Below are 72,089 nucleotides of genomic sequence, written 5' to 3'. Positions count from 1 at the left end.
AAAACTACAAATATTCAAGTCAATACGAATTGGATCATCCCGTATGATCCTGGATCGTCCTGGACGATTCTACTTAAATGCGTTGGAAATGAACGTAATGTATATGGGTACGAAATGAATTTGTACACACACATCATCCCGTACGAACTAGGTTCGTCCGGTATGAACGGTTATTCCACAGGTCGGTTCCCAAAAACTGTAGAACGTCACTTAATTTTTCAGAGTCGGTTCACTTTGTCCTGGGACGAATATTGGTTCATCAGGACAAAATTTTTCCATAGAGCAAATCTTCCCGAGACGAATACACTTCGTCCTGGACGAAATTACTCCAGAGAGCAACTCGTCTTGGAACGAATACACTTCGTTCTTGAACGAAAATTTTCCAGAGAACATTTCGTCCTGGGACGAATACACTTCGTCCTGGATGATCAGGACTTAGAAAAATTTTCTTCAATTCCTATTCATTCCATTGCTCTTACAAGGAGATAACTGACTTGATCGTCCCGTACGATCAGTAAAAAATTTTCATTGTCTCCTAAAGTGTGTGTGTGTGTATTCACTCAATTACAATCACATATTTTCAAACTTAATTAAACAAATACAAGTTTTAAATACACAAAGTATCTCATGCTGAATTTGATTTGAAGTCTTTGTAGTCTGGAGTTTGATTTTCTTGATTTGTTAGTACACATAAGAGCAAAAATAACTCCTCCAAAAAGTGTTAGGAGATAATTATACCTAAAATAATAATATTTGAAATCATCAAAACTACATAAGTAGCAATAATGTAAAACATGCAAATAGCAACTCTCTTAACAATCTCCCCCTTTTTGACGATGGAAAAACAATTATTGTTTATATAATTTTCAAATTTGAAAAATCTCATAAACTCCCATTGAATTAATGAACACATGTAAATAAGGAGGCATTTTTAGAAATATACAGATACTAAAATAAAATAAATACACACAACGTATACAATAAAAATAAACCACACAAAAAAGATCAAACAAAACAAAAAAACATGATACAAATAATTTCTCCCCCTTTTTGACAACAGCAAAAAGTAAAAAAGAAAATGACTTGAAATGTAAGCATACATATGAAAATCATTTGATAATTTAATCTTGAAAGTGATTAAAATATGTTATGCAAATAATATTAAAACATTAGGCAAATCATATTAATTCATATAATTTAAGAAGAGATATATCATTGATAATAGAAAGAATATATCAAAAGCATGAGTCAATTTAGACACTAATATAAAGAAAATCATTGCAAAAAGGATGAATAGAAAATTTGTATATTTTAAATTTTAATACAAAATATAAATATATAGTAGAACAATTTGAATTAAGAGATTAAAAAATAATAGAAAGAAATAATTACCACATGTGGCGCTTTGCGCATCGTTTTCAAATTATTGGCACATTTTTATGCATATTTTTACTTTTGGGCTTATTTTGTTCCTCTTTTGCTACTTGCGAACCATTGCGCATTCCTTTTGATTTTTTGTACATTTGTACATTTTTTCAAGAGTAATTTTGACCTTTCCAAAATCAATAATAAAAATTTTCAAAATTTTCTAAGTGCATAAATATTTATTGATAAGTGAAATATAAAATAAAAAAATATCATAATTGTAATAATAATGTTAGAATTAATGTAGTCTAAATAAGAGACATGAAATTGATAATTCTAATTATATCAAGTTATAATCAGAACTTAAATTTAGAAAAAATTAGATTTTCTAATGAATTTAATTTAGACTTGTACTTCAAAGTATAGCACTATTAAGATTAAAAATCTAATGATTGTCATAAAGGCTAACACACATTTTAATACAATTAAATCCAAAACATGAGAACATATATTAATATCACTATGTAGATAGTACAATTTAAGGTCAGAATATCAATACAGAGTTAAAACATCTAAAGTAAAGAAAATACAACAAAGTTACTTAATACGCATTTAAAACACAAACTACATAAAATACATAAAATTAAGCGCAACTATCACTGAGAAGGACCTTGATCTGGTGGAGGAGGAGGAGGTGCAGCACCAAAGATGTTAAAAGTAAGTACTCATCATAAGCACATTGGTACTGATATCACTCATCTGACCCCTCATAAAATTCATGTCATGCTGATACTGAGCGGCCTGCTGCTGAAGATGAGTCTCAATTTGATCAAAATGTTGATCAAAATGAGTCTCTAAATGATCAAATCCTTGAACCAAATCCTGATAATTTGGTTCATTGGTAGGTGCAGTTGTAGCTTCTGGTTCTTCCTCTATATGACTAATGACATATGTTTTACATAGTTCTTCTTTGAAGATTACTCTAAATGATCCGTCGTTGTAGTAGGGCGGTTCTTCAAACTCTTGATCAGGATGAACCAAATTGTATTTCTTGTCCAGAATGTAGGCAACTAGATGTCCTAAGGTGATGTTCTTCTTTCTCTTATGATCTACATGTCCAATTTCAGATAGGCCATAAAGATAGTCAAGTATAAGTTGGGCTTCATCTATAGGTTCTTTAGTCATGATCAAGAAGGTCACCATAGAAAGAAGAGGGGTAATATTGATTCTATCGCCATTTTTAGGAATTATAGAAGTTCTAACGACATGCTGGATGATACAAGCATTACGAACTAGACCGGATACTCTAGCCACATATTTATTCACATTGTTTCCTCTAATCACATTATTAAGTTCATACCATGCATAATCATGAGTGTTGATCAAGTAATGGGCTCTAGCTCTCTCTGTCCTTAAATTCAAAAAGGCTCCTAAGTCAGCCTTGGTGATTTCAACTTTTTGTTTGATGACAAAGGAACAGATTAAATAATGGTCAGAATTAAAGGACATATTGGCGAGGAAGAAGTGAAAAGTTTCCTTATTGTAGAGATAAACGAGGGTAAGGATAAAACCAAACTGTGTTGAGGAAAATAAGTTCATTACCTGAAAGGTAAGTTGTTCTTGGATTAGGATTCTTGAGGGTTTGATCTTTGTTGAGGCAAACCTAGGAAAAGATTCCTCATTTGCTTTGGAAAGGAAATTTTCAGAGGAATTTCTATGTGGTTTCTTTGCCAGAACCTTTTATCTCTTACTTGAACTCGCCATTTGGAAGAATATTTAGAGTACGAAAGAGATTGAAAGTGGAGTTTTGAGTGTGACTGTTGAGTTCAAAAGCCCTTCTATTTATTGAAAATGACACGTTCGTACCAGACAAAAAAATTTCATCCCGTACGAATTTTTTAATTCGTCCTATACAAAAAAACTTCGTATGGACGATCCAACACGTCAAAATGAAACGGCTTTTCATAATCAACACAACTTACAAAGCCTCCTTACGTACATACTTTTGATCAGACTGATCGTACAGACGAACACGTGTTCGTCCTAGGACGATCAGAACTTATATCGTTTTAATGGCAGTTGAAATCGTCCCCTCCATCGAACAAACATGTGTTCGTCCAAACGAACCAAAGGTTCGTACGTATGAAGTTCGTATTAAAAAACTACCTTATCCATTCAACCGCTTTACGCATTCGTCCCGTCGTTTGAAAACTATTTCATCTCGGAGGATCTTGACTATCTTACAGACAAAGTGACAATAAAACACTAAAAACTGCACTCAAACAATTCAAAATCCTACAGTTTGTCACACTACACAAATCATCCCATACGAAAACATTTTGTCCCGAATGATTATCACTCAAAATTTTCAAATTTTTGTACTCAATCAATAAACTTAAACATAAACATACTAAAAACCCAAAACAACGAAAAAACACAAACTCTAAATAAGGAAAATCACACATACAAGTTCATAAACACATAAAAACACACAAACATATTAACTAGCAAACAAACATCAATGTTGCAAAACATTTTTATTTAAGCATTCAAATCAATCACACCAAGCCTTGTTCTTAATGCACTGAAAGTATTAAAGGCTAATAGTTTTGTAAAAATGTCTGCAAGTTAATTTTAAGTAGAAACATGAGTGAGTTCAATTTCTCCTTTGGATACATGATCCCTTATGAAATGATACCTTATGTCTATATGTTTGATTCTTGAATGTTGAATAGGAATTTTAGAAATACAAATAACACTAATGTTATCACAATAAATTGGAATAGTGCCTATAGTAAATCTTAAATCAATCAACTGTTGTTTCAACCAAAATACTTGTGCCACACAACTTCCTAATGCAATGTATTCAGCTTCTGCAGTAGATATGGCTAATGAGTTTTGTTTTCTACTGGACCAAAAGACTAGAGAATTTTCAATAAATTGACATGTTCAAGAAGTTTTCTTTCTATCCACCCTACAACCTACAAAGTCAGAATCTGAATAACCAATTATTTCAAATGAAGAGCTAAACTTAGGATACCAAATTCCTAAGTTCTGAGTTCCTAATAGATATCGTAAAATCCTTTTCACTGTTATCAAATGTGATTCTTTTGGATCTGATTAAAATTTAGCACATAAGCAAATACTAAACATAATATTAGGCCGGCTATCAGTCAATTAAAGTAAAGATCCAATTATTCCTCTAAATTTCTTTTGATCAACAGATTTTTTTTAGGGTCCTTATCCAACTGAACTGAGGAACTCATTGGTGTACTAACAGGTTTAGTATTATCCATTTCATACTTTTTGAGGATGTCCTTAACATACTTTAACTGACTAAGAAATGTACCTTCCTCAATTTGCTTAATGCTAAATCCTAGAAAGTAACTTAAATCTCCCATTAGACTCGTCTCAAATTCACTAATCATTATTTTAGAATAATTATCACAAAGATTTTTATTTGAAGATCCAAAAATAATATTTCCACATAAATTTAAACAATGAGTATATCCTTTCCACATTTCTTTTTTCAAAAGATATTTCAAGTAAGAAGGTGCTCCACCTCTCATACCAAGCCCTAGGTGCCTGTTTCAATCCATATAATGCATTTTTCAACTTGAAAACATGATTTGGGTATTTAGAATTTTTAAAACTTGGTGATTGTTCTACAAAAACAATTTCTTGAATTACCCCATTTAAAAATGCACTTTTAACATCCATTTGATATAATTCTAATCCTCTAAAATAGGCAAAAGCTAGCAAAACCCTAATTACTTCAAGTCTAGCTATAGGGGCAAAAGTCTTCTTAAAATCAATCCCTTCAATCTGATTATACCTCTTAACAACTAATCTAGCCTTATTTCTATTGACTACTCCCGAGTCATTCATTTTATTTTTGAATATCCACTTAGTTTCAACTACACTATGATTCTTTGACCTTATAGTTAATTCCCAAACTTTATTTCATACAAATTGATTCAACTCTTCTTGCATTGCCAAAATCAAAAATTCATCCGAAAATGCTTGATCAATATTTGTGGGTTCTATAGTTAAAATGAAGGCTGAATGATTTACTTCTTTATTTAATCCACACCTAATCCTTACACCCTAATTTGGTTCACCTATAATCAATTCCCTTGGGTGGTTTTTAAAAAATCTTAAATCTTTAGGCAAAGGGTTTTCTATCTCCAAATTTTCTTCCATATTTTCTTCCAAATTTATTTTATCAATCTTTTGGGAATTAATCTCAATCTCATTTTCTATAATATTTGGCTCTTCCATATTTCTAGATTCATCAAATACAACATGTGTGGTCTCCTCAATTATCAAAGTTCTTCTATTGAATACTCTATAAGATTTTCCAACACTTGACTATCCAACAAAAATTCCTTCATCAGATTTTGAATCAAATTTTCCTAAGGCAGATTTTTCATTGTTATGAATGAACACCTTGCAACCAAAAATATGCAAATGAGATAAATTAGGTGTTCTTCTTTTTAGCAACTCATAGGATATTTTATTTAGTTTAGATCTCGCATTCACCCTATTCAAAACATAACATGCAGTGCTAACCATCTAAGCCCAAAAATATTTAGGAAGTGAATATTTTGCCAACATTACTCGGGCGGCTTCTATTAATGTTCTGTTTTTTCTTTCGACTACCCCATTCTGCTGAGGTGTTCTAGGTGCAGAAAACATTGTGATCAATTCTTTTCTCCTTACAAAATTATTCAAATTTCTCATTCTCAAATTCTCCTCCATGATCACTTTATATAGAAATAATTTCACACCCTAGTTTTCTTTGAATCCAAGTTGAAAAGTTTCTAAATTTTTCAAATGATTCACTCTTATGAAATAGAAATCAAACCAATATGAATCTTGAGTAATCATCCACAATCACAAATCAGTATATCTTCCCTCCTAGACTCACAATTTCAACTGGTTCAAAAAGATCCATATGCAAAATCTCTAAAGGTTTACTAGTTCTAAGATCATTATTGGACTGAAAAGAGGACTTTACTTGCTTTTCTAATTGACATGCATCACAAAGGTGGTCCTTAGTAAAGTCTAGTTTTGGTATACCTCTCACTAAGTTCTTTTGGATAATCCTTCTAAGATTTTTCATGCAAGAATGACAAAGTCTCCTATGCCAAAATCATTACTCATTAGATACAGTTTTCAAATAAAAAGCAGTATGAGATTTCCAATCATACCTGATCAAACTAATTTTCTTGTGGTATTATCTCCAAGTGTAACCTTGCCTCCACTCTTGGCTTCCAGTGATATGAATTATGCGGTATCTCCAATCATATGCATTGAACATCTGTTGTCCAGGTACCATATGCTCTCATGAGGTCTTGTGTGAGAGAGCGACCCTACAAAATTATCAAACGTTAGACTTGGGAACCCAAACAAGTTTGGGTTCTCCTTTTGGCAATTTATAATCAGATGCATGTATGATATGTCAAGGTTTATGCATCTTAGGTCTTCACACCAAATAAGTTTTCATCTTCAAAGTATAGGTGTGAGCTATATGTCTAAACAATCCATAATTATTACATTTTACTTTTGAAAATAGTTTCCTAAGTCTTTTACCATTCATATGTCTATTCAGGGATTGCATAAATTTAGGATACAAAATAGGATTAGTAAAATCTTCAAGTTTAGGGGGTATTCTATTATCCTCGAGAGCTTTTATCATTAATTTGTAGAATGAATTCATAACTTTCAAAATTCGATTCATATAATTTGATCAATAAATTTTGCTCTCCGATTCATCCTTTAAATTTTTAAAATCTTTTTCAAGTTCAGCATAGGATGATTTTAAATTTTCATGTTTTTTATTCAAGTCATCAAACTCATCAAGTAATTTTATATGATTGTCATCAATTAAAGCATAATCTTTCCTAAAGATTTCATGTTCCTTTTGTAATTCTTCAAACTATAAACCTAGACTAGCATGTATTTTCTTCATTTTCCTATATGCATCATGCATGTGTTCAGAAACTTCAAAAAGTTCATCATAGATTAAATCACATACCTCTTCTTAATCTGACTAATCAAGATTATCGGTCATTAAGCAAAGATTAGTGACTTCCTCTTCCTTCTCAGTCTTTGATGAATCTGAAGCTGAGTCGCCCAGAAAGCTCTTTGAAACTTCTTCTTACCCTTCTTTGCAATTGATTTCTCCTCAATCTTCTCCTTGCTATGAGTGGCTTTGAGTTTTGGGCATTCAGTCTTGATATGACCAGGTTTCCTACACTCATAACAATTAACATCATTTGAAACCTTGGCATTTCTATTAAATTTACCTCTATTCTAATGCTGGCGTCTCTTCTGCTTCCTCTTCAGAAAGATTCTGAATTGTCTAGTCATCAATGCGATGTCGTGTTCATCCTTAGATTGTGAGTGTTCACTCTCAAACTCTCAGACCTGCATCAATCTTTCTTTGACTAACTCCTTACTCGTAAGCAACTAGCCAAGAAGATTGTCAATAGAGTAAATATTTAGATCTTTAGACTCTGTAATTACAGTAATTTTAGCATCATAAATAGTAGAAAAATAATAAAGAATCTTGTTAACCATTTCAGCAATCGTTAGTTCCCCACCCAGTGCATGCAAAGAGGTGACTATTTGATTGAATCTTGTGTACATATCAGAAATGGATTCATTTAGTTTCATGCGAAACAGTTCATAATCATACAACAAAATATTAAGTCTAGATTGCTTAACCTCATTAGTTCCCTCATAAGTTATACAAAATCTATCCCATATGTCCTTTTCACTTTTTCAAGTGGAAACTTGCATGTACTCTTCTTATTTTAAAGCACAAAAGAAACTATTCAAGTATTTGGCATTTAGTTGTGTTAAATCACATTCTTCTACTGTCCAATCTGCAAAAGGTATTTCAACTCTAACTCCGTCAACCAATCTAGTTGGTTTTATATACCCTTCCTGAACTAAGTTCCACATACGATAATCAAGTGACTATAAAAATGTAGACATGCGTGTTTTCCAAAAATCAAAAGGTATATTATCAAACAGTGGAGGTCTAGTTATAGAGTAACCCTCGGGTCTATTTCGGTTTCCAAATGTAGCCATCTATATTAATTAAAAAAGTAGTCTAAACTTATGATTTTGAAACAAAGCTCTGATACCACTTATTGAAACTTGATCACTATGAATTATGTTGTTAAACCTATGCTTATGTCTCAGCGGCTAACCAAGAGGGGGGTGAATTGGTAATTAAAAATTAATCCCTCTTTTTGATCTTTTAAACCAAATAATAAACTTTAATGAGTTTTGTAGAAAATGTTTTTCAACCATAGTTTTAAAATTAAAAACATAAAAATAAAAAAAGGCAGCGGAAAAATAAAGACACGAGGTTTATAGTGGTTCGATCAAAACCAGACCTACATCCACTCCCCGGAGGCACCCTCCGAGTATTGCACTAATACCAATAGTGACTCTCCTTTTGCACCCACAGTAAGGAGGAGAAGCTTTTACAAACACTTTTTCCACCACTACCTGGTGTGGCAGAGAATCATCATCCTTTTACACTATCCCCAGTAGTGGCAGAGAACCGTCATCCTTTTACACTATCCCTAGTGTTGGCAGAGAACCATCATCCTTTTACACTATCCCTAGTGTTGGCAGAGAACCCTCATCCTTTCACACTCTCCTAGTATGAGCAGAGAAACCTTCGGCTGTTCACACTCTCCAAGTGTGGGAAAAGAACCATTCGGCTGTTCACATTCTCCAAGTGTGGGCAGAGAACCCTTCGGTTGTTCACACTCTCTAAGTGTCAGCAGAGAACCCTTCGGCTGTTCACACTCTCTAAGTGTCGACAGAGAACCGGATTTTCTTGACAGATCTTCTTACAAGAAATCTAGAAAGAAGAAAGAAAAGAGTGAAGTAAACCCAAATCACAAGTAGAGATTCTTACCTTTGAATACCAAGTGAAATCTTCATACTCCAATGGCAAGAAATCTCCTTCAAACACTCTCTCCTTGACTCTTCTTTCAATAGGTACGAAGATCAGTGGACAAAAAGATTATGTGGCAGTTAAGTTTGGACTATTTATAGGAAAGACACAAAAAACCGTCCAAAAACTATAAATATTCAAGTCAATACAAATTGGATCGTCTCGCACGATCGTGGATCGTCCTGGACGATTCTACTTAAATGTGTTGGAAAAAAACCTAATGTATATGGGTACGAAATGACTTCGTATACACACATCGTCCCGTATGAACTAGGTTCGTCCGATACGAACAGTTATTCCATAGTTTGGTTCCCAAAAACTGCAGAACGTCACTTAATTTTTCAGAGTCGGTTAACTTTGTCCTGGGATGAATATTGGTTCGTCCGGACAAAGTTTTTCCAGAGAGAAAATCATCCTGTAACGAATACACTTCGTCCTGGACGAAATTACTCCAGAGAGCAACTCGTCCTGGAATGAATACACTTCATTCTTGAATGAAAATTTTTTAGAGAACATTTCGTACTTGGACAAATACACTTCGTCCTGGACGATTAGGACTTAGAAAAATTTTCTTCAATTCCTATTCATTCCATTACTCTTGCAAGGAGATAACTGACTTGATCGTCCCGTATGATCAATACAAATTTCTCAAGATCTCCTAAAGTGTGTGTGTGTGTGTATTCACTCAATTACAAGCACTCCCTTTCAAACTTAATTAAAAGAAAAATATAAGTTTTAAATACACAAAGTATCTCATGCTGAATTTGATTTGAAGTCTTTGTAGTCTAGAGTTTGATTTTTCTGAAATGTTAGTACATATAAGAGCAAAAACAACTCTTCCAAAAAGTGTTAGGAGATAACTATACATAAAACAATAATATTTGAAATCATCAAAACTATACAAGTTGCAAGAATGTAAAACATGCAAATAGCAACTCTCTTAACAGTCCTTAAAGGTGATACGCTAATACATTGTAGGGATGTTTGTACTTCTATCTATGTGCACCAATCACATTGGTGCTAACGCATAGAATATGTAATTTGCTTTCCCCTTTGTAAGGCTTAGTCCCCCAATTTCACTTGCCACCCCAAGTGTGGTCTGCGATATCAAAACTAATGATTTAAGTTTATTTTTGAGATATGATACTAGGCCCACACCCCCCCCCAATATTAGTCAGGTGCGGTGTCAGTGATTCACTATTGCTATGTGAATTTCTTCTCCCTATCAGTCGTCCTCTGATAGTTGTAGCCCACGGTTTATTCATATGAGTTGAATGTGATCAAGGGTGTCAAAGTCATTAGTTTAGACTCTTTGGAGATGAGATATTGGGTCCATACCATCCTATGCCAATCGGTAGTGATAATGCTGATCCTCTATCCTAATTCTGGATTTTATTTCAATTTTGTTATGATCGTGCTCCCTAGTTCATTCACATGTGTTAGATGTGGTCTGGGTTATTAAAACCAATAGTTTAATTCTTTATAAAATCATGTTAGATCTCTTTCCCCAGTTTTGTTCATGTGGCGAACATGGCCTCGGCGATAAAAGTCATTCATAGTTCCCTCTTTTGGTATTCCAATAATTAGAGGATTTCCTCATACTAGGAATAACTCATAGATATGGTAAATATTCCCTCTAATATATGTTATCTTCGATAGTATAAGGTAATCTAGATCTATGATTGAGAATACATAAAATAAAAAAATACATATGATAAAAAAAGAGGGAAGCTCTTAGTATAGCAAAATCGGTTGCCCTTGTCATAGGAGGAACCCGGTAATACTCTCTAAGAGCACAAATTTCCCAGAAATTCTTCTTACTTCTCCTTTGAAGCACCTTGATGATTGCTTCAAGGATGATCCACGCTTAGTTTTTCATGAACCTCCATAATTAGGATTACTTTTGTTAGAGATGTGGTGCATCATGTCCTGGATGTCGGCATCACTGTCTTTTAGGTTTGGATTTTTTTGAGGAAAGATCAACCCCTTTTTTGCCCTCTTTTGGCAATCTACTTTCCCATTCATATATTACTCTGAGCTACTAGAGTAATCCTATGAATGTGGTAGTGTCGCTTTCTCACTCTTTATAAGGTCCTACCCAATTAGGGTAGGTGTTATCATTGTGACCTTTTGATGATTATTAATCTTACTCATGATTACTCAACTGGGTGGCAGATGTGCTCCCTTATCACCTCAGGTTATTTCCTTAGTTGTGATGTAGTACATCTTATTTCAGATGTTAGCATCACCTCCTCAGAAGCTTTAATTTTCCAGCAGAAGATCGGCACCTTAGTTTCTTTCACTAACCTACTTCACCATTCATACCCTACTATTAGCTGCTAGAGTAATCCTATGAATGTGGTAGTGTTGCTTTTACTCTCCACAAAGTCCTACCTAGTTAGGGTGGGTGCTACCCAGTGATCATTTGATCTTTGTCAATCATATTCATAATTATTATCCTCAGGTAGTGAGTGTGTCCCCTTACTACCTAGAGATGTTTTCCTGGTTGTGATGTAGTATATCTTATCCTAAATATTGGCATCACTGCTTAGAGAGCTTTGATCATCTAGTGGAAGATCACTTCTTCTACTCCTTTTCATGACTTGTCCTACCATTTATAACCTACTTTCAATCGCTAGAGTAGCCTTATGAATGTGTTGAGGTCACTTTCACTTTCCATAGGGTCCCACTATTTTGTGTGGGTGTTACCACTATGAGCTTTAGATGATTTTTGATCTTATTCAGATTTATTTTCCTTAGTGGTGAGTGTGTCCCATCACTACTTTGGTTCTTGTCCTCTCACTTGGTGATACGGGGCATCATGCTTTGGGTGCCACCATCTCCTTCTTATGCTTTGATTTTCTAGCAGAAAGTCAGCTCTTCAGATCCTTTTACCACTTGTGTTCCCATAAGACCTGACTCTTAACTGCCGGAGAGGTCTTTTGGATGTGTTGATGTTGTTTCTACTTTTTACAGGGTCCCCATCAATTAGTATTAATTTATCACTGTAGCTTCCTTGATGATTATATTTACTAGGCTTAGGCCTGTTTTTCATAGCAGAGGTGTCCCCTCGCTACTTAAATTCTTTTTAATTCCTTGAAATGAGATTACCCCTTTGCACACTCTGATGAGGGTATATCTCTTCTAGCTTTCTTGGGAGACATCATTCTGATGTCTTCCTCCCCTTTTGTGTAGGGTTAGGGTTCCCTAAGAAATCCCGACGGCATTTGGATACTCATGGTCATGGCAATTTATCCTCTACCATGTTGTTACCAAAATGCTAGCTTGGGATTCCTTTGATAACTCTACCCTTAGAATTCTTCCATTCACCTTTCTTTTCTCCCTCACATCTCTATACTGATCAGTGTCAGATTGATGATGAGATGGCTTCCACCTTTTACTTAGTTGTTTTGATACCAACAGACAGGTAGTTGTTTTTACTTACTTGGTTAAGAGAGCTTAATAAAGCCCCTAGAATGCATTCCTCACCAATCTTTTTCCTTATAAATGTCCTATTATGATCAGGCTTGCACCAAAGCCCGACTCTTTACCCACTACTCCCGATAGGAGCAAGTGAGTATTAAGCCCTTCCTTATTTGTAAGGCCAATCTGGTTGGATGAATATTGAAGCTTACTTGGTTGAGAGAGCCTAATAGAGCACCTGAAAGGCATTCTTCACCGCCTATTTTTACATTGGATGTCATGTTAAAGATTAGGCAGGCTTCTAATTTCATGACTTAGTTACTTTTTGTTGAGGTCAGGCAGAAGTAGTGAGTCACTGCAATCCACTATTCTGAAAGGATCAGGAGGAGATGGGATCTTTTCACCTTCTACACCACTATCCCGATATGGTTAGACTGGTAGTTGGCTTTACTTACCCAATTTAGAGAGCCCGATAAAGTCCCTGGAAGGCATTCCTCACCATCCCTTTTTTCTGAATGTCCTGTCAAAGAATAAGTAGACTTCCAATTTTATGACTTATTCACTTTATACTGAGGTCAGGCATAAGTGTTGGGTCACCCCAATCCATTGTTCTGAAAGGATCAGGAGGAAAAGGGATCCTTTTTTCCTTCTACCCCGCTGTCCTGATACAGTCAGATTGGTAGTTAGTTTTACTTACCTGGTTGAGAGAGCCCGATAGAGTCCCTGGGAGGCATTCCTCACTACCCCTCTACTCTGGATGTCTTGTTAAATACTAGGCAGTCTTCTAATTTCATGACTTATTTACTTTTGTTGAGGTCAGGCAGAAGTATTGGGTCACCCCAATCCACTGTTCCGGAAGGATCAGAAAGAGATGGGATTCTTTTCACCTTCTATCCCGTTATCCCGATACGGTCGGACTGGTAATTGGTTTTACTTACCTGGTCGAGAGAGCTTAACAGAGCACCTGGTAGGCATTCCTCACCACCTTTTCCCTGAGTGCCCTGTTGTGATCAGGCAGGCACCAGACTTAGTGACTCCTTTATTTAATATTTTGATATGGTCAGGCAAATATTGAGTCATCCCAATCCACTGTTCCAAAAGAATCAGAAGGATACGGGAGCCCTTCACCTTCTATTCTACCATTTTGATATGGTCAGGAAGGTAGTTGATCCACTTTTAATACTTTACTTTTGGTTCTCACTTTGGCTCTACCCTCACTACGGGGTAAGGCTAGGGGAGAACTCCTTTACATGTTCACCATCATGGTGACCTTTATCCTTTTGTTCTTCCCTTGGCTCTGCCCTTGCTATAGGGTAAGGCAAAGAGGGAACTCCTTTAGTTTTTCACCCTTATGGTGATCTCTACCACGATTATTTCGTTGGCTCTACCCTTGTTGAAGGGTAAGGCCAAGAGAAGATCCCACCACTTGCTCACCATGGGATGACATTTTACATATGTATTGATGCTCTTCGCTCTCTCCTAGGCTCTACCCTTGCTATAGGGTAAGGCTACAAAGCCCTACATGAGGTCTTGGTTGGGTATACATGTTTTATGTCTTGGTCAAACTAGGTTGACCAAGACAAATCTTGACTTGGTCATACCAAGGCTTAATTAGGTTTAATTGACTTATTTTAGCCAAATTAGAGCCCATTTAATGTGCTAATTGATTCCAAAGGGGCTTTGGATTACAAACCACTACCTAAATGACGAGCTTTCCCTCCTAATTGAAGGGAGATTCAATCCTAGCCATGGATCATGTGCTTAGGGGCTTTAAATAGCAAAAATTAGGGCTTTGGTAAGAACTATTGGCTTTGATCTCTCTCCCTATGCTCTCCCAAGCGGCAAAACCTCTTGTGAGAGCTCTCCCCACCTTCTTCCATATTTCCCGACCAAATCCTACATCAAAACCCTCGCCGGCGATGAGATTCCGGCCAACCGAAGGCTTAAACATTCCAAAGCTCCTCCCGTCCGATCCAAGGCATTTTGGAGCTCGATCACATCTAGAAATTTATACGAGGACAATCTACAAGCTCAACCATACAAAGATCTTCTAAATCTACCGTATGGATTAAGATATATCGTGAACCCTAGGTAGAAGCACATAGATTTAAATAACTTTCTATAAAGTGTATCTCAGGCCTTGAAATCACTTCCCCATCGATTCTCTTCATGTGTAAATCGTATGTTTAAAATTTCATTCAATTTCATTGCCTGTATCAAGAGAATGAGACAATTCTTGTGTTAAGGTTTCAGTTCGGTGTGGGTTTGCACTGTCGGTGATTCAGACCATTGATCTTATGATCAACAGTCAAGATCCCGCTTTATCGCGTGCTCGTCCAACCATGGAGGGCCTCTGTTGGATTGAGATTTCATGCAGCTCAATCAAGATCGTTGATCTCGTATCACACGAAATCCAACGGTTATGGACACTGCTAACTGGGCTTAAGTGGAAAGCGTGTGGGGCCCACTGTCAGTGCAATGATGAGGCGATGATTGCGCGGCGGCGCAATCATCGCAATGATTGCCGCCACTGCCCGTGGTCTAACCCACCAACCAGGCCGCGCCACGTGGCCATACCGAGACTGCGGAGCTAATCCGCATCCGTCGTGTGGCATTCTCGCTGCCACCGTCGCTTTTTCACTTAAAATTAGTTTTTTTATTTAAATCATTTTAAAAATAGATTCTCTTTAAATAATAATTATATATTATTTTAAAATTAAATATATTAGTATTATATATCAATTTTTTTAGAAAAATACCCTCTTTAATTTTATTTTAATTCAAAATATTATATGAATTTTATTTTAAAATTATTTTTAAAAACTAATTTTTTTATTGCTTTTGCATATTTTTGTTTATGATTAATTATTTGCATATTTTATTATTATTTAAATTATTATTATAATAATTATTTTGAAATTAAAAAATTATTTTCAAACCCTCTTTAAAACCTCCTTTGGTGGCTGGTGGGTCTCCCATTTCCTTATAAATGAACCTATTTTGAAACTATCTTATTCTCTCTAAAATTTATATTATTTATATATGTTTTAAAGATATTTTAAATTCTTAATTTGGGAGATTCACTTCAATGAAATTTTAAACATTAGGCTATGCATATGAAAAGTAATCATGTGAGAGTGGATAAATGAATGATTGAGTTCCAATCATTTACTAATCACTTCTTTAAGCACACTTACTTTTCTTTAATCGTACTTTGCATGTGTAGGATGTACGAGCACTTAGTTTAGGCTCTCCTAGATCTAAGGACATGACGTGTTTACTGCTTTTGTGTACTCCCTGCATTATTTCCTCAAGGGTTAGTCCAAAACTTTACTTTAAATCCCTCTAACGTAGTGACACCCTAAGGACAAAAATTAAGGACCGGCTTAAAAAACCTAGAAAAATTCTATGAGCTATGGTAGATCACTGATTGTCATGAAAACTTGAATATTTAAACTTAGTAACATCTTGAACATCCCATAATTTTATAGGAATTGTTAGGGCTCTTTAGACATCTTAATTAACCAACCCTAATTTACTAATTAAATACAGCCCAATACCTTCTAAAAATTACAATAAATCCATTTCAAATCAAAAAATTACTCATAATGGCTTGAATTGTTCAAAATTCAGTCTTTAATCTTAGATAAATAGGGCCGCTTAGTTTGACCCCAATATGGCCCTTAATTTAACTCTAATTGAAAATTATTATTTTACCCCTATTAGATAATAAAAAATTATTAAAAATACTAAAATTTCCCAAAACATTTGGGAACATCTTCTTAAGTCATTTCTAACCTTTGAGGGTGATTCCAATCTGTTTGGAGCTGATTTGGATCAAAACCATAAAATCACCCCTAATTAGGCAGTTTTAATAATTCATTAATTGCCCAAAACTTTGAAAATTCATAACTTTGTATAGGAAATCTCAAATCTAGCAAACTCAAAGCCTAACTACTCAACTTAAGGTCTATTATTTACCTAAAATATTAGGAATCTCAAACCTAACCTATTTTATATAGTAACCTTTTAGATCCTCTCAACCTAGCACCTAGGAGGACTTGAGACTTTTCAAAATAGGCTAATGCAACTAAAAATTCAATTACCATTACCCTAAGCATTGAAAAGGAATCAACAAATAAAATTAATTAAAATGGACCCTAATTCACTAAGACTTAAAGTTTAATTAAAATTTCCTTTTCTACCCTTCAATAAATTCTAACCTTAGGCAATGTGAACTAATCATCCTATATAGGACCTATCCAAATCCACACAAATCTTACACACATATAAATTTACTTTCTAGGGCATCACTTCTAAACTTAGGCTAGGCGGGTGTTTACGTTTCTGCTGTGTTTCGAGTTTTTTGAGGTTTTACTGCATGTTCTGAATGAAATTATTGTGTTTGCTTATTTTTATTGCACTTTAGGAATTGATGTGATGGGCAATATATTACCCATAGGTTAGGGTTGATTATTTTATACAAATGATATTTTTTTTGCAGGTGACCATGCTCATGCAGCGCTAAATAAAATGGGGGGCAAATATCATGATTTATACTAATAATGTCTTGTGTAGGTGCTTCATAAATTGCTCAGCCCCTCCAAGTAATTGAGGACTAAAAATCATTAAATAATAACTACTACATGTGGACTGCTTAGCCCTCATAAATGATTAAGAGCATGACCAAGTGTGATTGTGATGGGTTATTTTTATATTCATATATACTGCTTGGATTATAAAATGCTTGAGAATTTTTTTTAGGATAATCTTGTAGGAGAGTCTAGAATTTATTTGCTTTCTATTAATGTAATTCTCTATAACATTGGTGAGAGTTGTGAAAATGACATTTGAGTTGGGATATCTTTATCCAACTCGAATTCTAAAAGAAGAATGCATCCTCAAAGGGGAGAGACTTCTTCCATTTGGAAGATCGAGTTTGGATGGCTTTTAGATGTCCAAAGAGAAAAGGCAATACCGCCCTAAGGGGGAGAATTGTTTATTCGTTTGGATATTTAAGCCACGATGAATCCAAGGAGTCCAATGAGGAGAGATTTAATAAGTCCAAGGAGTAGAGATCCAAGGAGTCCAAGGAGAAGAAGTTTAAGAAAGCTGAAGACCTGAAGTCCCAATATCCTAGTCAAAGTCATTTGCGTTAGTCATAGGCTTAGAAATCCAGTTTGTTGGCAGTAGTACCTGGCCACTTTACTTTTCTACAGACCCTGGGTTGTAATTAAGGGCAATTGGTCAATAAATATTTATTAATTAGTTCATTTATTCTGATGTATTTTATTTATAATTGTGTGCCCCTAGGATTGTGCGTGTTTATTAGTTTATTGGCGATCTGCATGCTAATTTTGTCTTAGCCTAGATTTCGCTAGGCTCTTTAAGGACTAAAATATTTTACTCATAACTAATATTTAAAATTTTAAGGTTTAAATAATCTAAAAACTTAATGATCTAGGAAATTGTTGGAACCATCTGGGGTCGCATTCATAATGTTGCATTTCTCTCTTTTATTCTAATAAGACACCTCCCCACCTACGGGTAGAGTCCGGATAATCTGGCCTATGAGGATGAAGTGCCGGACCTAGGGAGGCCTAGTCATTTCTAAAAATTATTTTTATAAGCCTATTTTTAAAGTCTATAGTATATATGATTCAAACCTTTAATCAGCATGCATTGCATCAGAAATCAATTAAACTAAAATTCTAATTGCATTAGCTCTAGGAGCATTGACCCAACACAAGTACAAGGCCACTTAGGAACTCTCTAGATATCGGACTTAACTTACAAAGACTAAACCACCCACCCATCTTTCATAAATAATTGGACAACATGGTTTTGAATCGATTAGATGGTTAGCTAGCTCCCCAATTCAGGCCAGGGTAAGTCCAGGTTTTGCACTACATTAGCTAGGACACGGGTATTAGTATTATGTAGAACACTAAGCCCAATCTAGATTTAGGATTCAAGGCTAATATATTCGATCTCGTAGTATGCCTAATTAGTGGGTGGGTCCCTTCTCTTTAGGGACTATAAATCCTACTTATATGTGTCATATGGATGACACCACTTCCATCTTTCTCTCATGTACGTGTTGGATGCTTGATCTTCTTTTCTCCAATTTCTTCTCATTACCTTAGTCCTTCCGGATATCAGTATGAGCCATGTATGTTGACTAAGCCCTTTGAACCCTTTATTTTCATTTGAATAGGACTTCCTAGTCTTAGCCCTCTATGCCAATCCCATTTATGGAAAATATAATGTATGATCCTTAATCGAGAGTCTTTTTGTGCTCTAGCCTGAGATGTAATTAACCACAGGGGCTTACGCACATGGGAAACTGAATCCCACCATCTCATAAATCCCACTCGAGTTGATATATCGGGTGGGGGATCCCATGATTGTGATCAAGCTATGCATATTATTATCCATCGAGATGCGTATGCGAGAGCTGATATTCTCCATGGTTAATCAATTATATGGTATAATATGTCCTTCCATTGGCCCATTTGCAAGGAGTTTGGAGCCCTACGATCATCTCTATCCCTCAGGATAGATGCGGTCGTATACCCCTATGAAATCCTGTAGTCATAGCGATCTCCTTTCGGAGGTCCACACGTTCTTCTTTCTCATATGCTTCCTTGTATGTCTTCCTCCAGATGAGGAGGCTTCAACATTAGGCTTCCCAGGTGCAGGTAACTCAATCGATAGAGTAGTGGTGTTAGAAGTCACCCATGAGATTTTTCCACCATGCATAAAACTCTTGTTGGCATGGGCTTCTAGTTTTGAATATCATTCAAAGATATAAATCCTTCCATGAAGATTTTAGGAAGCAATAACTCACTGCACTAGTAGATGCACATGATGATTGAAGGCTTCAGTAGAGTGTGTCCTCCTGGTAGGACCTTCAGATTTCATGATGTTTATAGGGATGACAACATCCATTGTAGGAGCTGTAGGAAATTATGAAAGTGATCTGATAGCACTAGAAGGTTCGTTGGGATGTTAGGCCCCTTATGAACTAGCCCAAGGCTAATAAAGAGAGAGGTGAATTGGAAAAGAGGAATATTTGAATCAAAACACAAACCAAAACTAATATTATCACAATAAAAACTAAAGTGCGGAAAAATTAAATGCGGAAGTAATAAAGGAAAGAACATACCATGAAAGTGCTCTGATACCACTTGAAAGTTTGTTAGGGATGTTAGGCCCTATGAACTAGCTCAAGGCTAATAAAGAGATAGGTGAATTAGAAAAGAAGTCTCTTTAAATAAAAACACAAATCAAAACCAATATCACCACAATAAAAACCAAAGTGCGGAAATTAAATGCGGAAGTAATAAACAAAAAACACACCGGATTTATAGTGGTTCGGTCAAACCTTGACCTACGTCCACTACTTAGAGGCACCCTCCAAGTATTGCACTAAACTAAGTGTCTCTCCTTTAGCCCCTATAGCTAGGCGGAGAAGCCCTTACAAAATCACTTCCACCTTCTCCGGTGCGGCGGAGTAGCCGGGTCCTCTGACACCAAAGAAATATTCTTCTTTGGTGAACTTCCCTCGAGACAAGCCTTGAATCTGACGGTATTCAGGTACGAGCTTCTCGGAGCAATCGTGTGGAACCCTCTCCACACTCCCTTGAGTCCCCCCTCACAGGATCTTCTCCCTCTCTCAAACTCCACCCTTTTCTCACTCACTTTCAAGCTCTCTCTTCAAGTTTCCCCCAAAAGAACGAAGCGACAGTGGCTGCCAAATACCCTTACAAAGTGTCATGTCATAGCATAAATAGAAAATCTCAAAATGAGCTCATTAATGCAAGTTGCCGATATTATCATCCAAGACGATACTAATATCGTCCTGTACGATCAGTGCAATTTATGCCCAATCAGCCGGGATGATTTGAGATGATCAAAAGAAATTTGCTCTTATCGTCTAGGACGATAATATATCATCCTGGACGATCAGTATAGATTATGGAATATCGTCCTGTACATCGCCCTGAAAAAGAGCTATATGATGTCCAATCGTCCAGCATATCGGCTAGGACGATCCGGTGATCGTCCAAAACGATTTGATTGTGCAATCAAGTCATAATTGCTTTCTTTAAATTCTAGAGAAATTTTGGAAAAATTATCCTGGATCGTCCTGGACAATATTTTATAGTCCTGGATGATCCACCTGGTCGATGTCCAAAAATAAGTAATTCTTAAATAGATCTGGCGGCAGATTCTTTCTGTTTTGAGTCTATCATCCTGGCCGATACAAAATCATCCAGGATGATGTGTTTTGCATAATGACAAATGCTTTAATGATGATGGCCTAATTAGAGTTTCTGCTTTTGAACCGATCGTCCAAGATGATATAAATATCATCCCAGATGATGTTACAAAAACAGTAAACATTAGGGAATAATCAGAGAATCTTCCAAGTTACAAAGCATCATGAGCCACACCAAATACAATAGACTCAAGAAAGGAAAAAGTGTGCAAACTGACTCATACCTAATCTACCCAATCTTGAGCTGGTTCCAAATTATAGTCTGATCATGTGGATCTGAAATGTTAGTAAATAAGGCCATCGTAGAGAAATAGAAGTGTTTGCTATCATCAAAATCATAAATCATGCAAACATATCCGTAATAATCTCCCCCTTTTTAATGATGACAAATATTTTAATTTAAATTTTTAAAAAGGATACTTTCTCCTAATCTCTCCCTCACTAGAATAACACTTTAAAAATAGGGGAGATAAAAATATTTTCGTTATTTTTTTTAAAATTTTTGAACATAAAGATACAAATACGACAATAGTACAAAAATTCAACAATATGTTATGTTATCTCTCCCTTTTTTATGATGGCAAACATTTTAATTTGAATTTTAAAAAGGGATATTTTCTTCTAATCTCCCCCTCACTAGAATAACACTTTAAAAATAAGGGAGATAAAAATATTTTTGATGTTTTTTTTTAATTTTTGAACATAAATATTCAAATACGATAATAGTACAAAAATTCAATAATACGTTCTCCCCCTTTGACCTTATCAAAAAGAGAGGAGGCACAAACAAAAAGTAGAATGACCAAAAGACAAAAACGTTCCCTGATCTAGTGAAAAACAAATATTCTTAAAATGAGAAAGTTATCTCTTAGTTTTAATCAAAAACTTAGTAGAATTGGATTGACAACGCATAGCCCAAAAAAGGTTAGAAATTCATAATTTGATAATCCAAACTCAAGTTCTTTTAAAGGCTCAAAAAACTTTTTAATCCAATATCCAAATCAAGGAATAAATGGGAAAAAGAAACATTAATTTTTCAAAACTCCTTTCATAGAATATATCTAATAGAAGATCAATGCACGAATTGTTGAATCAGGAACCAAGATTTTCAAGCACAAGTTTCGAACATATCAAGGATTTTCTTAAGCTTTTAGTAGTATAAGAAAAAATAAACATTTTTTTTGTGAGCTCATTTTATGCCCTTTCACTTGAATGGCTCTTTGAGCATCTTTTGATTTTTAATACACTTTATGTATTTTTTTTTTCAATTTGGCATCATTGCGCATATTTTGGTTTGACATCATTGGCCAACTTTTTTTTATTTAAAAAAAAAATGCTTTCTTTCTTATATTTTTAAAATTTAAGTAAACCCAAATTATTGACAACACGAACAACTTGATTAAGAAAATTTTAAGGTGGATACAACAATCTTGCAAAAGATTCATATGTGATAGAAAAAATGTAGGGAGATGAAAAAAAAAAGCAATTTTAAAATCCAACTTAAAACATGATGAAGATTTTGAATCAAAAGTAAAATAACCTCTTTAAAAAGAGAGAAAGAGAAATAAAATCATGAGTTCCCTTCCTCTGACTGTTTTTAGAGAAATCAATCACAACTTTCAAGAAAAATACAGGAGATACATTTTTCATTTTTTAGAAAAGTGATCGTGTGTGTTTATCAGAGAGAAACCCAAAAAAAATTTAACGAAATAAGAAAAGAAAGAAAAAGATAAAAAGAAAAAAGAGATTCACAAAAACAAAGGATCAAATAAAACATGCAAACAAAAAAATACAAACAAAGGTTTAAGCACCATCTTGCTCCTGGTCCAATGCTTCAGAGACCAGGTCTGCCCAATAATTTTTTTTGCTTTTCATTATTTGACAAGTTTATAATTTTCTTTACTTTAGCTTTTTCTTTTGCATGAAGAGTTCTCAAATAATGGCACTGATTTTTCATATGTCTAGGCTTCCTACATCCAAAGTAAACAACGTCAAAAGAAATCTTACCATTTTTACCTTTATTCCACTTTTGTTGATGCTTATGCTTTGGTGAGCTTTTTAATTTGCTTGACCAGTTATTTCTTTCGTCACCAACTAAGCTACCTCTTTTCGTATCTTCAGCTTTTAGCACTATCATTTTACCTGCATCTTTGACCCAAATTTTGCTCGTAGGCAATGAGTGAGCCAATCAAGATATCAATAGAATATTCATTCAAATTTTTTGATTCACAAATAGCAACAATTTTAGCATCAAATTTATCTAATAGACAACGAATAATTTTATTAACTTTTTCAAAATTTAAAAATTCTTTACCTAAAGCATGCATTGATGTCACAATTTGAATAAACATAGTATACATGTTTAAGATCATTTCATAAGATTTCATGGAAAATATTTCATAATCATGCATTAACACATTCAACTTGGATTGCTTGATTTCACTAGTGCCTTCGTATATAGTGTGTAGTTTATCCCAAATTTTTTTACCAGTAGTGCACGTGGATACTAACATAAAATCTTCAGAATTTAAAGCACAGAAAAAGTAATTTAAAGATTTTGCATTCAATTGAGCATCGATTCGTTCATCTTTATTCCATTGACTAAAAGGAATGTCAGTTTTAATTCCATCTAAAATACATGACGAAAATGAATAACCAGTTAAAATCATATGTCACATGCGAAAATTAATTGATTGCAAAAAACTAGTTATGTGAATTTTCCAAAAAGTAAATGTGATATTTTCAAACAAAGGTGGTATGGTGATTGAATAACCTTCCGTAATATTATGATTTGAAAAATTAGCCATTGATCAAAATTCAAAAGTTTTTAAAAAACTAGATTTTATGAACACTGCTCTGATACCACTTGAAAGTGCTGATAGCACTAGAAAGTTCGTTAAGGATGTTAGGCCCCTTATGAACTGGCCCAAGGCTAATAAAGAGAGAGGTGAATTGGAAAAGAGAAATCTTTAAATCAAAACACAAACCAAAACCAATATCACCATTAAAAAAACCAAAGTGCAGAAAAATTAAATGCGGAAGTAATAAAGGAAAGAACACACCAGATTTATAATGGTTCGGTCAAACCTTGACCTACGTCCACTCCTTGGAGGCACCCTCTAAGTATTGAACTAAACTAAGTGTCTCTCCTTTAGCCCCCATAGCTAGGCAGAGAAGCCCTTACAAAATTACTTCCACCTTCCCCGGTGCGGCGGAGTCGCCAGATCCTTTGACACCAAAGTGATATTCTTCTTTGATGAACTTCCCTCAAGACAAGCCTTAAATCCAATGGTATTAAGGTACAAGCCTGCCAGAGCAAACATGTGGAATCCCCCTCCACACTCCCTTGAGTCCTCCCTTACAGGATCTTCTCCCTCTCAAACTTCACCCGTTCCTTACTCCCTTTCAAGCTCTCTCTTCAAATTCGCCCCAAAAGAACAAAGCTACAATGGCTGCCAAAGACACTTACTAAGTGTCATGTCATTGCTTAAATAGAAGATCTCAAAATGAGCTCATTAATAAAAGTTGCCGACTTTATCATACAGGACGATACTAATATCGTCATGTACGATCAGTGTAAAATAAGCCCAATTAGTCGGGACAATTTTAGACGATCAGAAGAAGTTTGTTCATATCGTCCAGGACGATCGTCCTGGACGATCAGAACAAATCGTGGAATATCATCCTGAACATCGCCCTGAAAAAGAGCTATCTGATGTCCAATCGTCTAGCGTATCGTCCCGGACGATCCCGCGATCGTCCAGGATGATTTGATCATCCAATCAAGTCATAATTGATTTCTTTAAATGCCAGATTAATTTAGGAAAAATTGTCCTGGATCATCATGGATGATATTTTATAGTCCTGGATGATCTTCTAGACGATGTCCAAAAATATGTAATACCTAAATAGATCTGGCAGTAGATTCTTTCTATTTTGAGCCGATCATCCTAGCCGATACAAAATCATCCAGGATGATGTTTTTTGCATAATAACGGCTGTTTTAATGAGGATGCCCTAATCAGGGTTTCTGCTTTTGAACCGATCGTCTCGAATGATGTTACCAAAAACAATAAACATTAGAGAACAGTCAGAGAACCTTCCAAGTTACAAATCATTAGGAGCCACAATAAATACAATAGACTCAAGAAAGGAAAAGGGTTAAAAATTGACTCAGACCTAGTCTACTCAATCTTGAGCTGGTTCCAAATTGCAGCCTGATCGTGTGGACCTTAAATGTCAGACGATAAGGCAGTCGTAGAGAAATAAAAGTTTTTGCTATCATCAAAATCATTATCCATGAAAATAGATCCGCAACAATCTTCCCCTTTTTGATGATGGAAAATATTAGGATTTGAATTTACAAACAGGAAATATTTTCTCCTAATCTCCCCCTCACTAGAATAAATTTTTTAAAAAATAGGAGAGATAAAATAAATTTTGGTTTTTTTTTTAAGAGAAAAAAAATATAAATATAACAACAACAATACGTTCTCCCCCTTTGACATTATGAAAAAGAGAATGGACATAAACAATAAGAACAAAATGATTAAAAGACAAAAACAATCCCTGATCTAGTGAACAGAACAAATATTCTTAAAATGAGAAAGTTATCTCTTGATTTTATTCAAAAACTTAATGAGGAATGGATTGATAATGCATAATCCAGAAAAATTAAGAAATTCTTAAATTGTTAATCCAAGCTCAAGTTTTTTTAAAGGCTCAAAAAATTTTTTTAATCCAATATACAAATCAAGGAATAAATGGGAGAAAGAAACATTAATTTTTCAAAACTCTTTTCATAAAACATATCTAATAGAAGATCAATGCACAAATTGCTGAATCAAGAACCAAAATTACTTAGTGAGAGGAATTCCCAAATTAGAATTCATAAAAGACCACCTGTGTGATGCTTATCAATTAGGGAAATAAGTTAAATCCTCTTTTCACTTAATCAAAGACATAAACACTTGCAAACACTTAGAAGTCCTACACATGGATCTCTTTGGACCTGTCAGTACTGCGAGCTTAGGAGGGAAAACCATTGAGTATGTGATTATTGATGATTATTCAATGTTTACTTGGGTTAGATTTCTATCTCATATAAGTGAATCATTCGAGGAGTTTAAGTCTTTTTCCACTTGGATTCAGAGGAAGCTAGGTTGTAAAATTCTAACCATTCATAGTTATTATGGTGAATAATTTGAGAATGAAAATTTTGAATTTTTATGTAAGGAGCAAGAAATATACCACAATTTTTTAGCTCCTAGGATCCCTCAGTATAACAGGATAGCTGAAAGAAAGAATATGCCCCTAATAGAAGTCACTAGAGCCATGTTAGCTAAATAATCACTTCCAAAATACTACTGGGCAGAAGCGGTGAATATAACAAGTTATGTTTTGAATAGGGTAAATGTTAGATCGAAATTGAACAAGACATCTTATAAAATTATTAAGGTAGGACACGTAACCTCTCTCACCTCATTATCTTTAGATATAAAGTGTTTATTCTGAATAATTGGAAGTCTCAATTAGGAAAGTTTGAACCAAAATTTAATGGAGTGTTCCTAGGTTGCTCAAGTGTTGGGAAATCCTATAAAGTTTTCAATAAAAGAACACTAGTAATTGAGGAGGCCAGTCATATTATATTTGATGAATCTGATAATTTTGGAGTGTTTAGGATAGAAGAAAAGGAGGTTATAAAGTAACCCGAGAATTAGAATCTATAAATCTAGAGGAAAGGGTAGAATTTGAAAATACTTTGCCTAGAGAATGGAAATATTCTTTAAGTCATCCTAAAGAATTAATCTTAAGAGACCAATCTAAAGGTTTTAGAACTAGGTATGGACTTAAAAAAGAAGTAAACCAGTATGGCTTTATCTTAATGATTGAACTCACCAACCTAAATCAAGCCCTATTTGATGAATTCTATATCCTAGCCTTTCAAGAAGAATTTAATCAATTTGTTAGGAATGGTGTTTGAGATCTAGTTGAAAGACTTAAGGATTAGAGTGTGGTTGAAACTAAATGGGTGTTCAAAAATAAAATGAATGATTCTAGAATAATAGTGAGAAAGAAGGTAAGATTAGTGGTTAAGGGGTATAATCAAATAGAATGGATTGATTTTGAAGAGACTTTTGCCCCTGTAGCTAGATTGGAAGCCATTGGAGTATCACTAGCCTTTGCTTGTTTTAAGGGATTCAAATTATATCAAATGGATGTTAAGAGTACTTTTCTGAATGGGGTGATAAAAGAAGATGTATATGTTGAACAACCCCCAGACTTTAAAAATTCATAATCTCTCAATCATGCATTTAAATTTAAAAAATCATTATACAAACTAAAATAAGCATCCATGACATGGTATGAAAGGCTAAGCATATTCCTACTCTAAAGAACCATTGTTAAGGGGAGTGTAGACATCACCCTATTTCTAAAAATGGTAGGAGATATACTACTCATTGTCCAAATTTATGTTGTGTATATTATATTTGGATCTTTAAATTAAAATTTATATGATGAATTCTAAAAAATAACGAGTAAGAAATTTGAGATGAGTATAATGGGAGAATTGACTTAATTTTTGAGTTTTAACATAAGATTGATGGATGATGGAACTTTTATAAGTTAATCAAAATACATTAAAGATATCCTTAAGAAATATAAAATGCATAAAGTCAAGCCAATCAATACTCTCAGTTAGATAAACATTTAAATGGGAAATCAGTTGATCAAAAGAAATACATAGGAATAATTGGATAACTTATTTACTTGACTACTGACATATCTGATATTATGTTTAATGTTTATCTCTGTCCTAGATTTCAGGTTGATCCAAAAGAGTTCCACCTGACTATTGTTAAGAGAAACCTTAGATATCTTTTAGGAACATAATATTTAAAAATTTAGTATCCTAGACATAGCACCTCCTTTGAAATAATAGGATATTCTGATTCAGATTTTATTGGATGTCATGTTGATAGGAAAGAAATTCTGGGATATATCAATTCATAGGACAATCTTTAGTCTTCTAGTCCAGTAGAAAATAGAACTCAGTTGCCCTATCCACTATTGAAGCTGAGTACATAGCCTTAGGAAGTTATGTGGCCCAGGTCCTTTGGTTAAAGAAATAAATTTTGTATTTAGAATTACCTGTATGCACAATTTCAATCATATGTGATAACATTATTGCCATTTGCATTTCAAAGAACCCAATTAAGCACTTCAAGTTCAAACACATTGATATAATATATCACTTTATTAGAGACCATGTTATTAAAGGAGACATAGCACCATGTAGCCACAGAAAACCAACTTGCTGATATTTTTATAAAACCACTAGCATTTGAAACTTTCAATATCTTAAGAACAAGATTAGATATAATAGATATTAATGCTTGAAATTGATGCTTTTTTTTATATTTTTGTTTTCATTTTTATTTATTTACATGTTTGTTTCTACTTATGTATTTATGTTTTATGTTTTTCATTTTTCTATTATTTTTCCTTTAATGTTTTTAAAAGAATCATATCAATGATCATTGATGATATTGATTTTTAAATAGCATTTTTTCCTTGCTTTTGGTTTTAAAAATTTGTAAGTAGTGATTGATTTCCCTAAATCAATTAAATGAAGAAACATCGATAATTATTTCTCTTCATCTAACTCTTTTAGCGGTGTATTTTTCTTTTTGAAACAAAATCTATTTCAAATTAATAGTTAGACTTTGAATAGACTTTGAAATTGAGATCTATTTTATCTTCTTGTAGTAATCTAATTCATATGAATAATGCTCATATTCATTAAATCACTTTTAAGTTTTCTTTATCACATTGTTGTATTTATCATATGGATATGATTCTGATTTATGGTTTATTATTCCTTATACTAGAGAGTTTTCTCTCTTATATATAGAAAATAATCTCACAACTGAGAGTCTTTAAATATTTTGAAACGAAGTCAGCTTGCTAAAATGATAAGAGGCACAAAAAGAGTCCAAAAGAAAAATAAAAAGATGCATAATGATTGCCAAGTAATTGCAATATACACCAAAGGGTATCAAAAATCAAAAGATGAGTAAAATGTACCAGATAATTAAAAAAGAGGTACAAAATAATCCCATAAAAATAAGCTTCAATCCCTTTCAAATCTTTAAATCTTAAAATAATTCATGTGTCACTTAATATCTTCAAACAATTGATTTTTTTAAACACATGATTTTTATTGATTACTTTGTAACAGTATTCTATCAAATATGTATTTGAAATGAAGTTTGAACATATCACTTTTCTTATCTAATTTATTTTTTGAATTAGATTATTATTTTTAAAAAGATTTTTAACCTGAAAGGAGTCAAAGCTAGGGTTAATAAAATTAGTTTCCTACTTTTTTCAAATTTTAGCATTATTAATTCATTTCTTACTTATTTTTAATAAACTCACAAGGGAAATTTATCATTTACTAGAGTTGATGGATTAAAAAAATTGCATTTTTTTGTTTTTTATTTATGATTGTTTTTTTTTTATATTTTTTGTATTATTTTATACTCTTTTGTATTTTTACTTTTGTCTTGAAGAACTCATGCTTATCACTCTCCATGTCCTAAAATTTTCTAGTTTTGCTCACATCATTTAGGATGATCCACATCGTCCTGTACAATATGAATAAATATACAAACTCTCTAATCACACCATATTCAATGGCTAATCTAAACTAATTATTGGCGATCGTCTTGTACAATTCGTCCATTGTACTAGATGATCCACATGGCATAAATAATTGGATGATTTGAATGTTGTTAGGCCGATCCATTATTACACATCATCCTGAATGATACACATGTTTGTCCTGTATGATCCCTTTATTTAATGGTTGTATAGGATGACTCCTCAGGATGATCACCCTGTGTCAAATCATCTAGTACGATATCTAATCATCTTAGATGATAAGATCAACCTTTTTGATCGATCATCTTGACAACATTATTTCCCCTGTTCATCTTAGATGATCTCACGATTTTCTTTAATGATATTGTCGATCTTATTTAAATAGCCAAAATTTAAGGTTTTCTTCACACCAAGCATTCCAATTCCTTTTTCTCTAATTCAAGCTTTCAATTTTTGAATATGGATGGTGGTAAATGATCTCGTGCTCTCACAGGTAGTTCTTCAAGGAGTACTATTGATTCTCGCTTTATTAAAGCAGTTGATGAAGATGCTTACACTAGCTACAAATTTATAGGGATTAATTCCTTAAAGGTTGTCAATCAAGAGGTATTGAACTATCAGGTACTAGATCTCTTTTCCCGCACTACTCTTCTCTTCATTTTCTCACTTACTTTTTCCTTCAATTCTGAACTACTTTTTGAATTCTTAGCCAATCTCTATCTGAATTCTGATTTTATTGTGCTCCAATCGTATGTTAATCGACGACATGTTGAAATAATATATCAAGATTTATAGGAATTTCTCCACCTTTCCACCACTGGAGACAAACTGCATATTTTGGCTTTAGATCTTGACATTAATTGGAGCCCTTTAAATACCCTTCTTCGAGAAACTAATGCCCCCTTTCATGACTCTGCAACTAGTTCCTTACTGAAGATGCCCGAACCATCTAACATATTCTTCGCACCTCCATTATTTTGAAAGATGAGGATCGAATCCATATTACCCTCATCCTATCACTCACCACCTACTACATAATGTCTCATTGAGAAATTTTAATATCGTTGATATTCAAATTTGCTATATTGAATATCTAACCAACATTAAGGATCACGACCATAAAAGAAAGCTAAATATAGTCTTAGGACATATCATAACCTATGTCCTCAAAATTAAATACAAAATTTAGTATCCAGGACCACATGATCATCTCCCTATTTTTTACTCAAATAGCTCCTTCCATATCCTTTATAGTACTTGTCATCACCCTGTGCACGATGAGGCTGCGGTAGAAGAGGAAGATCATATTCCTGCACCTATCCCTATCCACCAGCACTCCCAGATCAATCAACTAGTTTAGAGGTTTGACCTGTGGGAAGCCAGATTTGAGTCCTTTGTCACCGAGCAGCAGCAACATCATGATTAGGATGTAACTCGGTTTGAGGCATATGTAGCCCAACAGCAGCACGCTAAGATGTGGCCTAGTTTGGTGAGCAGTTTGCTTCTCTTCACTGATTCTTTCAACAGCCACCCCCACCACCTCCACCTAATCAGCGTTCCTCTTTCTACTAGTGTGTTAGTGTTTATTTCTATGTGCACTAGTTCTCTTTTCTGTATTATATTCCATTTAGTATTTTTCTTATTTTCTCTTTTTTTGTGATGTCAAAAGGGGGAGTAGTGTGCTATTTACTTTTAATTTTAGTGGAATATACTTTGTTCTACTGCTATTATTTTTATGTCTCCAATTTTTCTTTAATTTAAAAAAAATATTATTTCTTGCTTGATATGAAATTTTTAACAACTATGTTTACCATCATAAAAAAGAGGGAGATTGTTATAAATTTGGATTCAAATACTATGATTTTGATGATAACAAACATTATTATTTCTTTATAACTACTATTATTGCATATATATTTACTTTCCCTACTTATTTACCTTTAAGGTCCATAAATATCACTTGCAATGCAAATCAGCTCAAGATCGGGAAGATTAAGGTTGAGTCTGCTTGTAATTTCATTTTAATGTATTTTTTTTACCTTCATGAATATGGTGGACCACAAGCTAAGTAACCTTGCCTACACACACTCAAGAGGAGAAATTTGGTGAGTTAAAGTATTTTTTTTATTTTTACCTAATCGTACAGGATGATTTAAAACTATATTGGGCGATCAACTAAAAATAGAAAAGCTGATTAAGACATCTATGTTAATTTTGAGTGATTAAACTAATCATACTGGATGATCCATATAGTCCAAGATGATTAATTTAGAAGATAAAAAATAGTCTCAAATCACAGTTTAGGTAATTTTTTTATTTTTTAAATTTTATTCTAATGTATAGGATAATATACATCGGCCTGGATGATTTATGATAATTATGCCTAAATTAATATGGTGATTAAGGGAATAATTATGGTTAAATTATTCAATCAAATCATATAGGACGATCCATTTAGATTGTACTGGACAATCTAGTATTTTCATAGGATGATCCCCTATTGTCCAAGATAAAAAATTATAATTTTCTTCTAATCTTCCAGGAGAATCATACTGGGCATCCTGAGAGGGTTGCAGGATGATATGAAGATCGCTACCCATCATCCCATATCATACTGAATGATCAATATAGTATCTAAAACTAATCCTCTGAGATGATTGCAGGATCATACTGAATGATATATATAAATATTTATACTGATTGTACAGAGCAAAGGTAATCATCCTGGATGAAAGGGATATTTTGTACTAATCATATAGGACGAGACGATCAGTTGCACTTAATTTAAAATTAGGGCTTCTTTTGGAGGCTATCTATTTAAGCTCTCTAATTATCTCTTGAGATAATTTTTTGCTGTGGAGTTGATCCAAGAGAGAGCTTAGAGAAGGAAGAGGAAGAGCTTGAGAGAGAGAGAGAGAGAGAGAGAGAGAGAGAGAGAGAGAGAGAGAGATCCTTGTGAGGGAATTATAAAGGTTGCTCCAAGATAAGGTGTTCATCTTCTTACTCAAGTTACTTCTCTAGTTTCTTGGTGGCTCTAGGGAGATCTTTTTCAGCCTTAGATCCAGGTTCTTTGCCTACTCCAAGAGGGAGTTAAAGGATTCTCGGGTTTTCTGCCTTCAACAGGTGGGTGAAAAAGGATTTCTAGGTTCTTTGTCTACTCTAGGAGGGAGTAAAATGATTCAAGATTCTCTGCCTCACCATGTCAGTGAAAAGATTTTGAAAGGGCTTATCCATCTTGCTGTAGGGGCAAAATGAGAGTCACTTCAATTTAATGCAATATTTGGAGAGGGAGTCTCTAAGGAGTGGACGTAGGCCAGGTTTGACTTAACAACTATAAAATTCGGTGTGTTCTTTCTTATTATTTTTACCATATTTTATTTCAGTACTTTTCTTTGATTTGTTTTGTAAGTGAAAAACCCGATTTTAATGTTATCGTGAAAATTATTTTTCTTCCGCATTAAGGGTAATTTTGTTGTTTTATAATATTTAAAAAATATCCAAAATATTTTTCTTTTTCTTCAAGATTTTTTAAAACTACCAATTCACCTCCCACTTGGTTAACCTTGGGCTAGTTCTTTAAGGTTTCACAACCCTCACAAACTTTCAGATTCAATTGGGTTAGGGAGGTTCTTTTTTTTACTATTTTTGGATCATGGACAATGATGATTACCTGCCACACCCATCCCCCTTGGAAGGTTTTTGGATAATCAGGGGATCTGCCTCCAAAGTTATTTGATTATTGAAAGGTTTTAATTGAGTCCAAGGTGCCTATTTAAGTAGCTGTTACTTTATTTCTTCTTTATTATTTGAAGTTTTCTTGTGGTTCTTTCATTTGCTCCAATTTTGTTTCTTTTTAGGGTTTACTGGAGAGACTACATTGCTATTTCATATAGGTGTTTTGTTTGTTTGCTTCACACATGAAAAAAAAAGTCTTTTGTTTGCTTTTCTTGTTTGCTTCACACATGTAACTTCTTTCTAATTTGATGAAAAAGGCAAAAGCCAAATATTTTTTTAAAAAAGAAGCTAAATAAATATAATATTATATTTTTATTTTGCACGTGGGCGGTCGCAGCTTTCAAAATCCAAAAATGTAAAAAAAAAAAAAAAACGCACATTTAAAAAGAAAACTGCGTCGACGAAGGTAAATTCAACACCTCTAATCTCAAAGCCGGTTTGCCATTCTTCATGGATTCAGGTGTCCTCGTACGTCCTTGCCGCTTCAATCTCCGGCTAGCACAGGCAGCAGATCTTCTGCCGTCTGCCTCTCTCCGGACATCTGTACTCCCACCAGTCGGTTCTGGTCCCCGAGCAAGATTGCCCCGACTCGCTGCCGCGTCATCGACGGCGATCTCCCCAACAGAAGCGGAGGAGACGGATGTGGCAGCCTCTCACTCATCTCCTTATCCAGACCCTACCCTAATGAGGGTTACGGTAGAGTCTCTGCAGTATGAGAGTGGATTTCTCGGCGGCATCTCTGAGAAAACACCGCTGCCAGCGGCTGATAGGGGCGCAAATGGGGCGCCCAGCCCGATGGAGTATCTCACTAATATACTCTCTTCAAAGGCTTACGATGTCGCTATAGAGTCTCCTTTGCAGTTTGCCCCCAAGCTATCGCAGAGGCTCGGAGTCAATCTATGGCTCAAGAGGGAGGATTTGCAACCCGTAATTTATCCTTTGTGTTGCTTTTTTATCATTCCATTTCCTCTGCGATCGAAATTCCGTGTGATTTTTTTCTGTTAATAGGGCTTTGATTTTGCTCTTATCGTGCATTCGGAAGCTCGAATGATCTTTTTATCAGTTAGTCAGTTTTACTTTAACCTGTATATGGTACTCTTTTACGTTTTGTTACGTATTGGACACACTAAAACAATAATCTATTTGTCTTTACCAGTAGGTCCGTGCGATGTGTAGTTTCTTATTTAATGATACGAGAATATTAATTACGAATTCTAGATTGCCAGTCTTATTTTACTTTTCTTATTCTAATTTGTTTTTTAGGATATGTAACTAAAATATTTAATTAATATGCTCCTGCTTAAATGTAGGTATTCTCGTTTAAGTTGCGAGGAGCATATAACATGATGTCAAAGCTTCTTAAAGAGCAGTTGGATCAGGGCGTCATTTGTTCGTCTGCTGGAAATCATGCCCAAGGAGTTGCATTGGCTGCTCAGAAGCTGGGGTGTGATGCTGTTATCGTAATGCCTGTTACAACACCAGAAATAAAGGTTTCATGATCTTCCGATGGAGGGTTCTCTTTATTTATTCTCATAATGCAATTTTTTTGAATTTATGAGTAACTGAGCATACTGATGGACACCTAAATAGGCACATTTTGAACATACAAGATAAAAATATGCAGCTTTACTCAATTTAATGTAATTCTTTTGTAATGTTATATTTCTGATTTCAGTGGAGATCAGTTCAACGTTTAGGAGCAACAGTTGTTCTTAAGGGTGATTCTTATGATGAAGCTCAGTTATATGCTAAACAAAGAGCGGAGAGTGATGGTCGGACATTCATACCTCCCTTTGATCATCCAGACATTATAATGGGACAAGGAACTGTGGGAATGGAAATTGTTCGCCAAATAAAAGGTCCTTTGCATGCCATATTTGTACCTGTTGGAGGTGGTGGACTGATTGCTGGCATTGCTACTTATATAAAATGTGTTTGCCCAGAAGTATGTATCTGCTCTCTAAATCTTGAAAATTGTATGTGGTTAACCTCATATATATCTGAGGAAACAGAAAGCCTAATTTGATTATGACTCCATAGGCTGCATAGTGCATAAGCCACATTCATGCCTGCCTTTGTTTATGCTTCTAATAGTACTTTTTTATGTCCTCTCATATGGCAAGGAAGGATAATAGACAGTTATCATATCTTCTTTAAGGTCTTTCTTCACTAATGGGTCTGAGAGGTTTTCTTCCTGAGTGAATTACATTATCTAGGTGCAACTATTATTTTCATTTCATCTATCATAATTAATCAAACAAGAAGCCCGTCATCCCCGTAACCTAAATGCACTCGCGTTCTGCTCCTAGGCAATCTAGGGCTCCACTACAGGTTGCTTATGACCTTGGGATGTTAACAAGCTACAGCCCTTTCGGCTTAACACTCGCCAATATACTCATCCATACATACTCACCCTCAAGCACTAGGCATTATATGACTTGCCCCGAGACAAAGAAATACAATTAAGCAGAATAATCATTCACTAAGCCATTCGGGGTGTAACATGTCTAAAGCACTATGTTCGTTATTTTATGTATTATTTGTTTCCTTATTTTTGTAGCCTTTTGTAGTCCACAAATCTCTATAAATAAGAGATGAAGATGAATATTTTGGATCATTTTAATACTGTACCACTGATATTTTAGCTGGTAAACCATTTCCCCCAAAATTCTCCCCTTTCTCTATATATTATCTCACACGTTTATAGGTCATATTTAACAAGCTCGCATGCTAGTAAGGTTGGTTATCACCTACATACAAACTTGAATTCAAAATTTTGAAAGGTGCAGGGAAAGTGGATTAATGCTAGTGACTAGAAGAATGTCATAGCTTGATGAGCAGAACAGTCCCGAACCCTTGGTGAAAATGGAGAACCCAAATTAGACTACTTGCCACTATCTCATGATAATGGAGTGGAGGCCACCTAAAATAGTTCTGGATGCCTTGGTAGGTGTAGCTAGGCACGCTCAAAAGGAGAACACTTCTGAATGAATGTCCGACTCAGTAGTTCATCGTAAAAAGCAGGATAGTAGGGCGCTAACCTCAATATCTATCCCAGATCCCACTCATATGGTGAAGAGCAATGAAGAATATACCCACCTACTCGGCGCGTCAAAAGAGCCAAACTAAAATTGATGAACGCCTGCTTCAGGGAGATTGCAGAAGCTAGGTTTACCCTTAAAGTTTAAGATGCTACACTTGAAGTCCTATAGGAGGAGGTCTAATACAGTGGATCATGTGGTCACTTTTCAATCGATGACATTATTAATCGGTATTTATGATACTTTGAAGTGCCGATTATTTTTCATAACTCTAAAGGAATTTGTGTTAAGATGGTTCACTTGCTTTCCATTGAGAGTCATTACCTCTTTTTTTTGATTTTAAGAGAACATTTATGACTCAGTTTTCTAGCACCCAGAAGCACCATAAGAGCTCACAAATTCTCTTCAAAAGGTTGCAATAATCAGGATAACATATGATGAAATTTATTGTGAGATTCAAAAGGGAGATGCTAGATGTGAAGGATTTGGAACCTGCGGTCGCGTAGGCCACCTTTATTCAAGGATTATGGGAAGGCCCTTTTTGTTATGCACTCGACCTACTGCAATAGAGGACTTTGGTTGAGTTGCTGGAACTCGCCAACAATGACATTAATGCAAATGAATTCAATCGACTGGTTCAATCTTTTTTGACCATGCGTCTCTAAGAGCCCATTGTGAGAAGAAACCAATAACAAAGGAGAGGATTTGCCCAAGGGATAGAAGGGACTAGAGAGGGGGGGGGGGGGGGAGGGGGGGGGGGAATTGCTGGTGGACTCTACCTTATGGGCCCACAAGGGAACTCACTCGAGGATCAACAAGATCCAACTCAATCGACAAAGAGTAGTACCCCCTCTCATGAACAATCAAGGTTCCTCACATATTACCAAATTTTAAGGAGTATCCGTTGAAGCCATTTGTTACTATCTATGATGGAGCATTGCTTACCATACTCATCACCTCAGCTACATGAAAACATTTATCCAAGAGAATTCTTGTGGTCCTATCATCTGAAGTAGTTCTATTTCTTTTTAACTCTCATAATTCAAGCTTCACCAATGCTTTTTTTTTCTTCAAATTTAAACTAGGGACTACTTAAAGGCAGCTGAAGAAATGGAATTCAGAATTCCCTAATTCCATTATCTCTTCAATCTCATACGCAGCTATACATAATTGAGGAGTGAACCACTTGTCAATTCTTTATTCAACCTGGTTATTACTCGAGTAAAATGAGGTTGTCAAATAGAAGTCCGGAAGAGTAAAAGAGCTTGAAGTGAGCATCTATGGGATTTAGAATCGTATCTTCTTTATGGTGTTTCTTCACTAATGGGTCTGAGAGGTTTCCTTCCAGAGTGAATTATATTACCTAGGTGCAACTACTATTTTCATTTTATCTATCATAATTAATCAAACATGGAGCCCGTCATCAACCACAACTTAAATGCACTTGCCTCATGCTCCTAGGAATTTAGGGCTCTACCACAGGTAGCTTATGACCTTGGGATGTTAACCAGCTATAGCCCTTTCGACTTAACACTCACCAATATACTCACTCACACATACTCACCCTCAAGCACTAGGCATTATAGGACTTGCCTCGAGATAAAGAAATACAAGTAAGCAGAATAATCATGCACCAAGCCATTTCGGGTGTAACATGTCTAAAGCAGTATGTTTATTATTTTATGTATTATTTGTTTCCTTATTGTTGTAGCCTTCCGTAGTCCACAAATCTCGATAAATAAGAGGTGAAGAGGAATATTTTGGATCTTTTTAATACATGTATCGCAGATGTTTGAGTTAGTAGACCACTTCCCCCAAATTTCTCCACTTTCTCTCAATGTTTCCTCACCGATTCACAAGTCATGATCAACAAGCTCACATGCTAGTAAGGTCGAGCATCACCTACACACAAACTTAAATTCAACATTTTGAAAGGTGCAGTGAATGTGAATTAATGTCAGTAACTAGAAGAATGTCATAGCTTGATGAGCAGAACAACTGTGAGCCCTAGGTTAAAATGGAGAATCCAAATTAGATGACTTGCCACTATCTCATGATAATGGAATAGAGGCTAACTAAATGGTCTTGGATGCCTTGGTAGGTGTAACAAGGCACGCTCAAAAGGAGAACACTCCTGAAAGATCGTCTGTCTCGGTAGTTCATTGTAAACAGCAAGATAGTAGAGCATTGACCTCAATATCTATCCCAGATCCCACTCGTATGTTGAAGAGTGATGAAAAATATAACCCACTTAATTGGCGTGTTAGTAGAGCCAAACTAAAATTGATGAACATCTTTAGGGAGATTGCAGAAACTAGGTTTCCCCTGAAAGTTTAAGATGCTATATGGGTAGCCCTATAGGGGAGGATTGATACAGTAGATCATGTGGTCACTTTTGAATTGACGACATTACTATTGGACATATATTATACTTTGAAGTGTTGATTATTTTTTATAACTCTCAAGGAATTTGTGTTAAGATGGTTCACTTGCTTTCTAGTGAGAGTCATCACCTATTTTTCTAAATTCAAGAGAATATTTGTGACTTAGTTTTCTAGCCCCCATTAGCACCAGAAGAGCTCACAAATTTTCTTCAAAAGGTTGCAACTTGCAAGAATCTAGATAGCCATTGAGGAACTTCATTGTAAGGTTCTAAAGGGAGATGCTAGATATGACGGATTTGGAACATGAGGTTGCGTAGGCCACCTTGATTCAATGATTGAGAGAAGGTCCTTTTTGTTATGCACTCGACCTACAGCAGCAGAGGACTTTGGCTGAGTTGTTGGAACTCACCAACAGTGACATTAATGCAAACGAATTGAACCGAGTGTTCAAATTTTTTTTGACCATGCATCTCCAAGAGCCCGTTGTGAGAAGAAACCAATAACAAAGGAGAGTTGAGGAGAGGATTTGCCGAAGGGATATAAGGGACAGGGGAGTTGGCAATAGCTGGTAGACTCTACGTTTTGGACCCACAAGGGAACTCGCTCGAGGATCCTCAAGAACCAACTCAATCGACAGAGAGTAGTGCTGTGACATCCTAGGCGTCCATAGTGAAAGGATTTGTCGACAGTCTTCATCAACCATCACTTCCTGCTCCCTTGCTCTGACTTGAAATTGTTAACCACATATAATGAGCTTCAAAAGCCCAGCAGGTCACCAAAAACCTACAACTGAAATCAAAGCACGGTACTGAAATAATATGCATGTCAATCAGTCAAATCAATATCAGTCAGTTGCACATGATCATTGAATCGATGCAGATACGGAAATCAGTACAGAAACAGAAATCAATGCATAAACAATAGAATCCAAAATCATCAGTGATAGAATCAGTGAACAGTAGAAAATTCATAATGTTCAATAAATCAGTACGTGCATCAAATCTCTACAGTAGTCATCTTATCTATCACATCAGTCTATAACATCAGTCGAATCAATGTAGTAGAATCATATCAAGCATACCCACATACACTTGCAAATTCCAGTTCTTTATCACTTGCTCAATAAATCATATGCAACCCAGTAATCGATATCATGTGCTCAGTGAATCACATGTCACTTGCTCAGTATATCACATACATAAATGTCAGTACAATGAATAAGTAGTAGCCGTGTATGTATCAATATCAGTAACAATCTAATGATGACATGAACGATTATGCTATAACAGTTAAATCGTGTAGTAACAGTAAATCTGCACAGTAAAGATAAATCACAATTTAGTAAAGAAAACATCGTATTTAAAATATCCGTCAAATCAATATCGCATCAATCATAGCAATAAAATCAATCAGATCATTAAATAAAGAAATCAATTTCGGTCAATAATATCAGTCGGTATGAAATCATATAAAACGATTAATTCAATACATCGTAAGGACAGTTGAAATCAAATCGATAAATCAATAATAACCCTTAAAATCAATCAATACAGTAGAAATCATATTCTATATCACGTGGTCAGTGTATTATATGTATCACATGTATCGGTCAGTATTCGATGTATCACGTGCTATAAGATCGGTACAATGAATCAATGTATCAGTGGATCAGTAGTATCGGTATCAGTATCTGTAGTATCAATGAATCAATGATATCAATAAGTCTATAGTATCGATGACTCAATGATATCGGTATCCATAAGATAAATGAATCAATGAATCGATGCAATATCAATATCCATATCAGTATTTATATTCGGTAACATGTACTTTATGCAATATCAATGAGATCGTACAGTGAGGCAGAATAATCTCCTTATGACTCCCAATCGTTGTATCAATGATCAATAGAGGATAACACCAAACCCTTTTTAAAGGAAAGCCCGTCGGCCCACCATCCTGTCAGGTCTATCAATCTCCAACCAACGGTTCAACCAGTCTTTCAGTAGTATAACAGTAATAGATTCAATCATATGCACATTCATATAGAACAACAAATACAAATTGCTCAATTAAGGAGAACCCTTAAAATATTGTACAGTCGACAGAAATCCTAAACAGAGACAAAATACACAATTTCAGAAAATTACCAAATTACCAGAAATCGGATAAAACATCATTTCAAAACTTTACTTGTCTGAAGCAATATTTTCCAATAGCCAGATAATTTTTTATTCGATAAAAACACATTAGAATTCAAAATACCGGGTGCAAACTTTCCAGAAAATACTCAAAACATGCAAAATCATCATTTCTAAAACATACCAAAAGTTACGCGGTAAAAGTTTCGTCAATACAAAGATATGCACGTTTTTCGGTAACAGAAATACAAAACTGAGTAGAAAAATACCAAAATACGAAATCTTCGAAATCAGAAATAGGATTCGGATTCTTTACTGCGAGACAAACAAATCTTCCAACTGCGTCGTCGGACGAAAAGCACTCCGCGGCCTTCGAAATCAAGCCTTCCTCTTCTCTTTCCTTATCTTTCTCTCTCCAGCTTTTTCTCTCTCTTCAAAATATCTCAAAAATATCTCAAATTGGATATTTATCAAACAGGATCGTCCCGGACGATTCCTATTCGTCCCGGGACGATTTGCCCTCTGGACAAATCTCATCCAGACGAAGTGTATTCGTTCCTGGACGATTTGCTCTCTGGACAAATTTCGTCCCGACGGTTCGTCCAGGCTCGTACAGGTTCGTCCAGACGAACCATACAGATTCTTCACAATTTTTTTCAGTTCATCCCGTACTAAAGTCAGTTCGTACGGACTAATTGCACTAAAAAAATGCACTTCGGAGGGGTTTTACAAGTGCCCCCTCTTAAGGACAATCAAGGATCCTCACGGGTTACCAAATTCACCACTTATCCTCTAATAAGGAGTACCCGTTGAAGCCATTTGTTACTCTCTTAAATAAATTTGTGGTATAACTCATTAGTTTGATTTCAATAAATTCATGATGTAAAACCATTAAAACCTGTAGCTTTAGCCTTACTTATCACTCTATTTGTTTGATTTTTAGTTTTTATAATAAGTAAAAGCTTTAATAATTATCAAATTTTATCTTCTTTTAAAAGTGCATTTTGTTTATTTAATAATATGATGCGACTTGGAAGCAAAAACAACAAAATAGATAAGAAGAAAATGCATGAACAAAAATATGAGGGCTGGTTTTTTATTACTCATACAATAACGAAAGATACAATTGATCTACTATTCGAGGGGTAGATCGACTCTCACACAAACCTTGGCCGTCACGAGGAAACTTACACCAAAAGAGGAAAATAAACTTAGTACACATAAGATGAAAGTCCTAGACAAAACTTTCCCTTAAATAGCTATGACACAATAAATATAATTAAAACCTTTCTAAATAACTCTTGATTCCTCCTCCTTATCTAATGAGTAATAGTTCCCCTGGGGGACTCTTTATTGTAAATGGAACAGCTCATTCCAAAAATGACTGAGGAACACATTGTCTCTATATAACATAATAGATTCTGGAAATCGATGTAAGCGCACCATCTCCATTTTGAAAGCAGTAGCCATAGAGAATGTGGTGTAAGGGTGCTTTAGAGGGATGAAACATGCATACTTTCTCAGACGATCAACTACTATTAGTGAAGTCCATTGTTACCTCCTCCAAATGCGGCAATCCCTTGATGAAGTCCATCGTTACCTCCTCCCACACCATCTTTGACAGAGTTAGAGGCTGTAGTAATCTACCTTGTGTCATGGCCAAGTACTTATGCTGCTAGCACAAATCACATCTCATCACCTAATCTACATCTCGGCGTATCCCCACCTAGTATAACTCCCCTAGCAGCTGACTGTAGGTTTTTTGAACTCTTGAGTGTCCTCCAACTGTGCTGTTATGAAACTTTTGCAATAGCTTGGTAATGTACCCTGATGTCGTCGTTAAGGTGAAGCACCCCTGATGTAGCAACTAGGCCCCCCTCGCGTGCAATCGGGCTGACTGTCTAGGTCTTGCAATAACCCGGCTATGATCTTCCTCAAACCCTCATTGTGTTTGCTCTCTTGTCTCAGTGCTTCCTAGTCTAGGACCATAGATGCTGACAGAGCTGTTAGCCATGGTTCGTTCGTCTTCCTCAATAGTGCTTCTACGGCCTTGTTATCCAGTCCTGGGCGATACTGGATCTAAAGCCATATCCAAGAAATTTGGATAACCACCTCTGATGCTCCACAAATACCATACTTTGCTTCAACAAAAACTTCAGACTCCTCTAGTCTGTCCTGATGATAAAGTCCCGGCCCAAAAAGTAGAGTCACCAATTTTGAATGGCTCACCATCAAATCCCGCTCGTAAACAAACTCGTGCCTCGCCAAGGTCATCAGCAACTGGCTGAAATAAGCAATGGATCGATGATCCTGCATGAGTACTGCTCTTATTCCGTATCCTGATGCATCTGTCTCCACCACAAATAGTCTGCTGAAGTCAGGAAGTGCTAACACTGGGACGCTGATCATGGCTTTCTTCTACTGCTCGAAGGCCTGTGTTATTGCTTCTTCCTAATTGAAACTATCCTTTAATTTATTAGTTAGTGGCCATGCTATTGTGTTATATCCTTGCACAAACTTCTTGTAGTACTTAGTGAAACCTAAGAATCCTCTCAACTCCTTTAGGTTCTTAGGTAAAGGCCAATCCAACGAAGCCTCAAACATGGACTGGTCTACTATTACTCCTGCTCTACTCATCACATGTCCTAGTTATTCTACCTATGGCTATGCAAATAAACATTTCTTTAGGTTAGCATACAACTTGTGCTCCCTCAAAGTCTCCAGTATAGTCCTTAGGCGACTCACATGCTCTACCTACATATGACTATAGATCAGAATGCCATCAATAATATCAAGACGAACTTCCTGAGGTAGGGTTGAAAAACCTGGTTCATGAGAGGTTGAAAAGTGGTTGGAGTGTTGGTAAGGCTGAAGGGTATGACCAAAAACTTGTCGGGACCCTAATGAGTCTTGAAAGCTTCTTGTGCATATCCTCCATCTTCATTTTGATCTGGTAGTACCCTATTTCAGCTCAATCTTCGAGATGATGACCACCCCAAACAGTTCATCTAACAGCTCTTCAACCAGGAGGATATGAAACTTATTTATCACAATTTTCTTGTTTAGGCCCCTATAGTCTATGCATAATCTCCAACTTCTGGAGAAGGGGCTCACACTGGGCCTTATAATCTATAACATCCTAGAATATAATTTGAAAAAATTATTCTTTTATCTTTTAAATAACCATAACCAAAGCTACCTAATTTTTTCTATAAATATGAAATAAAACTATCAATCAAAACATCAATATATACATCTGTATTCATTTACCAAATATCATATACACTATTCATGATCTATATAATCATATCACAACTACTCTATCATGAGTACAAAAGAATAGTTAAACTAATAAGAATTTGAACATGAAGGATTATAATCAATCTCTCACTTCTTATCCCTTGACCTAACTTGAAATCATTTACCTACATATAATGAGCTCAAGAGCCTATTAAATAATCAAATCCTACAACGCATGACAAATGAACAATATGCCCGTTAGTTGTTAAATCATAACAATGTCATTCATATGATCATTGATTCAGTGCATAAACACTAAAACTCACAAGTGTTTCCTATCAATCTTCGAAAAATAGCGATAATTCTCCACAAAAATCCACACAAAACTACGAAACGATAGATAATTTGTATCATTTGATGAAAGGGAAACAGAAAAATACAAAAATACAATTGATCCTCTATTCGAGAGGAGGATATTTCTCTCCCAAATCTCTAGATGCCACTAGAGCCCAAAGAAACCTAGAGATCTCAAAATTTAGCCAAATTCAGGATGCCATAACTTTAGGAAAACAAACTATTAATTGCATACTATTCGAAAGAAAATCTCTAAACAATCCCTACATTCAAATTTCTCTCCCAAAACCCTAAAAAATCTTTCCAAAACTGCTATGTCAGAATTGGGCATGTGATCGCTGCGTACAGGGGAGGCGGAAGTTTCGCCTGCTTCTCCCATAAGCCGGTCTTATATGGACAGGCTGGGCCGGTCGGTCCACTTGACCAGTCTAACAATACTCCCCCCTCCCCAAAGTGCCACCTTGTTCTCAAGGTGGAATGAATGAAACTACTGCAAAAACACTTGATTAATAACACTTGACTAAAAAATGGACTAATACTTGGTTGAATGATCCGTGCTTCCAACATCTCCCTCAACAATCTTTCAATCTCATCCTTCTGAATTTGAGGATGATGATACAGATGAACACTGAGAGGTGAAACTACTTTCTTCAAAATAATAGCATGCTTGTGTTCCCATGGAGGAGGCAACAACTGAGGCGACTGAGAAACCACCCTGAACTGTTGAATCAATGACTGTACTAAAAAAGAAATGTCACCGTCCTCCTCCAACCTATGTAGTTCCATCAGATAACATTCCCTCATCTCCTATATGCTCATCACCATGATTTTAACTGATATCATGGTTTTGGTGCGCCCTGCATCTCCCTTCATCACTACCCTTCTCCCTTCCACCATCAGCTCCTTCGTCAATGCTCCCCAGTTGACCTTGGTGTCCCCCAAGGTCTGCAGCCACTTAATCCTCAGGATGACATTAGTGCTCCCTAACTCTAATGGAAGAAAATCCTCCCTCACCTGAACCCCCTGTATGGTCAACATTACTCCCCTACATATCTCCTGACCAGTCTCCACCTTCCCTATACCCATCATCACTCCATAACACCCTGTATCCACCAATGTCACCCCTAATTGGTCCACGACCTAGTTGGTATAAAATTGTGGGTAGCCGCACTGTCATTTAACACTAACACCTCTCTGTCTGCTATTTCCCCCTTCACCTTCATGGTATGATTAGGAGTGAATCCCACAATTGAATTCAGGGAGATCTCCATCATGTCTAGATGCATCTTGTTCTCCATCTCTCTCTTCCATACTCTCACCTCCCTCAGTTTTCTCATCTTCATAGACGGTGATAATCTAAAGAGTTCGATCCCTACACTTGTGCCCTGGAGTATACTTCTCATCACATCTGAAGCATATAGACCATTCGCCCTCTTCTCCTGCATCTCCATCTCCGTCAGTCTTTTGAAGTTCCCCCACTTCCTCCTCATGCTGGATTCTCCCTTGGAGTCTCATTAATGTTGCCTGATGCAGGCCCCTTGGGTACTAGAAGAGTGGTCGTCCTATAAAAGTCTCATGAATTGCTACTTCTAGCTCCCCTCTCTTGATTCCTCTGATTCTCCACCAGTTATGCCAACTTCATGGCCTCTCCCAAGTCATGAGGTCTCATGACCTTCACCACAGCTTTGATATTTGATTTGATCCCCTTCATGAAGTTTTCCTCCAATGCAGTCTCTGAAATTCGCTCCACCCCATTGGCCAGATGCTCAAACATCTCACGGTAGTCTACCATTGATTCGTCCTGCATTAGTGCAAAGAACTGTTCATAAAAATCTTCTCACTTGTCGGTTTGGAAACGTTTTGATAAACAATCCTTGAATTCTCTCCAGCTTCGTATGGGTCTTCTTTGGTCCTTCCACTGGTACCATGACAATGCCTTCCCCTTCAGACATAAGCTTGCTGTTGTCAACTTGTCCTCCTCTGTCAACCCATTGACGGTGAAATACCTCTCCACCTTGTATATCCAGCCATGTACATCATCCCCTTCAAAATGGTAATTTTTAGCTTTCTCACCTTCAGATCTCCCTCATTTCCCCACATTTATCCATAATTTCCTCTTTTCCAAGTGCATGACCTCCCCATGTCTCCCGATCATCCCTCCTACGTTCAATCACAAACTCCTCTTCGCTTTCTCCCCTTTTTCTTCAAAATCAGCACAATTTTTTCCATAACCAACATTCCTAGATTCATGCCCCTTATACCCATGCCTCCCTTCATACCTTCCACCTCTTTCCTCCATGATTTCAACCTCATCATCCCTCTTACGAAAATCACAATTTGTAGTTCTTCCCATGGCTCCCTTGGTCTCCGATGCTGCCATTTGAAATTGATTTTCCAATAACTTCTTAACCATCGCATGAAGATTAGAAACTGTCTTCTATGGACAAAACCTTATCTTCCACGGACAAAAACTTGTCTTCTATAGAGGAGATTCGATCTTCCACCATGGCTTTTATTTGACTCATCTCCCCTTCAAAGGGTTCATCCAAAGCGTCTACCTTCTGGGTTGCCATAAAAAAAATTTCTGGATTTTAATTCAAAATTTCATAAGAAACTATCTTCCGATCACAAAAACCGCCGTTGAAATTTTAGAAAAACTGCCCACGATGGTCCCAAAATTTGCTCTGATACCAATTTGATAGGAAACACTTATAGATCTCAAGTATTTCCTTTCAATCTTAAAAAAACAGTGAGAATTCTCCACAAAAATCCACAAAACAATAGATAATTTGTATTATTTGTAGAAAGGGAAGCGAGAAATACCAAGATACAAATGATCCTTTATTTGAGAGGAGGATCTCTCTCCTAAATCTCTAGACGCTACTAGAGCCCAAATAAACTATGAGAACTCAAATTTCAGCGAAATTCAAGATGCCATAATCCTAGGAAAACAAACTATTTAATGCATACAATCCAAAGGAAATCTCTAAATAGTTTCTACATTCAAATTTCCCTCCCAAAACTCAAAAATCTTTCGAAAACTGCTTTTTCGGAGCAGGGCGTGCGATCACTGTGTACACGGGAGGCGGAAGTTTTGCCTGTTTCACCTGTAGTCAGTCCCGTATGGACCTGCTGGACTAGTCAATTGGACCGGTCTAACATAAACTAATACAATAGAGAAATCAATAAATCAGTATGGGTGTCGAATCACTAAATTAGTCGTCGTATCAATTCTTTCTATCTGTTTATAAATCATTTAAAGCGATAAATTCAAAGCATTAGTAAAAACTATCAAAATTATATTAATGCAATAAAATCATATAGGAGAGTATAAATATTATTTAGGTATTCAGTGAAATCCATACAGTAGTAGAAAATTGTCTCAGTAACATTTATTTCAGTAGTTACACTAAACAAGTAAGTTCTGACTATTTTGATGTTTTCAATAATCAGTAATCGGTAGTCGCTAATCGTTGGTTTAATAAATAAAGTCATTACTTTTTGCCCGTCGGCACAGTAATAACTATTTATCAGTCCCAATCAGTATCACTTGAATCAGTAGAGGATAACACCCAACTACAATATTTAAAGGAAAGCCTGTCGCCACCAACCTATATAAGTCAATCAGTCTCAAACCAATAGGTCAACCAGTCATTACTTATCTTTTATACACATTATTATCACAGTACTATAACAGTAATTGTGACTAGCATTTCAACAAATAAAATAATTGGGCTTAATTTAGAAGGTATTAAAATATTCTAATGGTAGCCAAGAGAAAATCATATTGAGGAAAAATTCATATTTTCAAAAATTAGCCAAATTATCAGGGATCATATATAACAATATTATAAAGTTTTAATTAAATTAAAAACTATTTTTAGATATCAAAATAAATTTCAGATTAGAAAAAAATCACTATTTTTTCAAAATTAACTGGCAAAAAATCTCAAATAAATACTCAAAATATCTATAATCTCAATATCTTTAATATATAAAAAGTTACGCAATGAAAATTTTACCCATACATGTCAATGGCACAAATGGCGCATGCCATGATGCACATATGACGCTATTTACTTAGCATAGCACATCAAAATAGCTCTCGCTATTTGTGTCATGCATGGGCAATGACGCATGACGCACATAACACACTATTTTTTTAACCTGTTATAAATTTCAAATTATAAATTATAATTAAATTTTTTAAGGTTTATATATTAATATTATAATAAATTATTAATTAATTAATCTTAAATTAATAAAATTTAAAAAATTATCCTTATTTTTTGGTAATGTAAACACAAATATAATCAGAAAATACTAAAAGCACTAAATTATTAAAATTAGAAATAAGATAAAGACTCCTTACAGGTGAGAAATCTCCCAACTAAAACGACTAACAAAAATCACTCTACTACTTACAAATCTCAACTTTCTTTTTCCATCTCCTAATATTTTCTCTAAAATTCCTTTTTCATTATCTCTATTTGCCATATGAAGAGGATAAAAAGGGATTTGAAGATTTTAAGTTAATGAAAATAAATTTTTATAATAAAATAATGATATAATATTATTGAGTATTCAATTTAAATTCATATAAATTTTTTTGGGGCTTAAAAAATAATAGAAAAAATATCCATTGAATAACACATTTTATTTAAAAATTCTGGTTAAATCGGTTTATAAAACAGACATTTGATAGGCTAACATCTCCTCGTAACACCACCCTCTTCCCCTCACATGAATCTCCATAGTCAAAGGTTTCTAGTCGACCTTCGCCTCAATCTTTTGTAAAAACTTCATCTCTAAGATCACATCAGTGCTTCCCAAATATAAGGGAAGAAAATCCTCTACTATATGTAGGCCCCTGGAGTGTCAGCACCAATCTCATGCAAATCCCCCTTTTCTTGCCACCTTCCCTATCCTCATAATGACTCTAAAACTCCCTGTATCCACCAACTTCAATTCCAACTAGTCAATGACCCGATTTGAGATGAAGTTGTGAGTAGCCCCGTCATCCACCAAAACCACCACTGGTTGCTCCCTTATCTATCCCCTCACCTTCATGGTGTGATTTAGAGTAAACCACCACTGAGTTAAGGGACACTTCCGCCATATCAAGGTGTAGGTGCTCTCCTCCAGCTTTTGCATCCTCCACTAACTTCTCGTTGTCATTCTCCTCATCACAAACTATAAGGACCTAAAGTGTGCGGTCGTTGCACCAATTTGTTGCATATTTCTCATCATATCGTAAACATCAACCCTTTGCTCTCTATTCCTGCACATCTACCCCTATGAGGTGCTTGAAGTTGGCCACGGGGCAAACTCCCCCATTCTTTTCCCTCGATGCCTTCGCTGAAATGACACCTTCTAGGTCCTTGGTGCCATTAAAGTCGAGGCACTCCTGTAGGAGCCTCCCATGACTCTGCTCTTACTGGTCCTCTCCATTTCTCTCTGATCCTCCATCATCTGGGCTAGCTCCATCGTCTCCCTCAACTCCCTCGGCCTCAACAATCGAAGGTCTGCCCTTATGTCAGGCTTTAGGCCGTTCATGAAATTTTTCTCCAATATAGCCTCTGAAATCCTCTTCAACTGCCCTGATAGAAACTCAAATCTCTCCCTATATTCCATGATGGTCTCCTCCTCTGTCAAGGCAAAGCATTGCTCATGTAGGTCTCCTTCCAGAATGGCTAAAAAATGCTTCAACAAGCAATCCTTAAACTGCTCCCAATATTGAATCGAATATCTAGCCTCCCTCAACTGGAACCAAGTTAGGCCTTTCCCCTCTAGACATAGCCCTGTGGTCATAATCTTCTCCTCCTCATTCAACCCATTCATCGCAAAATATGTTTCCACCTGTACACCCACCCATGACATCCGCCCATTCAAATATCGACATCTTCAACTTCCTCCCCCTAGCATCTCCACTTAAACTTCCTCTCCCTCCAATGGTTTCCCTTTGTGTATCAAGGGTGGGAATCCCACCTTTCTTCTATCCTTCTTGCATGACTTATAGTGGTCGGCCAGCTCGCCACTTCCACCACAAAATTTCTTCCTTCCTGTCACCCTATCTAGAAACCCTGATTTGCCCCTTTTCAGAGCCGTAGGTGGTGACTCTTGATAAAAGAAACTATCCTCATCAAACTCCGCCCGTCCGATCTCCTTTCCTTTAAATTCGGTTATGGGAATCCCGGTCAAATCTTGATTAGGGTTAGCAATCGTAACCCCAACGGAGTTTTGGATTGCATCTCCATGAGCTTCCTCATCTTCTCCTCCAACCCTCTAAATCGGATCTCCATTCAATTCTCCATGATTGTAAAACCTTCCTTTAATGGTTGAGAACCTCTCCTCCTTCCTAGATATGATTTGCTCCACTTCGCCTTCCAATGCATCTACCTTCTTTGTTACCATCTCTCTAAAACATCCCCCTAATACCAATTTAATGCGACTTGGAAGCAAAGACAACGAAATAGATAATTAGAAAATGCAATAACACAAATATAACGGTAGATTTTTTATTACTCCTTCAATAATAACGAAAGATACAATTGATCTACTGTTCGAGTGGTAGATCGGCTCTCCCACAAACTCTAATTGCCACTAGGAAATTCACACCCAAAGAGGAAATATAAACTTAACCCTAGGCAAAGCTCCTTAAATAGCTATAACACAATTAAAACCTTCATAAACATCTCCCCCTTGATTCCTCCTTCGTACACAATGAATAATAGCTCCTCTGGGCCGCACAAGGGGGTTTGAAATTCCCCCTTCCACTGCCCCTGATTCTGCCCAGCCAAATGGCTGCTTGGACATGGGCTTTGCCGGCCTGGTCCCCCCCCCCCCTCCGTATAATAATCCTTCATGTCTTCTCCCTTCACTAAGTCTTCTTATTAGTGTATGATATATTTGTATACTCTTCTAAAGTTTCTTCGTAAGCCTCTTAATGAAACTAAGTAATCTTATCTCACATTATGTTTGTCTCAACTAAAATATTTTAATTTGTCTCTCCTTCAGTAACTTATCTTAAAAGATTAATTTTTTCTCATATTTCAAATTCCACTATGTTATCTTAGTTCAATCATTTTTTTAATTGTTTTCTTTATATTCTTAAGATATGCACACACTACCCTACTTTGTTCCATGAAACTTTTACCTGAATATTATAATCTTTGTAAGAATATTTTTTTCATTCTTTCAGAAGGAGAAGAAATCATTTTTTGATTTGATGACTCCAATTTTGTAAGTCATGAAGAGTTCTTTTAGTTTCTTGAAGTATATATTTATTATTATTAGATCATATGCTGTTGCAAAGTCAAGTATAGCTTCTCCAATTGTATTTTTGTCCATATTTCATAGCCATGTTGAATCCCCTCTTAGCCAATACTACTAAAACCTATATGCTCATTTAAATCATCTCTATTAAATTTCATTTCTTCATTAGGTATATGTTGCAAGAATCCATTCATCACTTTTCAAAGTTAAAAAAAAAAAAAAACTATATTCAAATCCAACATAGGAGAATAAACTCTAACTCTATATAATTTTGTTGCAAATAATTATCTCAATAGCAATCATGCTATTACTTACTCCATACCCTCAATAATTTCATCATTCAACTGTTTATCCATTACTATTCCAACACCATTATCAACTCATATTGCACTCAACAAGAATAACAAAGACAGATGCTTTATAAAGCTATTGCATCTTTTAGATAGGATAAGGTTAACAATCATTGTTATGGTTCAAAATAAGATGCTCTTCATGTTAGAATAGAGATTGTTCTTCGCAATTCAGTGAATGCTAAATTATAACTATCTAACTCCTAAAATTTTGGATCCCAACCTGTACATTTTCATAGAGATCACTTTGAAACCAAGGATGTTTATGGTAGGTTATTTATTTGTGCATATCTTAATTTAAATTTCATTCTGGCATAGGTTAAAGTCATTGGAGTGGAGCCCTTTGATGCAAATGCAATGGCATTGTCTCTTTATCATGGCCAGAGAGTAATGCTTGAACAAGTGGGAGGCTTTGCTGATGGTGTGGCAGTCAAAGTAGTTGGAGAAGAAACTTTCCGCTTATGCAGAGATCTTGTTGATGGGGTGGTTCTTGTCAGTCGAGATGCTATCTGCGCATCTATAAAGGTGAATCATTGTCTTTAATGGCTTGGCAATATATGTATATTCATTTTTATGTATCATCTTTAACATATGCACTGTGTTTGCCTTTTTTAGACCAAGATGATCCTCATCATCATTATTAGGAAAATCCTAACTATTTGTGGTTAGCTTAATAGTTTTTCATTTGATTATATTGAATGATACATTAGTTATTCATCTTATTTTATGTATTTTTGTTCTTGTATTCGTATACCTTAGTCCTATCTTTTTTTTCTTGATCATTTGATAATTATTATATCTACCGGACTTATTGTTGCATATTCTCTATACATATTTGAACTACAATTTATTTTCTACTCCCATGTGTCCTCTAACAATGCTTCATTTTTAAACTCTCTCTCTAATATAATCAGAACCTTTTTCCAATATTTTAGATGCTCTTGTTTTACCAAACAATCTTGTCGTTCTACTTTGTGACATGCTCAACTTTAACTTTTACGCTCACCTTGGAACACTCATATTCATACTACTCAATCAGCCTAATTTTTTTTTTCTAAATCCATCTGGAAGTATCTATGATGTTCTATTTTTGCATTGGGCTCTTGAGGCACTTTCCTATTTTGACCACTGAATTTTAATTCTAAAGTTTTATCTTCATTCTTCCTTATGGTAGATCCAACATACTAAATTCTATCACGCCTAACACTTTGTTCTCTCCGCTAATAAATGTTTGTATCAAACCAACTGAAAATTCATAATTATATGCTTGATATGAATACACCTTTTCATGTGACTGTGACATGGATGCTTGCTGATATGCATCGTGCATGTTTCTACTTCTTTTTTTTTTTACACAACTATTCATACAGTTTATAAGTGTATCTTTAAGGATGACAAGGGGTCTTTGTAAATTTAACCTTCGAACCTTTAGAAGCCTGGGAGGATTTCGATATTTCCCAAAAAAAAATGTTAGCCTCATCCAACATCATAATGGAAAGAAATTGAGCATTACATGTGGAATTATGCAAGTTCGTGATATTCTAATTTATATATGAGCTCTGAAAATTTGGTGCCCTTACATCTCCGCGTGATACGAGGAGAGTTTTAACGGATTATGTTACATGGTTTTCGAAAAACAGATTTGTTAGAGATAAGACACTACTATGAGTTTTTGCCCTCATTTTGCGAGTAGTTTAAGCTTTGATTTCAGGTTTTCATAGGTGCATGCCCCTATGTTTAATTACCCCTCATAGTGATGATAGTACTTTTGATAAAGGCTAGTCGTTTAATAGGCATTTAATATTTAGCATGTAGTGGCTATGAATTTAGATTTTGCAATTAAAAATTTATCACCTTGCACTTAATGTGGTTGGTGGTGGGAATGATGAAGAATTTGATCACAATCCCATGGTTTTGTTGTCTCGGATTATCAGTCCCTAGCAAAGCCCTACATGGGTTCCTGGTTGGGTACCTATTGGGCACCCATGCCTTACTTGGACGGGCTTTGCCCACCCACGCCCACCCTTGGTGACTTTTGGGATGCCGTACCCACCTATACCCACCCACTTTCCATGGTTTTTGAACGCAGTCTACCACAGACTGATAGCCTGAGGCTTGTTGCCCTTTGCTCTGATTACAAACTTTCAAGTCGCATATCAGAATTTACCGTAGTCTCAATGTGGTTAAGTGCTGCACACTACGTAGTGAGGATTGCAGTAATATAAGTTATACAGTGATTAACAATGTAAATGGATTTATCCCCCGATGTTGAATACCCACCCACAAGGCCATGGGCGTACCCATACCCACCTATACCCATTGGGTATGGGTGGGTATATGGGTGAGTGTGGGTATGGGTACCCAATCCAGGGCTCTGGTCCCTAGTATACTTAATCAAAAGAGTTGGTCGACCGATCATGACCAAATGATTCTTGTCAGCAGCCATGAGTTGCTCTATATAATGGTATCTTATAAACATAGGGTGACTGTTTATCTAAGAGATAAAGTCAAGTCGACCTTAGCTAATAATTGACTTTGTGCTCCATCAAGTTTAACTTATGATTCGTTAGTCAATTGTATTAGACATTTGAGAACATACAAGCTTTGACCACGACCATAATATAGTTGTGCCTATCTGCTGCAAAATCACTTGGTTAGAAGGCCTCAATCATAACTGTTTATTTGTGGAGCCATTGTGCTTAATCATCAATCCTATGGACCTGTTGGGCCAAACCAATAGTTAGAAGGCACATGCCACGTTCTTACTATCGAGAGATTGTGTGAGAATGAAGAGATTGTGTGAGAATGAATCTTAGTGATATTTTTAATAAGACATTCGCTCTTTCTGAGCTGAAATAATTCTTGAATTCATCGTCCTCACCAAACGATTGCCAAGAGTGGATGAGTTTTACTTTTAGTCTTTTTACATGATTAATTTTACTTATATTTGAATTTTTATAGATATTGAGCTTTAAAACTTTAATAGAATTTAAGAATTGACCTCTTCGATTGAGATTTACTATTAATGCATCCATCATTGGGTTGAAATTAAAGTCACTTGAAAACTACTTGTGTTTAATCAAGAGTTTTAAGGCATTTAAAAGAATAAAGTTCTCACTGTTTGAGATTTATTTTCAACACATCCATCATCTGGGTGATGTTAAAATTACTTTAAATATATTTGTAGTTATCAGGATTTGGAGACATTTAAAGAGATAGGTCTCATTCGGTTGATATTTACTTTTAACATGACCATCATCAAAAAATATTAAGTCATTAGAGTAATATGTATATTTTGTGATCTGAGAATTTAATTTTAACCCCCTTCTTGTAGTTGAGATAAATCATAAATGCAATCATCATCAAGCATATGTTGAATTCACTTCAAAATATTTGTATTTTATTGGAGTTTTGAGGTATTTAGAAAAGTTAGAATTCCTACTGGTTAAGATTCACTTTCAATACGGCTATTATCAAAGACATATTAAAGTCACTTAAAAACTTTTGTATTTTATCAAGGTTTAGAGGTATTTAAAATGATAGAGTCCTTTCCAGTTTAGATTCAATTTCAACATTGCCATCATCTTAATTTTACTTTAAATTTAATTTCATATTTTACACTTGAAGCATTCTTGGACCTTGGATTTAAGGGTTCGATGCGATGGTCGGAGCATATGCAATAATTATATTATAAATATGATTTTATTGAACTCGCTTTTAGCTTAGCATAGCCTTTTCAAATTTTTGTGTTTGAGCATCTAGCATGTTTGTCGGAGTGGTAGTTTGCTTTATTCAATTCATTTGTAACTCTACATAGCCTTTTTAGATTTTCATGTTTAAGCATTAAGCACATTTGTAGGAGCACATGCGGGTGATTTTGATCACTTTTAAAATGATGTGCATATTTTTCAATAAGTTTATGCTGTATATACTTGCACACTTTTCAATGTACTTACATGATATGTGTGTATGCTTTCAATGTATTGGCATGCTTTTTAATATACTCGCGCAGTATACTTATATGAATTTCAGTGCATTTGCATTGCATGTTTGTATGTTTTTTATTTGCTTTCACGTTTTTCAATGTAATCACACATTTCTCGAAGTGCCATACTTTGTTGATGTTGACCTTTACATACATGTCAAATCCAATGCAAGTGGCTTCCATGTCACCTAAATCTTTATTAAATCCCTCAAAAGGTAGCAGCTGCCACATCACCCAAAACCTGCTAGTATCCTGCTCAAATCCTGTTGTAATAGCTCACAAAATTTGCCCTTATCCTGCTCAAATCCTGCTGTACCAGCAGCCCATATCCTGCTAAAAATCTCTGTCAAATCCATCAAAACTGCAGCTGCCCTGTCAAAGTTCTGCTCCATACCTACAGCAGCCACCTGTTTTTGTCAGGCAAGTGGAAATAAAAATAAATAAATAAGGGCTTATCATGTGCTCCTAACTGATCTCTCTCATCTCTATATATACACACACAAGCCCCCACTCCTATTTGCTTGGTTCCTGCAGCTCTCCACGTGAAACTTCCCACTGCCAGCAGCACCTCCACCTTCCATGCCATTCTCCCTTTTCTTCTTCAGCAAAACCACTCCACAACACCACAACAGCAAGCCTCAAGCTTCCCTTACCTTACACACGAAGCATACAACAGCCTCTCCTTCCTCTCAACTACCTGATCTCAACTCCAACTCCATACAACTACAAATCACCTCATACTTCATCCCTACAACAGCAGTGCCCTCTCCACCAACTTGATCTCCAATACACAGCAGCCACTGTTTCCAATTCCCTTCCATCCTCTGCCTAAACAACCAACTACACCTATATCACCTCCACCATTTTTCATTCTTCCCCATACAACACCTGCCATCTCCTCCATTCAAAGGCCAAAACTCTCATACTCCAAAGCCCACAAGAGCTCTCCAAAACAGCCCATTAGCATACCCTTCATCCCTTCTTGGCTACTAACTTAGAACCTGCTTATTTTACCTAAAGTAGCCCATTACAGGTATAAATTTCCTTCCATTTGCTTTATGTTGTTAACTTCATTATGATTTCTAGTACAGTATTATTACATTGTATAGAGTGGTTGTTGTTAATGACATTTATAATAATTACCGTCAAGGCCTCCCCAACGATAATTATTATTAATGACGTTAATAATTGTTAACCAAAGCCTAAAAAAAAAGAAAGAAAAAGAAAAAAAAAAGAGAAGAAAGAGAAGCTCACTCCTCTCTTGCCTCGGTCTTCGTGCCCTCCACCGCCGGTCCACTGGTCTGCCGGTCCCGAAGGCATAATTTCTAAACTCAGATTTCTGTTCTCGGTACTTGCAACGAGGCGAACAACCACTTATGCACGCTTTTTTCTAGCGATGTAACGGGACGGGTAATCAAAACCCCATTTTCGGCGTTAGTATCGGACAGGAAAACCAACTCATGCACGTTTTTCTCTAGCGTGGTGAGAAGGGAACCCGGTGCGATGCATGCGGCGAGGCTGGGTCAATTATAAAATTGCTTATTTTAAACTGGTGCCCGCAACCCATGCACGCTTTTCTCTGGCGTGGTGGGGAATAAAAATTATTACGAGGACACCTACCGTGCACGCTTTTCTCTAGCGTGGCGGGAGGCCTAGTTTTCCGTAGTTCTCCCCTAAACGAGAGAGACGTCGGAAGACTGCCGAAATTTCGGGTATACATAAAATCATACTTGGGACAATTTGGAGCTTTACTTGGACATTATTTGGACTGTAAAATAAACTAATTTTTTTTAATCCAAATGAATGAACATAATGAGGACTTCAACTTGCAATAAACAATAATGAAATTTGGACTCAAACTTGAGCTAAGTTTGAACATGATTCAGTCATTTGAACTCAAGCAAGGATCTGAATTGAACTCAAGAAACTTGATGAACTACAAAGGACTATACTCAAACTTGATTTGAGCTTTAATTGAACTTGAACTCATACTTATGTGAGCAAAGACTTGAATCAACCTTGAATCAGCCTTGGACTATAAGGAACTCAAATCAAAACTAGAACTTGAAATGAACAAACACATGACTTGGACATATAAACTCAAACAAAGATTTGAGTTGGACTACCGTGGACACTGAACTTGAATTATACAACATCAAGGAGAACACGAACTTGACTTGAATCAGATGAGGAAGACTTGCAAGCTTGAACATTGACTTCTATGAACTGAATTAGAAGTTGTAACTACGAGGAGCATGAACCCAAAAGAAGTTCAAAGTGATTTCTAAATGAATGTGAATGTGAATGAAACAAATGACAACATGAGAACTATACTTGAACTCAATCATAAAAATGCAAGTGCTAAATTCCAAATTGTTTGATTGAGAACTAATAATCATAAGTGGCAAGAGCCATGAGCTAAACTATGAAATGTTGAACCTCATTCGCAATATACAAAGGTAAAACGGGGTCATGATTCTCAAATGCATTAAATGATGCATGATTCTCAAATATATGAAATGATTCATCCATGGATTGTGGAAAGAAACGCTCATGAACCAAATTTTAGAGATCTAGCAATATCTCTATAATGAGTATGTGAATATAGAAGCCTACAATGATTGTTCATATCACCTATGCTAATATCGTGGCAAGCGTACATTCCCATTCCCTACAAGCACAAAGGAAATGATCATCGCAATATCCTAGCAGTCAAAATCAACTAGCTAGTGAAGGGAGAATGAAAATCCCTTACAAACAACTATGGGATACTTGTGATCATTCATGAACGATAATGACATGCTTGAAGACAATACAAATAGAACTGGCAATCCACTCATAAGTAACATCGATTGAAATGATGTAGAAGTGATAGGTTCTATACAAATATAGCCATACACTCGTATATTCGACAAATTGTCCACAAGGTGGTGATGAAAGCCATGTAAATCAAGGGAAGATACATATGATGCAATATACAATGAAAAGAGCTTTTATAGATTATAGCAACATATATGCAGTGGGTATAATATCCTCATATAGTCAACACCAATCAGCGTGCATGGAGGGGTTGGTGATAGAAGCATACTCCTATAAACTACCATAGAAGACCCATGGTATACCCAATATAATGTTCACAAGCAAAGTGCCAAAGAGTCACAATAAATGCAAACACCTACGGATCAAAAGCAGAAGATTCGTTAGTGCACTACGACCCACTTGTAGAAAGCAACAAGTAGTGCACGACAGTCTACCTGTGCGAAGCAGCGAACAACTCTATTCAAGAGCTGCTACGCCGCCACCGGATCTGCAATATTCATACAAGCAGACAGAAGACGTATATTCCAAGAATACCCCCGCACGTGCACAATAGCTTGTATACACATAAGCACACTAAAAGGGGTAAATATAATCTCAAACCCGCATGAGCCCCGGCGAGCGTGTTATTGGTATACAGGTGACGTCTAGGGAGCTGCGCGGGTTATTAAATTTGAACCTGATCCTCCTAAGTAGATAAAAGGAGTGCACAGGGTTCAATTATAAAATGCCCCCAAACACCCACATGGGCCCCGGCGAGCGTGTTATTGGTACACACGTGGCGTCTAGGGATGCTGCGCGGGCTGGCAAGTGAATTCAAGTTTGAAACCAATCCTTCTATACGGGTCAATAGAAGTCGGCAGGATTCGAACCAACAAACAAATATACGGTTGTGGCGATCGTCATATTTGTCTTAATACATTCATATTAGGCCTTCAAGGCCTAAAACAATGAGAATTCACTATCAAGGGCATAAAGCCTACGAAACCCGATCCTCTGTCGACAGCCTGACAGAGTGGACAAGGTTCAATCCATAAAGACAAATGACCCCAAACACCCCGATGATGGCCGTGTTGAATGCAGATCTCAACCGGAGGGGTTCCCAATCAAATATCTCTCGAATATCCAAAGTCCATTTCAAATACTCTAAAGCTCCACCTAAAATCCCAGAAAAATTCAAAAATCTCAAAATTCCAAAAATTCCAAAAATATTTAAAATGAAATAAATCCATCAACCCACTGAAAGCAAAATTCATCCACCATCCACAATAGTTTGCCGAGGTGGACAAAAATAAAAACTACTCTAGCTCACAAAGAGCCAAATGCCTAGTCGAAAATATTACTAGGATCCATTCTCAAACAGTCTCCTGCCGATAAGGACGTGGTACGTCTCCTCTAACCAGCAGTTTTGCCACCAAATGGCACTGTAGGTAAACGGTTATGACCCGGGGCCCTCTGAACCGAGTGGTTTTGCCGCCAAATGGCACCACAGATAGCGGTTATGGCCAGAGCCAATACGCTCCTTAGTGGCGTTAAATCCTTGAGATATGAATCAATAGGATATGATCAATAGGGCACAAAGCCCTCTGTTAGCTAAGGTGGATTCAAATTTGTCCCCTTAGACAAACATCCATTCCCGATTATAAGGTCCCCTTGGCACGAAGCAACCCATGTCACCGACCAAGGATCCCTATCTGTCAGAGTTGGAGTGACTTACCTCCTACTGACTAAGTAGACCAAGCGGACACGATGGGCCGGGATGAGGAACATGGATCTTGATCGGGTCCACCATCAACATTCCCCCACCATCCGCATTTTAAGTGAATAGATGGTGAAATTTTCCAATTTTAAATATCCAAACTCTATTAATCAACGCAAATTTCCAAAACTATCCTGCTACTATATGCCGATAACATGTATTCCATATGTATCTGATCGCGACTAGCCTTAATCGAAAGTTCTCTCTCGTGATCGCGGAAGGGTATTAACTTAGGGCTTGCCCATATAGGGAAACCCAAAACTCAATCATAAATCCTCACAAAAATGAAGGGCGAATCTCTGAGTTAGTGTCTTTATCTACAAAACCCATCATGCCCTTCCAAAATTTACCCCGGAAACTTATTCCGTTAAACTCCTCGCCCGAATAAAAAGAAAAAAAACGGGGAGGCCGGGGCCAAATTTTCGGAGCCCAAGGTGCGAAATTAATGATGCTATCATTGCAATGCGTTAATACTTATTAAAAATAAGAGTTGGAACTATAAAAAATAATTCACTTGATTGGAACAATGTAATGGTATTGCTTGTATGCAATATGTTTAAAATTGCGGCATATTGAGGGCTCGCCTTGAGATCCGCCTTTACGCAATCTATAAAAAACGCCTCGATGCTAGCCTCGAGTTTTTTTTATAGGCTTGCGCCTAACTTGGTTGAGGCCCGCCTCGCCTCACGGGCATGATTCTTATGCCTCACGCTATATATATTAAAACTTACATAAATCTTGAAGTAAATGCCCGACATTGGACTCTATAGGAGAGGAGTAAGGGGAGAGAGCAGTTCACCATAATGATGATTCAAATGAAGAACCCCTTAGTGATGACAGTGCTGATGACTTATGAGTTCTTATGAGATATGTCATTGCTATTTATTTTTGGAAAACGGAAATATATGTTAATGAAAAGAATACTGGGATTTCGGAAAGATAGAATTTTGAGTTGAACTATATTTCATGTTGTCTTATTATTGAGATATTTTGATTTCACTTCATATCTTATACTTTTTTATGTTTTATATTATTTACTCATTAATATATAACAAATTTATCATTTTATGTTTACGCAATCTTTTGATTTTGAGGCTTACGCCTCAAAACGCCTTGAGGCTTACGCCACGCCTCACGAATGAAAAACGCCTTAATACCCGAATACGCAATTTTAAACATTGTATGCAATAGAAGGTGAAGCTTGGTAGCTTTCTCCTATTAGGGTTCTTTTGTGAGTTCCTTAATAATCTCATTTATATTATTGCTCTTCTTTCAATAAAAATATCACTTCCATTGTCATCTTTATGTTATGAGGGGTTGCCCACCTTCCATCCACTTAAAAACCTTTGTCAGTAAAAAGTTTAGATAATTATGTACCATCCATGAATAAAATACTGAGGTTAACATACTTTGGCCCAAGAGTAATATGGGAAATAGATTGTTATGTAGGCATAGTGCAACCATATGAATCAAAAGACATGTAAATAAAACATTACTTGTCCTTTAAGGTGAAGTTGAATTTAATTAGCACATCAACAAAGCCAAAGGAACTTGATTCTATTTCAGATTGCCAAATATAAAGCGTCATTTTGAAAAGACATCTTGCTATATAAGGGCATCTCCAACCGAAAAAACCTATTTTCCATTTCAAAATGCAGTAACAGTCATATCAAACAATAATTCACCTCCAACAAAACTTTATTTCTAATAACAAAAAAGAATATTCTATGTATATTATTTATCGTCTCTGTTTTATATTCATTTTCAATACAAAAAAAGGTGTTTTGATGAATAGTGCGACCCACAGTTCACATGCTTAATAAAATGTAGAAATGCGTTTCCATTTTCCATTCAGGTGGGCACTCACCAAAGCTGTAAACGGATGAATGACGTTCAGTTGGAGATGCCCTAAATTAGTACATGACTTTTGATAGCACAAACATTTCATAAACAAGGAATCATCAATGTTAAAGAGGAAAAATAAGGGGCCAAGCTTCTTCCAATTTAATTGGTAAAATACATGATACACAAATCTCTAAAAGAATTAGAATAAAAGCATGTGTTTTCCAAATCATTTACATGAATTTCCCTCAAAATTCAATAAAGAAAGCCTTTAAATTTGATGATAACCATTATGGGGTCACTTGGTTTGACTTTCATTTTACTTTTCTATATGAAAAGCTACTTTTCAAAAATAAATGTGTCTTTGTATGGTTTTTTTTTTCACCTGCTATATGAGAGGTTATCCATCTAAAATAGTCATGAGAAACTAATTTGAAATAGTTGTCTAAAAATACTTTCTAAAAGTTGATAAAATTCCAAAATGCCCCTAAATCCATACACTTAGGCTTCATTTAATATGGTACATTTATCAATGATAAGCTTGATGATAAACTATCAAAAATTTTAAATAAACAAGTTTGAACTTCTTCATCTTTGAAATTTGCTTCTGTTGAATATCATCATATGTTAATGCTACTATATATAGGTTTTCCGTAAGCTATTACTATGGTGAATTGTTACCCAAATTATTTCTTCAAATTTAAAAACAAAAACTTTTTTTTTCCCTTAAATTTTATTCTATTTTTAAAATTATAATCATTGGATCGAGTTTTTTAATGTTAACGCATTTTAACTAATACTATTCGAAAATATCATACATTTATTATAATGTTTAAAAAAAAGAATGAATGACAGTGTTTTTGTTTTTTGAATGCTAAAGCAGCTTCACACCAACTTTTAACACACTAAAGAAATGTCATTCGCTTTCCATATAACTTCTTCACCATAAGTGCATTCAAACAGCTCCAATTATTATCCTCACAACAACTTTCAATTGCTTTCCTACAGCAACTTCACAATCAACTATAATGACAATAGCAGCTTACCAATAATCCCTAAGTCACTACAACTATTAAAAGATATCAGCAACTATTAAAAGATATCAGCAAACTAAGGATTCAATGCAGCACTAAAAAGTTGACAAATTGGAAACATACGTTGTAACATATACACCAACCTTATATGAGTGTACATGTACATATAAATAATCTACAAACACCTACCGTTGATTCAAAACGGATATGGCGGAAATCAGATGTCAACTTGTCAAACTCTTCCTGCAGTGAAGTAAATCCACGTCGTCATAAGGTGGCTAAAGAAATTAAGAAAAATTATATCATGTAAAAGTGAAAGAGTTTGATATATATATATATATAGAGAGAGAGAGAGAGAGAGGAGAAAGAGAGATATTTAGGCTTCATTTGAGACAGCTTTCTTACTAGTTCTTAAAACAGTTTTTTAGTACAAAATTTTTAATTTTTGTCTTAGAAAGCAGCTTTAAGAAGCAATAAGAAAGTCGTCCCAAACGAAGCCTTAGTTAATTCTCTATGATATAAATGTGCAAACGGAATATTACAATTTTGCTGGTAAGTGGTTTTTTGTTTGCTAGCACAATGCAGCAGCCTAGGTCAATTCCTTGCTTTAATAATTCTACAGTCTCCGAGCTGGCAGAACAATCAGCAAGAACTAGACCTGCTAAGGTAAAAAGGACACTATTCATTATCTATAAAGTCAAATACTACGTATAATCAGTTAACATTTATCTTGCAAAAGAGATACTCATCTCCTGTGGTCGCCAAAAATACTACGTATGAAATGAAAACAGAGCAGCAAAATAAACCAATCATCAACACCATGAATTTATACATAATAATTAATGAACTTAGGCATCCTAAATATACAAAATAACAGTTGACCTCAGAAGCTTTACAAACCAGTGGATCTGCCAAGAAGACTAGCAATATCAATAACCTTTTTTCTTGCTTCTGAGTCCTTGAAAATTTGACATTGGCCTGAAATCAAGAAAAAAACAGAAAATAAGCCTTTAGAATTTCAAAATACTAAGTTCAATGTCTCTAAAAAGCTTCCCCTGTCCAACAGAATAATCCACAAGTCGTTAATTATAACAAAATGGGCTCCCTGCTTGAGCAAGCTAGGGTCATGAGTTAGAGTTCTCAGCTTTAGGTCAGACAGGGGTGAATTTATTTTGAAGGACGCAAATAAAAAAGAGGAAGGAATCCCTCACCACCACTCATTTTGCATTGAGAGTTGTTTTCTTCTGGACATAAATCTTCGTCCATGATAAAGAATTATGAATAAATATCTCAATGTATGAAAAAAAATAGTGATGAATAATTCCTCCACGAGAAATTGTTCATAGGATATCCGTTCTTTTTTCAATTTCTAGAAATTCATAAGGGAAAATTTTAAAAGGAATTTCATATATACATGCATTTAATATTAAAATTATATATATATATATGTCTCTGTGTAAATGAGGGATAGATACTACTAGGGGTGCAAAAGAGTCGAGTCGAGCTCGAGTCAGGATGTGTTCGAGCCGAGCTCAACTGTCAAATACCGAGCTCGAGCTCGAGCTCGACTCGGCAAAGGAAAAGGAGCTCGTTGAGCCGCACTTCGAGCCTATTAATAAGCCCTGCGTCAGCTTCTGCGTCTTCCACCTGCGTCGTCAGCGTCTTCCTGCCGGCAAAAGCCCCGCGTTGTCCACCTGCACATCCGCCTGAGCTCTTGCATCGTTCGCCTGAGTGCCTGCGTCGTCCGCCTGAGCTCACGCATCGTCCGCCTGAGTTCCTGCATCGTCGTCCTGAGCGCCTGTGTCACCCGCCTGAGCGTCATTTATTAGGACCTATTGCTCTTGGACACGTGTATTTCTTTGCCAGTCGTTACCCTTTCTTGTTCTAATTTGTTCTATATATACCGACTGTAATATTTTTTACATAACATAGATTAAATCATTTCTCTTTCCCTCTTTCTCTGTTTTCCTCTTGCCGGCTGGAACTTTCATGGTATCAGAGCAGCTCAAGCCATAACAGATCAAGAAGAATCGGCAGCTTCCATCCCTCCCACCTCCAACCTCTCGGAAACATCCACAGATCTTCCCATTCCCGCCAATCTCAAGTTTCTCATCTCAAACCTCAAAAATCTTGTCCCCATACAACTTTCTTCCGACACTTACCCCATTTGGCAATTACAACTTCTTCAACACTTTGCTGCGAATGGCTTCTCAGGTCATCTAACCGGAGACACACCGTGCGGTCCGTGCCCCACAGATCAAAGAAGCTCCGCCTACAACCTCTGGAATCTTGCCGATAGAAATCTTATTTCTGCTCTCTTTTCTACTGTCTCTCCATCCATTTTACCCTATGTTCTCTCATCCTATACCGCTCAAGAAATCTGGACCATCCTCGAACGTCGTCTTCAACCTTCAAATCGATCTTGGGTAATTCAACTTAAACACGAATTACACAAAGTTCAAATGAAAGATTTGTCTATGCAGCAATATCTTGCTCAAGTCAAGAATCTTGTTGATAACATCGCGGCATCCGGCTCCAAGATCGACTCTGAAGACATTATCTTGTACATATTGAATAGTCTTCCTGCATCTTACAATCCTTTTAAATTTGCCATTCGCACGTCTCTCAGCCCCATCGACCTCGACACCCTTTACTCCCTACTCTGTAGTGAGTAGATTAATCTCCTCAATGAGCAGCAAAAATCTTCTTCCAATCTTGACACAACGGTTCTTTCAACCAATCGAACATCATCCAATCGCAGCCGAAACCAAAATCGTTCAAATCGAAATCAACTTTTAACCTCGACCAAACCTCATTCACAACTCACCCCGTTCTCCCGTCCCTTCGGAGCGCCCTATGTGCCAGATTTGTGGCAAACCCGGACATATTGCATTGAACTGTTGGCACCATTGCAACTTTAAATATGCTCCAACCATTACATGGCCCCCTTGTGCCATGCTGCTTCACAACAACGCCATGAACACATCCAATTGGGTTCTTGATTGAGGTGCATCTTCGCATCTCACACCTAACATTAACAACATCCACCAACCATCCTTCTATCCAGGCTCTGACTCTATTTCGATCGCCAACGGCACTACCCTTTCGATTCACAACTCCGGTCAAGGCATCCTACCTCTACCGGACTCTGCCCGTAAGTTACATCTATAAAAACTACTCTACGTTCCTCTTCTTTCTCACAACTTACTTTCAATTTCTCAACTCACTGCTGACAACAACGTCTCCATTTGTTTTGACACTACCGGCTTCGTCATTAAGGATCGTCAGGACCAACGACCTCTTCTTCATGGTCGTCTCCATAACGGTCTGTACCAAATTCAAACTCCTCCCACGCAGCAGCCGACTACTCTTCAAGCCAACATCCCTCTACTCAACTCTGGCACGCCCATCTCGGACACCCTCATCACCAAATTCTGTCCACCTTAGTCAAGACTATTCCAGATTTATGTACTCTCAATTATGCTTATGTTTGTCATTCTTGTAATATAGGAAAAAGCTACAAACAAACTTTCAATAAAATTCTATCTGTTTCAAGCACTACTTTCTCTCTTCTGCACTAAGACGTTTGGGGTCCCTCCCCGTCGCCTTCTTTAAATGGATTTAAATACTATGTAATCTTTGTAGATGATTTCACCAGATTTTCATGGATATACTTGATGCACTCCAAAGCGGAAACATTCAACAAATTCAAACATCTTCACTCTCTAAGTCAAACCAAATTCAATACGAAACTTATAACATTTAGATCAGACGGCGGCGATGAATTTACAAGCCTTGCATTCAAAACTTATCTTTTCGATCACGGCATAATTCACCAAGTCAGCTGCCCTCACAACCCCGAACAAAACGGTCTAGCCGAACGAAAACATAAACATTTACTCGACCTCACCAGAACTTTATTACATGTTGCCCATCTGCCTCAATTATTTTGGGGTGAAGCCATAGCTACGGTAAACTATCTCATTAACAGATTGCCCTCCAAATACATTCACCTCTCCAGCCCTTATTATAAGCTTCATACCAAACATCCCAACTACAACTTTCTTCGCACCTTTGGGTATCTCTGCTTTCCCTGGCTCAGACCGTATGCTCCGAACAAACTCACTCCTCTCTCCAAGGAATGTATATTTCTTGGATACTCATCTTTCCATAAGGGATATCGATGTTTCAACCTTCACACAAATCAACTCAACATATCTCTCCATGTGGTATTATATGAGCACATTTTTCCGTATAAGTCTCCCAAACCTTTACCAGCTAAAAATGTCAGTACTCTCCCATACTCACCTCTTTTACTCACTCCGGCTTCCGCCTCTCTTCCTTCTACCCAGTCCAACCAACCTCAACCCACTAAATCTTATACACCTCCGTCCAATATTATCCCATCCAATACCTCTCCCACCTCTCCTATCTAGTCATCTGATCATCTCATCTCCCAATCAAAAACTCTCACAATTATCCCCACACATCCAATGCAAACCAGAATAAAACCTGGTATCACTAAACCAAAACCAATTTTCGACTTAACTGCTATTCTCACACCAGCTGATACTCCGCTCTCCTACCATCAAGCCAAACTTCATCAACACTGGCAAACTGCAATGTCTGATGAATTCCTGACCCTCCAACGTCAAGGAACTTGGTCCCTCGTTCCCTCTCCTCCGAACAAACATGTTTTCGGTTGCAAATGAACATACAAGATCAAACGACTACCAAACGGCAAGGTCGACCACTACAAAGCTCGCCTTGTCGCCCAAGGATTCACTCAGCAATACGGCATCAATTACACTGAAACCTTTAGCCCCGTCGCCAAGATGCCCACCATTCGTATACTACTCGTCATTGCTCTAACTCGCAACTGGCCAATCTCTCAGTTCGACATCTCAAACGCCTTCCTTCACAGAGATCTTCCAGACGACGTGTACATGAAACAACCATCAGGCTTCTCCGATCAATAACACCCCGATTACGTTTGCAAGCTTCACAAATCCATTTACGTCCTCAAACAAGCTCCATGCTTATGGTTTTAAAAACTCACCTCCTTTCTTCAACGCTTCGGGTTTCGGGTTCATTCGTTTCGATCCTTCTCTCTTGATTTATCATCGGCACCATATACAACTATATATTTTAATCTATGTCGATGATATCTTACTCTCTCTGTTTCTCGGTATCAAGGTCATTCACACCAAAATAGGCCTATTTTTATCCCAACACCATTATGCCTCCAACATCCTTCAGACGGCAGGTTTTACTGACTTCAAACCAGCTCCGACGCCGATTACTTCGTCCTCCGCCTCCAGACATCACTCCGATCAACCTTTCACCGACCCATAGCTCTACCGCAAACTCGCTGGCTCTCTTCAATACCTCTCAATTACACGTCTTGATATAGCGTTCGCTACGAACTCAATCTGTCAACACATGCATTCTCCCACTATCCGCAACTTTCACTCTCTCAAGCGCCTACTCAGATACATCAAAGGCACGCTACACTATGGTCTCCCTCTTCAACAATGCAACCTGACTCTACAATCCTACACGGACGCTGACTGGGTCGCAGATCAAACTGATCCGAAATCGGTCTCTGGATTCTGTACGTTCCTTGGCCAAAATCATATATCCTGATTTGTCAAGAAACAGCCCATGGTAGCCAAGTCCTCAACTAAAGCAAAATACCGTTCCCTCGCATCTGCAACATCTGAAGTACTTTGGCTCCGGCGTCTACTTGAAGAGTTTCGAATTCCTCAATGATCTCCCACACGCATTCACTGTGATAATACCTCCGCCATCGCTCTGGCGAATAATCCAGTCTTTCACGCCAGAACGAAACACATCGACTACGACGCCATTACCATTTCTCATATCAGCTCAACAAACCAAATAACAGACATCCTAATAAAGTCGTTCTCACCATCAAGATTCTCCGAGCTTCGAAGCAAATTAACGATTCAACCTATGAATGATTAATTTGAGGGGGGCTGTTAGGACCTATTACTCTTGGACACGTGTATTTCTTTACTAGCCATTTCACTTTCTTGTTCTAATTCATTCTATATATACCGCCTGTAATACTGTTTACATAACATAGATTAAATCATTTCTCTTTCCCTCTTTCTCTGTTTTCCTCTTGCCGGCTGGGTCTTTCATCATTCACGTCTTCGCCTGCGTCGTCCGAACGAGCCGAGGTTTTCATTTTCTCACGGTATAATTTTCCCTGCATCCGCTTCTTACCGCCTGCATCGTTTTTCATCTTCCCGCCCGTCGGTTTTATTTTTTCCGTCGTTGTTACACGAGCTGCTCGACGAGCTCGTGAGTCGAGCAGCAGGGTGTTGAACTTGGGCTCGTTAAGCTGTCGAGCTCGAAATTGTGTTCGAGCTTGACTCGCGATCTCAAGCTTGACTCATCGAGCCCCAGCAAGCTCGTGAGCCGGCTTGACTCGGTTGCACCCCTAGATACTACTGAGCAGAAATCTCAATGCAGAAATGAGTACAAATAAGAACGAACTTATAAGAATTTATATTGAGGAACTCCTTTTAAGGCTTGAGCCCTAATAACTCCAAGAAAGCCCCAACTTTCAGGAAAATTTTACTTCAAAGATCTTCCTTACTAAAAAAAGCCGTGAACTAATATAATTTAAAAAGCACTTCAGGAACGGTTCTTTCAAACGATAAAAGGAGCATTTTTACAAAGACGAACAATTATTTCTTTTTTGTATTCACTGAGCTAATAATCAAATTATATCCAGCGAATAACATGAGAAAAATCCACACTATAAAGGATACCTAAATCCATCAGAGAAGACAGTGAAGACCCCGATGATTTAATCTTGCATATTTCTTTCAATAAGTCGTCTTTCAGCTCCAAATTGACAATATCATTGACAGCAAGCAATGAGCGACTGTCACAAATTCCTACTACTCGAAGCGCTATGCCCTTTTCAGTCAAGGAAAGGGATATAAATGAAAACGAAGCGATCGTTTCTTAAGAAATCAGAATGGAAATGAAATTTGACAAAAAAAAAATAATAATAAAGAAATTAAAGATCAAAAGAGGATGACAGTGCCTGCTTCGAGTGGAGAGAACGGCAGGCAACGATGTGATCAGAGAGCTGCCGGCCGACGCCACCGCATCCTAAGAGAAGAACGGGAATGCTCTTCATTTCCGATCACTCTGCCACTCTGCTCAGGGCTAGTTGGTTGCTTTATTTATTTATTTTTTTTTTTTGGGAAAACCCGGGGCGTGAAGCCCATATATTAAGAAACTAAAAGGGAATTACATTTGATCTGTAAAAGAAAAGCTAACTACCAAAAGAAGCAAAATTTACACCCAGTCAGTGGCAAAAACAAAATATGATAATTGGCAAAAGATAGACTCAGAAGGAGCACAGTCTCATTCATCAAAATAATCTGAATATAGTGACTGAAGACCAGGCGGTTGCACCAGTTGCCAAAGACAAAAACCTGCAAAAGAAGAATTGGCCATCGCAGCACAACCTGCCAACACATCTTTACTCCAAAAAAGTACATGTCCAACTACAATTGTGAAACAACATTGGAGAGATCCAAAAGCATGTTCTACATCTTTTCTACATTCTTTATGTTTCATTGCAAAATATTATTTCTTTGAAGTATATAATTCTTGAATAGTTTGCACAATTAAGGATCATTTCAAATATATATTATCAGTCAAATAATAACATATGTTATATTCTTTTCATTGAATGACGTAATGATAGTGAGGAGCTATACCTTGAGTGAGATTGGAGAATAGGTAAGAAGACTCCAACACATTTATATCATTATTAGTGCTTGGCAAATCGAAGTAAGTATATCATATCCAAAGATCATAATATGTCATGGCTTGAAATAATTGTAGGTGATCCAGTATGTCCCGCATATTGCCCAGCCCACCTGGTAGGATAATTTTTATTCACTTTCAGTGCATATAATCTAAACTGCCCAACATTCTTGGAAAACCATATTTTTTATTAATGTGAAGGAGTCTAGCCACATCATTGAAGGATAAAATATACTTGGACTACTGCTCTACAAAATCTCTTTACACTTTCAATTATTTTTTTATTCGCCTATTATAATGAGTTTATCTTTGACATTTGTGAGTAATATATATGTTAACATCCGAAGGATGAATGTAACTTTTATGGAGGTGTGATAAACCAAGCCTATCGATGTGATCCATTCGTTGGTGGAAGTAGTTATCATGTGCTTTTACTGCATCAAGTACGCGTAGGAACAATGTTCGAGACATTTGATATATTAGTTGGAAAATTGTATATTGGATCACATTAGAAGTAATTTTGATAGAGTTGACGATCTGTAGCCTCCCGATCACGGTTGATAAACGCATGCCCTATAACTGAGCCTCCTG

General features: G+C 36.3%; 2 protein-coding genes across 3 annotated transcripts; one reads left to right on the top strand and one right to left on the bottom strand.

The window, feature by feature from the left end:
• The first annotated feature begins 33,839 nt into the window (after positions 1-33,839).
• On the top strand, positions 33,840-52,801 carry LOC110104179 (threonine dehydratase 1 biosynthetic, chloroplastic-like). The gene is made up of 4 exons (XM_020833169.2): positions 33,840-34,385; positions 34,769-34,948; positions 35,134-35,403; positions 52,562-52,801. The coding sequence occupies exons 1-4, from the start codon at positions 33,909-33,911 to the stop codon at positions 52,784-52,786; spliced, it is 1,152 nt and encodes a 383-aa protein (XP_020688828.1). The 5' UTR covers positions 33,840-33,908; the 3' UTR covers positions 52,787-52,801.
• A 10,962-nt stretch (positions 52,802-63,763) lies between these two features.
• On the bottom strand, positions 63,764-70,931 carry LOC110104176. 2 transcript variants are annotated; one of them, XM_028691904.1, is made up of 5 exons: positions 70,765-70,931; positions 70,484-70,634; positions 64,581-64,658; positions 64,223-64,341; positions 63,764-63,923 (listed from the first exon to the last, which is right to left on the bottom strand). In XM_028691904.1, the coding sequence occupies exons 1-5, from the start codon at positions 70,858-70,860 to the stop codon at positions 63,825-63,827; spliced, it is 543 nt and encodes a 180-aa protein (XP_028547737.1). In that variant the 5' UTR covers positions 70,861-70,931; the 3' UTR covers positions 63,764-63,824. The 2 variants fall into 2 exon arrangements, with proteins under 2 accessions (XP_028547737.1, XP_020688825.1); XM_020833166.2 differs by having other exon boundaries at positions 64,223-64,338; positions 70,765-70,930.
• Between the last annotated feature and the right edge of the window lie 1,158 nt (positions 70,932-72,089).

This window comes from Dendrobium catenatum, unplaced genomic scaffold (genome assembly GCF_001605985.2).
Source record: "Dendrobium catenatum unplaced genomic scaffold, ASM160598v2 original_scaffold_86101, whole genome shotgun sequence".
Taxonomy (NCBI): Eukaryota; Viridiplantae; Streptophyta; class Magnoliopsida; order Asparagales; family Orchidaceae; genus Dendrobium; species Dendrobium catenatum.
The sequence above is the reverse complement of the archived record's forward strand: the minus strand, read 5'-3'. Positions and strand labels throughout refer to the sequence as shown.

Bases quoted from the DNA above. Each gene is read 5' to 3' on its own strand.
- LOC110104179 (XM_020833169.2), top strand. From the start codon at position 33,909: ATGGATTCAGGTGTCCTCGTACGTCCTTGCCGCTTCAATCTCCGGCTA. The intron at 34,386-34,768 runs GTAATTTATCCT...GCTTAAATGTAG, and splicing joins AGAGGGAGGATTTGCAACCC to GTATTCTCGTTTAAGTTGCG. The intron at 34,949-35,133 runs GTTTCATGATCT...TTCTGATTTCAG, and splicing joins TTACAACACCAGAAATAAAG to TGGAGATCAGTTCAACGTTT.
- LOC110104176 (XM_028691904.1), bottom strand. From the start codon at position 70,860: ATGAAGAGCATTCCCGTTCTTCTCTTAGGATGCGGTGGCGTCGGCCGG. The intron at 70,635-70,764 runs GCACTGTCATCC...TTGACTGAAAAG, and splicing joins GTTCTCTCCACTCGAAGCAG to GGCATAGCGCTTCGAGTAGT. The intron at 64,659-70,483 runs GTATCCTTTATA...TCTTGATTTCAG, and splicing joins GTCTTCTCTGATGGATTTAG to GCCAATGTCAAATTTTCAAG.